The sequence below is a fragment of the Panthera tigris genome, chromosome B1, assembly GCF_018350195.1.
Source record: "Panthera tigris isolate Pti1 chromosome B1, P.tigris_Pti1_mat1.1, whole genome shotgun sequence".
Lineage (NCBI taxonomy): Eukaryota > Metazoa > Chordata > Mammalia > Carnivora > Felidae > Panthera > Panthera tigris.
In genome coordinates this window covers 37766626-37838714 of record NC_056663.1, presented here as the reverse complement: position 1 = coordinate 37838714, position 72089 = coordinate 37766626, and the positions used below count along the sequence as shown (strand labels likewise).

At 36.2% G+C, this 72089-nt stretch overlaps 1 protein-coding gene across 1 annotated transcript; it reads left to right on the top strand.

Annotated features, from left to right (window-relative positions):
- Positions 1-41365: 41365 nt before the first annotated feature.
- On the top strand, positions 41366-68149 carry LPL (lipoprotein lipase). Its single transcript, XM_007093869.3, has 10 exons — positions 41366-41665; positions 49668-49837; positions 54287-54466; positions 55969-56080; positions 56837-57070; positions 58300-58542; positions 60507-60627; positions 61765-61947; positions 63740-63844; positions 66218-68149. Coding segments are annotated over exons 1-10 (1437 nt in total). The 5' UTR covers positions 41366-41577; the 3' UTR covers positions 66219-68149.
- The last annotated feature ends 3940 nt before the right edge of the window (positions 68150-72089 follow it).

The window sequence follows — 72089 nt, the reverse complement described above, 5'->3', positions numbered from 1 at the left end:
CTCCAGGCCCTCTCTGAGCCAAGCTTACTGACTTTTAAGACTCCAGGCTTTAACCTCTGCTATCTGCCAGAACTCACAAACTTTGGCCCCTTTCGCTTTCCAAGCCAATTTCTATGGATAATCATCTATTCTGTGCACTTCTTTGTATGCCACTCTGTCTTTCATACTTCTCCACGACTGCAGCTTCCTCCCCACCACAGTGGCCATGATCCATTTATTTCCCAAACTGTGTCTCCACACTTCTGACCCTCTTCAATGTGGCCTCTTCTCTACTTGCAGTTGTAGAGTTTGTCAATCTTCAGGTTGATTTCTGGGGAATTTGGGATGATTAGATAGTCACCATTTGTATTCATAGGGCAAGGTGAGCCTAGGGTCTGCCTCCTGCACTACCATCTTCTACTCCTCTCTCTATGTCTTTTCATTGGAGTTTTTAGGCCATTTACATTTAATTATTGATAAGTATGTACTTATTGCCACTATAGAAAAAATGTTTTCTCGTTGTTTTTATGGTTCTTCCCCCCACCCTCTTTTCTTCTTCTATTGCTTTCTTTTTGTGATTATAGAAATGTTATAATGTTATGTTTGGCTTTCTTTCTCTATATATTTTCTGTATCTATAATAAGTTTTGGGTATGTGGTTACCATAAGCTTTGTATATAACATCCTAAGTAAATAGAAGTCTACATTAATCTGAAGGTCATTTAGGTTTAAACACATTCTACAAAAGTTTTTAAAAGAAAAAGGAATAAAACAGGAAGAGAAAAAAACCCAACTTTTTCTTTTCCTCTTTTCTTTCCTTTTCACTCTTCACATTATATGTATAAATTGTCATACTTTACATCATTGTTATATTTTTTATGTCTAATAGTGGGCATTTCTTTTCCACTTAAATTATCCCTCTTTACATTTCATGTAATGCTGGTTTAGTGGTGGTAAAGTCCTTTATCTTTTGTTTGTCTGGGAAACCTTTTCTCTCACCTTTAAATCTGAATGATAATCTTGAGGGTTAGAATATTCTTGTAATCTTTTCAGTACTTTGAATATATCATTCCACTCCTTTCTGGCTGGCAAAGTTTCTGCTGAAAAATCAGTTGATAGCCTTATAGGCTTTTCCTTGTAGGTAACTTTATTTCTCTCTTGCTGCCTTTTGTTAATTTCTTTGTTTTTCTAATTGACTTTTTTGTTGTTGTTGAACATTTTAAAGTAAGAATAATGCTTTGACCTTATGGTTTACCTTTTAATTATCAAACCATCAACACCTGCCTGCCCTGGAAACAAGTACATTTCTCTAGGGGAAACAATCATAGAGAGTATTATATGATTTAGTCATGGTCAAACATAATTTCAGTGGCTAAGGAGGCATAGCAGGATATGTAACACTATATTTTTACATGAGAAAATAGCCTAATGTTTTTTTTGAAAATTTGACATATATCGTATTGCCAATATTATAGTTCTCAGTGTAAGACTTTAAAATGTATTTGAATAGCAGGCGTCACATTGTTATTATAAATGGATATTTTACACCTTTATATTTTTCCATGTTAATAAAAAGCTTGCCATTATATCTTTCTTTCCTTTTTTTCCAAGAAACTCACATATAATTTTGAACATTTGGCAGATTGATTACTTGATTAGATCATCTTCTACCCTCTGTCATTTTCTTTAATTTTCTTTTTATTATGATAAGTGTACTTTTTAATACCCATCACTTATTACACTCATACCCTCACCACCTCCGCTCTGGTAGCCATCAGTTTGTTCTCTATAATTTTTTATTGGTTTGCCTATCTGTCCATCTCTCTCTCTTTTTTCCTTTGTTACTTTAACTCTGAAATTCCACATATGAGTAAAATCATGTGGTGTTTTTTTTTCTCTAATTTCACTTAGCATTATACTTTCTAGCTCTATCTATGTTGTTGCAAATAGCAAGATTTCATTCTTTTTAATTTTTAAAAAATGTTTATTTACTTTTGAGAGAGACAGAAGCATGAGTGGGGGAGGAACAGAGACAGAGGGAGACACAGAATCCGAAGCAGACTCCAGGCTCTGAGCTGTCAGCACAGAGACCGACATGGAGCTCAAACTCATGGACTGTGAGATCATGACCTGAGCCAAAGTGGGATGCTCAACCAACTGAGCCACCCAGGTACCCCAAGATTTAATTCTTTTTAATGCTGAATAATATTTATTTTATATCCATACCACTTTTTCTTTATCCATTTATCCATTGATGGAGAGTGGAGTTGTTTCAATTGTTTGTCTTTTGTAAATAATGCTGTAATACACATAGCAGTGCATTTATCCCTCTGAAGTCATGTTTCTGTATTTTTTGGATAAATACCCGGGATTTGTGATTACTGGATCTGCTGTTTTTAATTTCTTGAGGAAACTCCACATGGTTTTCCAGTGTTTGCACTTGTTTGCATTCCCACCAACAGTGCAAGAGTGTTCCTTTTTCTCCATTGTTTTGTATTTTTGATTTTGGCCATTCTGACAGGTGTAGGTGATATCTCATTCTAGTTTTGATTTGCATTTTCGTGATAATGAGTTATGTTGAGAATCTTTTCATGTGTCTACTGCCAAGGTCAATGTCTTCTTTGGAAAGATGACTGTTTATATCTTCTTCCCATGTTTAATCATATTATTTCTCTTTGGGGTTTTTAGTTGTATTGGTTAATTATATATTTTGGATACTAACCCTTTATCAGATATGTCATTTGCAAATATCTTCTCACATTCGGTAGGTTGTCTTTTAGTTTTGTTCGTTGCTTCTTTTGTTGTGTAGAAGCTTTTAACTTTGATGTAGCCCCAATGGTTTATTTTGCTTTGTTTCCTTTGCCTCAGGAGACATATTTTAAAAAATGTTGCTAGGGTTGATGCAAAAAAATTTACTACCTATCTTTTTCTAGAATTTTCATACTTTTAGGTCTCATATTTTGGTTTTTAACCCACCTTGAATTTATTTTTCTGTATGGTCAAAGAAAGTGGCCCAGTTTCATTCCTTTGCATATAGCTGTCCAGTTTTCCCAGCACCATTTTTTCAAGAAGCAGTTTTTCTCCCATTGTATATTCATTCCCCCATTGTTGGACATTAATTGACCATATCGTTATGGGTTTATTTCTGGGTTTTCTATTCTGTTCCATTCATTTATGTATCTATTTTTGTGCCAGTACCATACTGTTTTCATCACTACAGCATTGTAATATGACTTAAAGTCTGGAATTGTGGTGCTTCCAGCTTTGTTTTCCGTTTTCAAGATTGTTTTGACTTTTATGGGTCTTTTTTATTTCCACACATATTTTAGGATAGTTTGTTCCCGTTCTGAGAAACATGCTGTTGTATTTTGATAGCGATTGCATTGAATATGCGATTTCATTGGGTCATATAGACATTTTAAGAATATTTATTTCACCCATGAGTATGGAATGCTTTTTTTATTTCTTTGTGTCATCTTGGATTTCTTTTTACAGTGTTTTATGGTTTTCAGACTGCTGGTCTTTCACCTCCTTGGTAAGTTTATTCCTAGATATTTTATTGGTTTTGGTGCAGTTGCAAATACGATTGTTTTCTTAATTTCACTTTTTGCTACTTATGCACTTACTACAATAAACTTGCACATTGATTTTGTCTTCTGTGACTTCACTAAATTCATTTATCAGGATGCTATATAATAATAAATTGGACAACCAGACAAGAAAATATAAAAATTGTAAATATTTATGCACTAAACATTACAACATAAAAACAGTTTACAACAAATATAAAGATAATTATGAATAGTAATATAATAATAGTAGGAGACTTTAACACCCCACTTACATCCGTGGTCAGATCATCCAAAGAGAAAATCAACAAAGAAACAGTGGCTTTGAATGACACACTGGACCAGATGGATTTTACAGACATATTCTAAACATTCCATCCTAAAACACCAGAATACACATTCTTGTCAAGTCCACATGGAACATTCTGCAAAATAGATCACATATTAAGCAAGAAAACAAGTCTCAACCAATAACAAAAAAATCAAAGTCATAGCATGCATCTTTTCCAAACACAAAAGTATGGACCTAGAAATTAACCACAAGAAAAAAATCTATAAACACCACAAATACATGGAGGTTAAATAACATGCTACTAAACAATAAATGGGTCAACCCAGAAACCATGGAAGAAATAAAAATTACATGGAAACTAATGAAAATGAAAACACAACAGTCCAAAATCTTTGGACTGTAGTTACAAAATGGAAGTTTATAGAAATACAGGCCTACCTCATGAAGCAAGAAAAAGCTCAAATAAATAACCAAATGTTCCAGCTAACGAAGCTAGAGAAAGAAAAACAAACAAAATAAAAACTCAGTGAAATGAAGATATAAAGTTTAGAGCAGAAATAAATGATATTGAAACTAATAGTAGAACAGATTCATAATACCAGGAGCTGTTTCTTTGAGAAGATCAACAAAATTGATAACTTCTAGGCAGACATAAAAAGTTAAAAAAAGGAGAGACTCAAGTAAACGAAATCACTAATGAAAGAGGAAAAATAACAACCAACACCACAGAAATACAAACAGATGTAACAGAATATTATGAAAACCTACATGACAACAAATTAGACAACTTAGAAAAATGGATAAATTCCTTAGAAACATTTAACTTAACAAAATGGAAGCAGGAAGAAGTAGAAAATTGAAACAGACCAATTGCCAGCAAAGAAATTGAATTAGTAAAGAAAAACCTTTTAACAAACAAAAAGTTCAGGACCAGATGGCTTCACAGGTGAATTCTACAAAACATTTAAAGAGGAATTAATACCTATTATTCTAAGACTATTCCTTTTCAAAAATTAACAAGGAAGGAAAATGTCCAAATTCATTCTATGAGGCCAGTATTACCCTGATATCAAAACCAGATAAAGACACCCTGAAAAAGAGAACTACAGGCCAAGACCTATGATTAACATAGATGCAAAATATTCAACAAAATACTAGCAGACTGAGTTCAACAGTACATTTAAAAAATCATTCACCATGATCAAGTGGGTTTTATTCCTAAAATGCAAGGTTGTTCACTATTAGCAAAACAATGTGATATGTCCCATCAATATAAGAAAGGATAAAAACCATATGATTCTTTTAATAGATTCAGAAAAAAAATTTGAAAAAGTACATTGATTCATGATAAAAACCCTCTGCAAAATAGGTTTAAAGGGAACATACCTCAACATAATAAAGATCGTGTATAAAAAAACCCATAGCCTACATCATACTCAATTGTGAAAAACTGAGATCTTTTCTCTTAAGGTCTGGAACAAGACAAGATATCCACACCTGTCACTTTATTTCTCTCCTGTTGCTTTTAAGACTCTGTATTTATCCTTAATCTTTGACGTTTTAATTATTATGTGCCATGGTGTGGACCTCCTTGGGTTCACCTTGTTTGGAACTCAGTGCTTCTTTTACTTGGATGCCAAAATTCCTCCCTATTTTATAAAAGGTTTCAGTTATTTCTTCAAATAAGTTTTCTACAACTTTCTCGTTTCTTCTGGGGCCCCTATAATTCAAATGTTTGTTCACATGATGTTGTCCAAGAGGTCCCTTAACCATCCTCATTTTTAATATTTTATTTTTATTTATTTGAAAGAGAGAGAGAGAGAGAACATGCCAAAGTTGGGGAGGGGTAGATGGAGAGATAGAAAGAATCTTAAGCAGGCTCCGTATCAGTGCACAGCCTGTCACAGGGCTTGATCCCACAACTCTGAGATCATAACCTAAGCTGATCAAGAGTCAAGCACTCAACTGACTGAGCCACCAAGACACCCCAATTATTCTCATTTTTAAAGTTCTTTTTTATTTTTGCTGTTCACCATGTGTACTTTCCATTACCCTGTTTTTTAGAATGCTGATAAGTTTTTCTGCATCCTTTAATCTATTATTGATTCCTGCTAGTGTGTTTTTTATTCTAGTAGTTATACTCTTTAATTTTGATTGGTTCTTTTTACTATTTTCTATCTCTTTATTGACAGTCTCAAAAAGATAGATTTATCTAACAGCTTATCTCTGTTTCATTTAGTTCTTTTCCTGAGATTTTTTTCATGTTCTTTATTTGGAGCATATTTCTATGTCTCCCCTTTTGTTTGACTTCCTGTGTTTGTTTCTAAGGATTAAGGAATTGGTATGTTCTCTTAAACTTGAAAGAATGGTCTTGTGTTTGGTGTCCACTACGTAGAGTGCATGTGCTTGGTGACTTTTGCTGTCTGGCTGGAGCTGTGACTGTATATGATACTCTTAAACTTTGGCTTTATACAGAAAGAAGAAAATAATAGTAGTAATAATAATGATAATAAATGAAAAAAGAATAAAAGAAAAATAAGAGAATGAAAAGGTTTCAAAAAATAAGAAAACAGCCAACTAATCTTTGACAAAGTAGGAAAGAATATTCAGTGGAATAAAGACAGTCTCTTCAGCAAATGGTGCTGGGAAAACTGGACAGCGACATGCAGAAAAATGAACCTGGACCACTTTCTTACACCATACACAAAAATAAACTCAAAATGGATGAAAGACCTAAATGTAAGACAGGAAGCCATCAAAATCCTTGAGGAGAAAGCAGGCAAAAATCTCTTTGACCTTGGCCACAGCAACTTCCTACTCAACACGTCTCCAGAGGCAAGGGAAACAAAAGCAAAAATGAACTATTGGGACCCCATCAAAATAAAAATCTTCTGCACAGTGAAGGAAACAATCAGCAAAACTAAAAGGCAACCAACGGAATGGGAGAAGATATTTGTAAATGACATATCAGATAAAGGGTTAGTATCCAAAATCCAAGAAAAACCTGTAAAACTCAAAACCCAAAAACCAAAGAATCCAGTGAAGAAATGGGCAAAAGACATGAATACACACTTCTCCAAAAAAGACATCCAGATGGCTAAATGAAACATGAAGAATTGCTCACCATCACTCATCATCAGGGAAATACAAATCAAAACCACAATGGAATACCACCTCACACCTATCAGAATGGCTAACATTAACAACTCAGGCAACAGCAGATGTTGGCAAGGATGCAGAGAAAGAGTACCTCTTTTGCACTGCTGGTGTGAATGCCAGCTGGTGCAGCCACTCTGGAAAACAGTATGGAGTTTCCTTAAAAAACTAAAAATAGAACTACTCTATGACCCAGCAATTGCACTACTGGGTATTTATCCAAGGGATACAGGTATGCTGTTTCAAAGGGGCACATGCACCCCAATGTGTATAGCAGCGCTATCAACAATAGCCGAAGTATGGAGAGAGCCCAAATATCCATCTATGGATGAATGGGTAAAGAAGATGTGGTATATATAAACAATGGAGTATTACTCGGGAATCAAAAAGAAAGAAATCTTGCCATTTGCAACTACATGGATGGAACTAGAGGGTATTAAGCTAAGCGAAATTAGTGAGTCAGAGAAAGACAAATATCATATGACCATTCATATGAGGACATTAAGACACATAACAGATGAACACAAGGGAAGGGAAGTGAAAATAATATAAAAACAGGGAGAGGGACAAAACATAAGAGACTTCTTAAATATGGAGAACAAACAGAGGGTTACTGAAGAGGTTGTGAGAGGGAGGATGAGCTAAATGGGTAAGGGGCATTAAGGAATCTACCCCTGAAATAATTGTTGCACTGCATGCTAACTTGGATGTAAATGAAAACAAAATTTCACGGTCTGTAAATTGTATCTCAATAAAAACATAAAGGACTTGAAAAAAATAAGAAAACAGGAAAGAAAGAAAAGAACAAAACCAAAAAGAACACACATTAAATAAAACAAGACAAAGTTTAAAAATAATAAATAAAATAATGTAAAGAATTTTTTAATTTAATTAAAAAACAAACAAAAATATGAAAATACCATGGCTTATATTCTGTGTCCCAGCACCACTGATTTTATACAGATAGATTAGATAGAAAGATAGATAGATAGATGTATAGACAGATAGATGATAGTGGCAACTGTGTAATGGTACTGTAAATGGTGTTAAATGTATAAAGGAAACGTATCTAGGATTCAATTCATATGAAATTAAAGATGTGTGATGCCATATCTGTTTTGTGCAGTGATTCATCATATAGTAAGATTCTTTTTTAAAAATGTTATTTATTTTTGAGACAGAGAGAGTACTAGTGGGGGAGGGGCAGAGAGAGAGGGAGACACTGAATCTGAGGCAGGCTCCTGGCTCTGAGCTGTCAGCACAGAGTAAGGTGGGGCTCAAACTCGTGAGCCGTGAGTTCATGACCTGAGTGGGAATCTGATGCTTAACCGAGTCAACCAGGCACCTCTAGCAAGATTGTTATATTAGGTTCATACACAACACTACATGTATAGGCTAAAAACTAGAAAGAAATTACTAAGCTATTGGTAGATTTGTAAATATCCAGATATTTAATGTTATGTAGACAACTTATCTGAATAACTTCTATAAACTCTTGTAATGTAAACAAATTAGAAACATGAGGTGCTATGTTACTGAAGAGTTATTTGTCTCCCAACTACAAAATAAACCAATAGCACAAAAATAATAGATTTTCTTATAGATACCCAGGCAGTGAAATATATTACACAAAAACAGGTTCTTTTTACATCTTTCTATAATATGTCTTCCCAAAACATGGGCTGATCCCCACTGAGATGTAGCAAATTATAGAGACTTCACAAGATCATTTATCCAGTTCCCTATCTTAAGCCAAAGCACTGTTAGTGGAATTTTTAGATTAAAATTTTGACCATTAAAAAAATCAACCCACATTTGTAACATTTAGGAAAATGAATACTATTTGATTACATCTCCAAGGGCAAACATTTTTATAATAAAAAATTTTAGGCATAGAATAATTTCATAGGCATAGCAAAACAGCAATAAAATATGTGTGCTCTTTGTAAAGCTCAAAGAATGTAAAACCAAAACCTAAACCTAAAACAACAACTAAACAATCTTACTGCCTGTTTAAACAAAATCCATAAAGGTACATGCAGTGTAAACTCTGCTTACTGCAAACTAAAAAAGCAAAGACACAAAAAATTGAGACTATATTATTCGCATATAACATAGTCTTCCCTTCTTAAAAATGATGCTATATTCTAAAATCAACAACACAAGAAACAACAAGTGTTGGTAAGGATGTGGGGAAAGGAGAGTCCTTGTACACTATTAGTGGGAATGCAAACTGGTGCAGCCACTCTGGAAAACAGTATGGTGGTTCCTCAAAATGTTAAAAATAGAACTATCTTTCAATCCAGCAATTGCACTAGTAGGTATTTACCCAAGAATTAAAAAATAGTAACTCAAAGGGCTACATGCACCCCAATGTTTATAGCAGCATTATCTACAATAGCCAAACTATGGAGACAGCCCATATGATGAATGGATAAACAATGGAAGATAGAATGGAATATTACTTAGCTATAAATGGGATGAAATCTTGCCATTTGCAATGTTGCAGATGGAGCTAGAGAGTATAATGCTAACTGAAAGAAGTCAAAGAAACACAGATACCATATGAGTTCATTCTTATGTGGAATTTAATAAACAAAACAAATGAGCATATGAAAAATATAGAGAGAAAGGCAAACCAAGAAACAGGCTCTTAACAATAGAGAACAAACTGATGGCTCCAGGAAGGAAGTTGGCTGCAGGGATGGGTGAAATAGGTGATGGGAATTAAGGAGTGCACTTGTGATGAGTACCAGGTATTGTATGGAAGTATTGAATCACTATATTGTATAACTGAAACTAATATTACACTGTATGTTAACTAACTGGAATTTAAATAAAAACTTAAAAAAATGATGCCATATTTCTAATGGAGAAAAACATTAAAATTCCAAACAATTTTCTTTCTCTGTCTTATTTAAAATAATTGAGATGTTTAATCTTAGAAGCTAAATAAGCACCCAGCAAGTATAGATGAGGTTGAGAAGAAAAAAAAATAGATTTGGGAATAGAGTACATTCCCACTTTCTAGGAAATCCTCTTAGCTGTGCTATCCTACTTGAGTTTATTCTAGAAATTTGAGGTTTTGATTATTTGTATTCACTAGTTACTTTAAAAAAAAAACAAAGGAGGGAGAAATAGCAATGCTGAAACATGTTCAGCCACGTCATATATGCCTACAATGTCCTGGTATAGGATTCAATCCAGGGAATGCCACCTGTCACTTAAATCCAGACCACTGGACATTAGAATTTGAGCTGCCAGGAGCACCTGGGTGGCTCAATCAGTTAAGCATTCAACTCTTGATATAATTTCAGGTCATGATCTCACAGTCATGAAATTAAGCCCTGCATGGAGCCTGCTTGGGATTCTCTCCCTTTCCCTATGTCCCTCTCCTGCTTATGCTCTCTCTCTCTCTCTCTCACAATAAACAAACAAACAAACAAACAAAAACAAAACAAACAAAAAAAGAGAAGTTGATATTCCAAAGCATTAAAGAGACAGAGGTTACAAACTGGTTGTCAAATAATTCTATAGTCTTCACATTTTCAAATAACATCTAAACATATGCCCTTCAGAGCATCTTAAAGAAAATATAAGTAGGAAGTCAAACATTAATAAAGATTGTTTCCTGATTGACTCTTCTAAAATAACACAAAAGTATTAGATCAAAAGGAATAGCTCTCCTATAAAACTTCAGGCTTCAGGAAATTCACAAGCACAGAAATGTAAGATAAAAAACATGAACATAAGGGAAAGGAAGCAAAAATCATATAAAAATAGGGAGGGGGACAAAACATCAAAGACTCTTAAATATGGAGAACAAGCAGAGTTACTGGAGGGGTTGTGGGAGGGGGGATGGACTAAATGGGTAAGGGGCATTAAGGCATCTACTCCTGAAATTATTGTTGCAGTATATGCTAACTTGGATGTAAATTAAAAAATAAAATAAATCACACAAAAAAGTAATAAAATAGCATGTGCATGTCCAAAAAGAAGAGGAAGAAGAAGAAGAAAGAAGAAGAAGAAGAAGAAGGAAGAAGAAGAAGAAGGAGAAGGAGAAGAAATGTAAGAACTCTGAGGTGACTAACAAGCAACATAATGCATTGTTCCTTCATTTTCATTGGTAAATTCCTGTGCAGAGAAGTGGCCTTTGGATCTAGATTCTGAATTCATGTTCTGGTGCACTTCTTAGAGCTATGACTTTTGAAAGGTAAAGTTCTGAACATTAAGGAAAGTTCTTACATGTTGCCATAGTATACACTAGGCCAGAACAATTCTGAGTTTGCTTTTCACTAAGATGTCAGTACAGTTTCAGAAACACCATCAATTTGAATAAACATAATGTGAAACTTATTTCTTGTTATTACTTTTAATTATTAGCTTTGAAAATTTACTTTTGAGGTGCAACGTAACATTTCAAAATACTACTATGTTATACTTTAGAAGGAAGGAACATCAAGAAGCTGCAAATAATCCCTAAACTCAACACATATATAGCACTCTTCATTTTACAAAGTACTTTAAAAATGACCCCATTTGACTTCAAAACACCCCTATGAAGGGGGTAGGATAGGTACTGTTATCTCGTTTTTACGGATTGAGAAACTGAGAGTCTCATAATGTTTACGTAAGTTGTCAGCCTCTAGTTCATAATGTAAGTAGAAAAATAAGAACTTGAAATTTACCCCCTTAGCAGCATGGACTATCAATGATCATTGTATCTCACTTTCCTTAAATAATAATAGGAAGAGCAATAGTAGTAGTATAACAATAATAATAACAATTTTAAAAATAATAAAGCCTTTATACTTGACCTCTGTTAGCTTTTCTTTTGGTTCTCCTAAGCCACAACTAATTTTAGACTTTATTTAGTACATGAAAATTATAACTTTCCCTTCAATTCTCATTAAAATATTGCACAGAAAAGCTATTATCAACAGAATTTTTATTGAAGATTTGTGATGTGGTCAGTAATGGGATAATAAATGTTTAAGATAACAAGCTGAAATTTTCCATTTTACTTATGTAACATTAAATATTCATATATATAAAAGTATGTATAATGTTTGATACATTTATATGCATCAAGATATGTAGGTGAAACACACAGGCAACTGGATCTTTCCCTTTTTCTATATATTTTGGCATTTTACAGAAAGATTAAAGATTTAGAAGAAAGAACTAGAGAGACCCAAGATCAAAGGAAAAAAATAAAACTACTATTTTGAATCCTCTGTTCTTCACTGTGAATATTGTTCTAATGAGAAGAACTCTGGGCTTCCAGGCAAGAGAGACAGATGGTAATACCAGGTCCACCCCAATAAAAGTCTTTAGGAAATTCATTTAGTTTCTCAACCTCTGAAGTTGGTAAATGTAAGTATGGACTCTTATCTGGAGGACAAGTATGCTCAACAATCTTTAAAAAAAGGCACTAAAATGAAGAAAGTTGTTAAGGGTGAGAAATCAGTTGGGATATGGAGGGATTTTGAAAGTACAAAAGAGTGAAAACAATTGCACTTAAAACAATGCAACAGAAAAGGTACTCACTTTCCTTCCATGGGAGATCCCAGGGTCTTGCCTCTTTGTGACCAGCTCCAAGCTTATCTTCTCTGGATGATAGGGATTTTTATTGTTGTTATGTCCACATATGTCCTCAAGGTCTGGCGACTAGTGACTAAAAATAAATTTGATTTTCTTCACTCATCCTGCTTCCTCCTCAACAGACACACACACACACACACACATACACACGCACACACACACACACACACACTAATATACCTAATCTATGCAAGAAAAAAAAACCTTCGGTGACAATTTACATTTGGAAAAGAATAATAGGAAATATGGTGGAGTTATCCAGTGTTTGACTTCATATGACCTGCTTGATGGGAATAGCAAGGACTCCCTGCTATGCTGATAGAGACAGCTTCTTGGTCAGCTAATCTGACCACTTTCTGTTCTGCTTTCTTGTCTTTATTGAGATATAACACAAACCATACCATTCACACACTTAAAATGCAAATTTTAATGGTATTTTGTATATTCATAGATCTTGCAACCATCACTACAGTCAATTTTAGAATATATTTATTGACTCAAAAAGAAACTCTGTACTCTTTAGCTGTCACCTCTCTTTGCCCTGCCATCTCTAATCCAAATGTCTTCTGGTGTCTTTCTTTTATTTGGTGTTCTTAGACACATCTAAGTTAGTACTTGTAAATGATTCTTTCTGGGGGTTAGCAATAGTTTAACACTTCACTTGTTATTAATGTCAGTGGCAGGGACTTAAAGATTCTTAGGTTCTGAACCTAGAACCAAGTTCCTAGACACCCACTTACTACCAAAACTCAAACAGGAAGAAACAGAAAATTTGAACAGACCCATAACTAGTGAAGAAATTGAATCAGTTATCAAAAATTTCCCAACAAATAAGAGTCCTGGACCAGATGGCTTCCCAGGAGAATTCTACTAGACATTTAAAGCAGAATTAATACTATCCTTCTCAAGCTGTTCCAAAAAATAGAAACGGAAGGAAAGCCTCCATTCTCATTGTATGAAGCCAACATTACCTTGATTCCCACACCAGACAGAAACCCCACAAAAAGGGAATTACAAGCCAATATCCCTGATGAACATGGATGAAACAATTCTCAACAAGATACTGCAATTTGAATTCAACAGCATATAAGAATTATTCACCATAATCAAGTGGGATTCACTCCTGAGCTGCAGGGCTGGCTCAGTATTTGCATATCAATCAATGTGATACATCACATTTATAAAAGAAAAGATCAGAACCATATGATCCTGTCAATAGGTGCAGAAAAACATTTGACAAAATACAGCATACTTTCTTAATAAAAACGCTCAAGAAAGTCAGGATAGAAGAAACATACCTAAACATCATAAAAGCCATATATGAAAAGCTGACAGCTAATATTATCCTCAATGGGGAAAAACTGAGAACTGTCCCCTGAAATCAGGAACATGACAAGGATGTCTACTCTCACCACTGTTGTTTACCATAGTGTTAGAAGTCCTAGCATCAGCAGACAACAAAATGAAATAAAAGAATCAAAATTGGCAAAGAAGATGTCAAACTTTCACATTTAGCAGATGACATGATACTCTATATGGAAAACCTGAAAGACTCCACCAAAAGACTGCTATAACTGATACATGAATTCAGCAAGTTCAGGGTACAAAATCAATGTAGAAAAATTGGCTGCATTTTTATACACCCATAATGAAGTAACAGAAAGAGAAATAAAGAAACTGGTCCCATTTACAATTACACCAAAAACCATAAAATACCTAGGAATAAACCTAACCAAAGATATAAAAGATATGTATGCTGAAAACTGTAGAAAGCTTATGAGGGAAATTGAAGAAGACACAAAAAAATAGAAAAACATTCCATGCTCATGGATTGGAAGAATAAATGTTGTTAAAATGTCAATACTACCCAAAGCAACCTACACATTCAATGAAATCCCTATCAAAATTGCACCAGCATTCTTCTCAAAGCTAGAACAAACAATCCTAAAATTTATATGGAACCACAAAAGACCCCGAATAACCAAAGTAATATTGAAGAAGACAACCAAAGTGGGAGGCATCACAATCCCAGATTTTAGCCTCTACTACAAAGTTGTAATCATCAAGACAGTATGGTACGGACACAAAAACAGACACAAAGACAATGGAATAAAGAACCCAGAATTGGACCCACAAATGTATGGCTAATTAATCTTTGATAAAGGAGGAAAGAGCATCCAATGGAAAAAAGACAGTCTTTTAGCAAATGGTGCTGGGAGAACTGGTCAGCAACATGCAGAAGAATGAAACTAGACCACTTTCTTACACCATACACAAAAATAAACTCAAAATGGATGAAGGACCTAAATGTGAGGCAGGAAACCATCAAAATCCTAGAGGAAGAAATAGCAACAACCTCTTTGACCTCAGCCGCAGCAATTTCTTGCTCGACACATCTCCAAAACCAAGGGAATTAAAAACAAAAATGAACTATTGGGACCTCATAAAGATAAAAAACTTCTGCAAAGGAAACAATTAACAAAACTAAGAGGCAACAAGCAGAATGGGAAGATATATTTGCAAATGACATGTCAGATAAAGGGTTAGTATCCAAAATTTATAAAGAACTTACCAAACTCAACACCTGAAAAAATGAATAATCCAGTGAGGAAATAGGCAGACGACATGAATAGACACTTTTCCAAGAAGACATCCAGATGGCCAACAGACACATGAAATGCTCAACATCACTCATCATCAGGGAATTACCAATCAAAACCACACTGAGATACCACCTCACACGGGTCAGAATGGTTAAATTAACAAATCAGGAAACAAATGCTGGTGAGGATGTGGAGAAATGAGAACCCTCTTGCACCTTTGGTGGGAATGCAAACTGGTGCAGCTGCTCTGGAAAATAGTGTGGAGGTACCTCAAAAAATTAAAAATAGAGCTACCCTACAGCCCAACAATAACACTATTAGGAATTTATCCAAAGGATACAGGAGTGCTGATGCATAGGGGCACATGTACTCCAATGTTTATAGCAGCACTTTCAATAATACCCAAGTTATGGAAAGAGCTTAAATGTCCATCAGCTGATGAATGGATAAGGAAAATGTGGTTTATATACACAACGGAATACTACTTGGCAGTGAAAAAGAATGAAATCATGCCATTGCAGCAACGTGGATGGGACTGGAAGGTATTATGCTAAGTGAAATAAGTCAGTCAGAGAAAGACAGATATCATATGTTTTCATTCATTTGTGGAACTTGAGAAACTTAACAGACCATGGGGGAGAGGAAGGGGAAAAAATAGTTACAAAAAGAGGGAGGGAGGCAAACCATAAGAGACTCTTAAATACAAAGGGTATTTTATGTATTTCTTTCTAGTCTTTGTTGCTTTTGGTCTTCCACATTTAAAGGGTCCTCTTTAATACTTCTTGCAGGGATGGTTTAGTGGTCACTAACTCCTTTAGTTTTGTCTGTCTGGGAAAATCTTTATCTCTCTTCTATTCTGAATGACGACCTTGCAGATAGAGTATTCTTGGCTACATATTTTTCCCCTTCAGCATGTTGAATACATCATACCACTCCCTTCTGGTCTGCCAGGTTTCTGTGGAGAGATATACTGCTAACCTGATTTGTCTTCCCTTGTAGGTTAGGAATTTCTTTTCCCTAAAAGAAATGGCTTCAGGATTTTTTCCTTATCTCTATATTTTGTAAATTGTACTATGATATACCTTAGTTTGGTCAGCTTTTGTTGAATTTGATGGGAGTTCTCTGTGCTTCCTGGATTTGGATGTCTGCTTCTTTCCCCAGATAAGAGAAGTTTTCAGCTATAATTTGGTCAAATAAACCTCTTTCTCCTTTTCCCCTCACTTCTTCCTGGATTCCTACAATATGAATGTTATTGGGCTATATGGAGTGGCTGAGTTTCCTTAGTTTACATTTTAATTCAATATTTTTCTTCCCTCTTTTCAGCTTCATTATTTTCCATAATTTTATCTTATATATCATTGATTCCTTCTCTGTTTTTTCCATCTTCATTGTCATTGCATCCAGTCAGTTTTGCTTCTTGGTTATAGCATTTAAAATTTCAGCTTGACTTGTTTTTAGTCCTTTTATCTCTGCAGAAAGTGATTCTCTAGTGTCTTGTCCTTCTCAATCTAGCTCGTGTCCTTATTGTTGTTTTAAATTCTGATTCAGACATACTACTTCTGTTCTGATTAGATCCCTGGTCATGGCATCTTCCAGTTCTTTTTTTTTTTTTTTTGGATAAATTACTCTGTCTTGATATTTTGCCTAGACCTGTGGTAGGTAAACCTGTTGTGTTTCCTGCTTTAGAGAATAATGGCTATGACCCAATACTGTCTTGAACATGGTGCTGTAAGAAGTGTTTCAAAGTGTGCACTCTGCTGTTGTGTTTTGGCTACTCCTTCCCTCAGGTCAGTCCTCTGCAGTTTCTCCTTGCCTGCAGTGGGAAGTGTTTGGACTTTGTTCACCATGTGGCAAGTTTTAACTATGTGAGTTTTGGTCTGCTTGTTAAAAGAGGCTAGATGCCATTTCCCCTTGCAGCACTCTATGATCAGTAGACTTGGTGCATGTGAGGGGTTTGTGCTGGTGTTCTAGGGGAGGGGCCTACTGTGCTTGTTTCAGGCAGACTTGTCTAAGAAAGATGTGCCCCCTCTTTGGGGATGCTGTGCTGCTCACTAAGGTCAGTTAGTGCTGGTGCGTGGGGAGAAAATGGCATGGACCCACTTGCTCCCCCCTGGAGTAGAGAGTTCACACCTGTCATTTTTCAGGAAGCCATCACAGAAGAGCAAACAATCTCCACTTTTTTGTTCCCGGCTTCCATCGGATCCCTGGCTTCACCCTATCAGTGTCCAAGTTGTCTGCCTTCCAGGCAGCACAGTTCTCCTGTGTTTTATCTCAGGCGTGTGGCTGGGTTTCAAAACTCTAAATTTTAGAGACCCAACAATGTAGACCTGCAATGATCCTCTGGTCTTGCCACGCTGTGTTTTACTCCAGTTTGTCCCAGAAAAGCAGTTGAATGACCATGTAGTGGTCTTGTAGTGATTTGGAGTTTATGGTAAAGCACAGCAAAAAGCTGGCACCAAGGTTTGCTGCCATATGCTAATGAACAGGGTAGCATGTTGGCACCTGCCAACTTTTTGTCCCTGGAGAGGCCAGTGACACTTCTTCCAAATGCACTCTAAGAAGGGGAACTGTAAGAAACAGACTTTTAACTATGGGAAACAAACTGAGGGTTACTGGAGGGGGAGGTGGGTGGGTTAAATAGGTGGTGGGTATTAAGATGGACATTTGTTGTGATGAGCACTTGGGGTTGTATGTAAATGATGAATCACAAAATTCAACACCTGAAACTAGAAAAAAAAAATTAAAAAAGGCAACAAAAGCAAATAAAAAAGTGAGACTACATCAAAATAAAAGCATCTGCACAGCCAAAAAGACATTTCAAAATGAAAAAGCAGTCTATAGAATGGAAAAGAGTATTTATAAATCACACGCTTATTATGGCATTAATAAACAAAATATATAGAGAACTCATACAATTATAAAAAAGCAAGCAATCCAATTAAAAATGAGCAGGGGACTTGAATAAACAGTTTTTCAAAGAAGGTATAAAGATGACCAACAGATGCATGAAATTATGTTCACCATCACTAATCATCAGGTAAATGTAAATCAAAACCACAATGAGCAATCATCTCACATCTGTTAATATAGTTATTATCAAAAAGACAAGAGATAACAAATGTTGGTGAGCATGTGGAGAAAAGGGAACCTTTGTGCCTTGATACAGCCATTATGGTAAACAGGGTGAAAGTTCCTAGAAAAATTAAAAATATTTACCATATATGATCCAGCAATTTTACTTATGTGTATTTATTTAAAGGAAACAAAAGCATTAACTCAAAAAGGTGTATGCACTCGTTCATTGCAGCATGATTTACAATAGTCAAGACATAAAAGCAACTTAAGTGTCCACTGATGAATAATTAACAAATATATATATATAAATTCATATACACACAAAATATTCAGCTATACAGTGAAAGAAATCTTGTCATTTGCAACAAAATGAATGAAACTTGAGGGCATCATGCTAAGTGAAATAAATCAAACAGAAATGCAAATATTGCATGATTTTATATAAACCAAAAAATTAAATTCATAAATACAAAGAACAGAAGGCGGCCAAAATCACAAACTTCCAATTATGAAAAATAAATAAGTCCTGGGGATATAATGTACAACGTGGTGACTATACTTAATAATACTGTATTGTCTATTTGGAAGTTGTTAAGAGAATAAATTTTAAAATTCTTACTATGAGAAAAAAAATAGTAACTATGTGTGGTTATGGATGTTAAATAGACTTATTGTGGTGATTATCTCATAATACATACAAATATCGAATCCTTATGTTGTATACTTCACACTAATATAATACTATAAGTCAATTATATCTCAATTAAAAATATAAAGAAAGGGCTAAAAATGATCTTATACAAACAGAATTAAAGGAGGAAAGTCAGCTGGGGTGCCTGGGTGACTCAGTTGGTTAAACACCTAACTCTTGATTTCAGGTCAGGTCATGATCTCATGGTTTGTGAGATCTCATGGTTGTGAGATCTCTCTCTCCCTCTCTCTCTGCTTCTCTCTCTCTCTCTTTCTCAAAATAAACTTTTTTTTTAGAAAAAAGAAGGAAAAATAAGGATTGTGACAAGATGAATAGGAATGCTAAGGAAGAGGTCGAGGTTGTGAAGATAGTTTTAAAAGAATAAAGAGAGACAGAGAGGGAAGATGGCGGCCTAGGAGGACGCTGGGCTCACCGCGCATCCTGCTGATCATTTAGATTCCACCTACACCTGCCTAAATAACCCAGAAGACCGCCAGAGGATTAGCAGAACGGAGTCTCCGGAGCCAAGCGCAGACGAGAGGCCCACTGAAGAGGGTAGGAAGGGCGGCGAGGCGGTGCGCGCTCCACGGACTGGCGGGAGGGAGCCAGGGCGGAGGGGCGGCTCGCCGGCCAAGCAGAGCCCCCGAGTCTGGCTGGCCAAAGCGGAGGGGCCTGACGAACTGTGCTCCGACAGCAAGCACAACTTAGCGTCTGGGAGGTCATAAGTTAACAGCTCTGCTCAGAAAGCAGGAAGGCTGGAGGACAAAGGGAGGGAGAGCTGCTGAGCCCCCGGACGACAGAGCTCAGTTTGGTGGGGAACAAAGGTGCTCGCGAACGCCATCTCCCCCGCCCATCCCCCCAGCCAAAATCCCAAAGGGAACCAGTTCCTGCCAGGGAACTTGCTCGCTCCGCGCAAACACCCAACTCTGTGCTTCTGCGGAGCCAAACCTCTGGTGGCAGCGGATCTGACTCCCTCCTGCTGCCACAGGGCCCCTCCTGAGGTGGATCCCCTAAGGAGAAGCGAGCTAAGCCTGCCCCTCCTGCCCCCATGCACCTTGCCTACCCACCCCAGCTAATATGCCAGATCCCCAGCACCACAAGCCTGGCAGTGTGCAAGTAGCCCAGATGGGCCACGACACCCCACAGTGAATCCCGCTCCTAGGAGAGGGGAAGAGAAGGCACACACCAGTCTGTGGCCCCAGCGGTGGGCTGGGGGCAGACATCAGGTCTGACTGCGGCCCCGCCCACCAACTCCAGTTATACACCACAGCACAGGGGAAGTGCCCTGCAGGTCCTCACCACTCCAGGGACTATCCAAAATGACCAAACGGAAGAATTCCCCTCAGAAGAATCTCCAGGAAATAACAACAGCTAATGAACTGATCAAAAAGGATTTAAATAATATAACAGAAAGTGAATTTAGAATAATAGTCATAAAATTAATCGCTGGGCTTGAAAACAGTATAGAGGACAGCAGAGAATCTCTTGCTACAGAGATCAAGGGACTAAGGAACAGTCACGAGGAGCTGAAAAAAGCTTTAAACAAAATGCAAAACAAAATGGAAACGACGACGGCTCGGATTGAAGAGGCAGAGGAGAGAATAGGTGAACTAGAAGATAAAGTTATGGAAAAAGAGGAAGCTGAGAGAAAGAGAGATAAAAAAATCCAGGAGTATGAGGGGAAAATTAGAGAACTGATACACTAAAAAGAAATAATATACGCATAATTGGTATCCCAGAGGAGGAAGAGAGAGGGAAAGGTGCTGAGGTGTACTTGAAGAAAGTATAGCTGAGAACTTCCCTGAACTGGGGAAGGAAAAAGGCATTGAAATCCAAGAGGCACAGAGAACTCCCTTCAGACGGAACTTGAATGGATCTTCTGCACAACATGTCATAGTGAAACTGGCAAAATACAAGGATAAAGAGAAAATTCTGAAAGCAGCAAGGGATAAACGTGCCCTCACATATAAAGGGAGACCTACAAGACTCGTGACTGATCTCTCTTTTGAAACTTGGCAGGCCAGAAAGGACTGGCACGAGATCTTCAGTGTGCTAAACAGAAAAAATATGCAGCCGAGAATCCTTTATCCAGCAAGTCTGTCATTTAGAATAGAAGGAGAGATAAAGGTCTTCCCAAACAAACAAAAACTGAAGGAATTTGTCACCACTAAACCAGCCCTACAAAATATCCTAAGGGAGATCCTGTGAGACAAAGTACCAGAGACATCACTACAAGCATAAAACATACGGACATCACAATGACTCTAAACCCGTATCTTTCTATAATAACACTGAATGTAAATGAATTAAATGCGCCAACCAAAAGACATAGGGTATCAGAATGGATAAAAAAACAAGACCCATCTATTTGCTGTCTACAAGAGACTCATTTTAGACCTGAGGACACCTTTAGATTGAGAGTGAGGGGATGGAGAACTATTTATCATGCCACTGGAAGCCAAAAGAAAGCTGGAGTAGCCATACTTCTATCAGACAAACTAGACTTTAAATTAAAGGCTGTAACAGGAGATGAAGAAGGGCATTATATAATAATTACAGGGGCTATCCATCAGGAAGAGCTAACAATTATAAATGTCTGTGCGCCGAATACCGGAGCCCCCAAATATATAAAACAATTACTCATAAACATAAGCAACCTTATTGATAAGAATGTGGTAATTGCAGGGGACTTTAACACCCCACTTACAGAAATGGATAGATCATCTAGATACACGGTCAGTAAAGAAACAAGGGCCCTGAATGATACATTGGATCAGATGGACTTGACAGATATATTTAGAACTCTGCATCCCAAAGCAACAGAATATACTTTCTTCTTGAGTGCACATGGAACATTCTCCAAGATAGATCATATACTGGGTCACAAAACAGCCCTTCATAAGTTTACAAGAATTGAAATTATACCATGCATACTTTCAGACCACAATGCTATGAAGCTTGAAATCAACCACAGGAAAAAGTCTGGAAAACCTCCAAAAGCATGGAGTTAAGGAACACCCTACTAACGAATGAGTGGGTCAACCAGGGAATTAGAGAAGAAATTTAAAAATATATGGAGGGTCGCCTGGGTGGCGCAGTCGGTTAAGCGTCCGACTTCAGCCAGGTCACGATCTCGCGGTCCGTGAGTTCGAGCCCCGCGTCAGGCTCGGGGCTGATGGCTCGGAGCCTGGAGCCTGCTTCCGATTCTGTGTCTCCCTCTCTCTCTGCCCCTCCCCCGTTCATGCTCTGTCTCTCTTTGTCCCAAAAATAAAAAAAATAAAAAAAAAAACCGTTGAAAAAAAATAAAAATATATGGAAACAAACGAAAATGAAAATACAACATTCCAAACGCTTTGGGATGCAGCGAAGGCAGTCCTGAGAGGAAAATACATTGCAATCCAGGCCTATCTCAAGAAACAAGAAAAATCCCAAATACAAAATCTAACAGCACACCTAAAGGAAATAGAAGCAGAACAGCAAAGGCAGCCTAAACCCAGCAGAAGAAGAGAAATAATAAAGATCAGAGCAGAAATAAACAATATAGAATCTAAAAAAACTGTAGAGCAGATCAACGAAACCAAGAGTTGGTTTTTTGAAAAAATAAACAAAATTGACAAACCTCTAGCCAGGCTTCTCAAAAAGAAAAGGGAGATGACCCAAATAGATAAAATCATGAATGAAAATGGAATGATTACAACCAATCCCTCAGAGATACAAACAATTATCAGAGAATACTATGAAAAATTATATGCCAGCAAATTGGACAACCTGGAAGAAATGGACAAATTCCTAAACACCCACACTTTCCCAAAACTCAATCAGGAGGAAATAGAAAGCTTGAACAGACCCATAACCAGCGAAGAAATTGAATCGGTTATCAAAAATCTCCCAACAAATAAGAGTCCTGGACCAGATGGCTTCCCAGGGGAGTTCTACCAGACGTTTAAAACAGAGATAATACCTATCCTACTCAAGCTATTCCAAGAAATAGAAAGGGAAGGAAAACTTCCAGACTCATTCTATGAAGCCAGTATTACTTTGATTCCTAAACCAGAGACCCAGTAAAAAAAGAGAACTACAGGCCAATATCCCTGATGAATATGGATGCAAAAATTCTCAATAAGATACTAGCAAATCGAATTCAATGGCATATAAAAAGCATTATTCACCATGATCAAGTGGGATTCATTCCTGGGATGCAGGGCTGGTTCAACATTCGCAAATCAATCGACGTGATACATCACATTAACAAAAAAAAAGAGAAGAACCATATGATCCTGTCAATCGATGCAGAAAAGGCCTTTGACAAAATCCAGCACCCTTTCTTAATAAAAACCCTTGAGAAAGTCGGGATAGAAGGAACGTACTTAAACATCATAAAAGACATTTATGAAAAACCCACAGCTAACATCATCCTCAATGGGGAAAAACTGAGAGCTTTTTCCCTGAGATCAGGAACACGACAGGGATGCCCACTCTCACCGCTGTTGTTTAACATAGTGCTGGAAGTTCTAGCATCAGCAATCAGACAACAAAAGGAAATCAAAGGCATCCAAATTGGCAAAGATGAAGTCAAGCTTTCGCTTTTTGCAGATGACATGATACTATACATGGAAAATCCGATAGACTCCACCAAAAGTCTGCTAGAACTGATACATGAATTCAGCAAAGTTGCAGGATACAAAATCAATGTACAGAAATCAGTTGCATTCTTATACAGTAACAATGAAGCAACAGAAAGACAAATAAAGAAACTGATCCCATTCACAATTGCACCAAGAAGCTAAAATACCTAGGAATAAATCTAACCAAAGATGTAAAAGATCTGTATGCTGAAAACTATAGAAAGCTTATGAAGGTAATTGAAGAAGATATAAAGAAATGGAAAGACATTCCCTGCTCATGGATTGGAAGAATAAATATTGTCAAAATGTCAATACTACCCAGAGCTATCTACACATTCAATGCAATCCCAATCAAAATTGCACCAGCATTCTTCTCGAAACTAGAACAAGCCATCCTAAAATTCATATGGAACCACAAAAGGCCCCGAATAGCCAAAGTAATTTTGAAGAAGAAGACCAAAGCAGGAGGCATCACAATCCCAGACTTTAGCCTCTACTACAAAGCTGTCATCATCAAGACAGCATGGTATTGACACAAAAACAGACACATAGACCAATGGAATAGAATAGAAACCCCAGAACTAGACCCACAAACGTATGGCCAACTCATCTTTGACAAAGCAGGAAAGAACATCCAATGGAAAAAAGACAGTCTCTTTAACAAATGGTGCTGGGAGAACTGGACAGCAACATGCAGAAGGTTGAAACTAGACCACTTTCTCACAACATTCACAAAATTAAACTCAAAATGGATAAAGGACCTGAATGTGAGACAGGAAACCATCAAAACCTTAGAGGAGAAAGCAGGAAAAGACCTCTCTGACCTCAGCCGTAGCAATCTCTTACTCGACACATCCCCAAAGGCAAGGGAATTAAAAGCAAAAATGAATTACTGGGACCTTATGAAGATAAAAAGCTTCTGCACAGCAAAGGAAACAACCAACAAAACTAAAAGGCAACCAACAGAATGGGAAAAGATATTTGCAAATGACATATCGGACAAAGGGCTAGTATCCAAAATCTATAAAGAGCTCACCAAACTCCACACCTGAGAAACAAATAACCCAGTGAAGAAATGGGCAGAAAACATGAATAGACACTTCTCTAATGAAGACATTCGGATGGCCAACAGGCCCATGAAAAGATGTTCAACGTCGCTCCTTATCAGGGAAATACAAATCAAAACCACACTCAGATATCACCTCATGCCAGTCAGAGTGGCCAAAATGAACAAATCAAGAGACTATAGATGCTGGAGAGGATGTGGAGAAATGGGAACCCTCTTGCGCTGTTGGTGGGAATGCAAACTTGTGCAGCCACTATGGAAAAGAGTGTGGAGGTTCCTCAGAAAATTAAAAATAGACCTACCCTATGACCCAGCAATAGCACTGCTAGGAATTTATCCAAGGGATACAGGAGTACTGATGCATAGGGGCCCTCGTACCCCAATGTTTATAGTAGCACTCTCAACAATAGCCAAACTATGGAAGAGCCTAAATGTGCATCAACTGATGAATGGATAAAGAAATTGTGGTTTATATACACAATGGAGTACTACAGGGCAATGAGAAAGAATGAAATATGGCCCTTTGTAACAACGTGGATGGAACTGGAGAGTGTGATGCTAAGTGAAATAAGCCATACAGAGAAAGACAGATACCATATGGTTTCACTCTTATGTGGATCCTGAGAAACTTAACAGAAACCCATGGGGGAGGGGAAGGAAAAAAAAGAGGTTAGAGTGGGAGGGAGCCAAAGCATAAGATACTCTTAAAAACTGAGAACAAACTGAGGGTTGATGGGGGGTGGGAGGGAGGGGAGGGTGGGTGATGGGTATTGAGGAAGGCACCTTTTGGGATGAGCACTGGGTGTTGTATGGAAACCAATTTGACAATAAATCTCATATATTAAAAAAAAAGAATAAAGAGAAAATAGGAATGAGACAAGAAAATGCTGAGGAAGGAAAAACGACATAAATGAATTCTTGAAATTGAATTGATGAGAGAGAGAGAGATGGAACCAGAGGGAATAAAAATCAAGTGTGAGGTGGGATGGGAGTAGGGGGCTCTGGGGAATTACAAGGCTGAAAATACCAAGTGTATTAGCAAACAGAGAAAAATGTTGAAGAAAAAAGATCTGGAAAAATTGGGTCTTAGATATACAAAACTAAGAAATATAAGCTTATTTAAAAAATTAAAAATACCATGTCTTATAAGAAGAATAAAGGAGACTTTCTGCTGAAAATAAAAATAAAAAATAAAAATTAGCAAAGCATTGGGCTTTTGAGTTGTAGCTCTGATATGAATAAGTTTGGTGGCAACAGGCAGGACACTGCTTGATGGCTTGGTGTTCTCATTCAAAAAATAAGACAGGATATCAATCTCTTATAATCCTTTCAACACCAAAAATTCAAAGAAGTAAAAGAGAATAAAGTAAAAATTTAAGAATATACATATGACTTTAGTGTTTGGAGTTCACTGAGCTTATTTTTTTAGTTGAAATTTAGATGATGTTTGAAAAGCATCTCAAGAAAATGCTCACAGATGCCATTTGCCGACTATATAGTGTGGTGATATATGCAGACACACTGGTAGAGTTGAGCATATGATTTAATATTTCTGGCACTTTTCTGTCATTATAGTGTTTATATTCCTATATCTAGAGGGTCATTTTCTATAACTGGCTGTCACTTTCTATAAATGGTCAAGATAAACTTTGGGTCATTTCTAAGTTCAGAATTAGGGATGAGGAGTGTAATATATAGAAGTGCATTGTTTCTATGTGGAGATAAAGCAATTGCAAGTTGGGAGTAAGTAAAGGATTGATAAAGAGCCAAGAAGAACAAGGAGGACAGCCAAGTTGAAGGAGTAATGGTGCTCCTGGATGCATTTTTGTAAGTCTTCCAAGAATTTGACTAGATCTCAAAATAATATACTTTTTTTAAAATTAAAAAATATCCCTTGGGTAAAATCCTAGGAATTTTTAATATATTTTTTATATTCCTAGGAATATTTTTTAATTTAAAAAAAGTATATTAACTTTTTTAAAAATTAAAAAAAATCCCTTGTGTAAATTCCTAGGAATTTTTAAATATTTTTTATATTCTTAGGAATATTTTTTTAATTTAAAAAAGTATATTAAAGTATATTATTTTGAGATCTAGTCAAATTCTTGGAAGACTTACAAAAATGCATCCAGGAGCACCATTACTCCTTCAACTTGGCTGTCCTCCTTGTTCTTCTTGGCTCTTTATCAATCCTTTACTTACTCCCAACTTGCAATTGCTTTATCTCCACTAAAGGGATACAGGAGTGCTGATGCATAGGGGCACTTGTACCCCAATGTTTATAGCAGCACTTTCAACAATAGCCAAGTTATGGAAAGAGCCTAAATGTCCATCAGCTGATGAATGGATAAAGAAATTGTGGTTTATATACACAATGGAATACTATTTGGTAGTGAGAAAGAATGAAATCATGCTATTGCAGCAACGTGGATGGAACTGGAAGGTATTATGCTAAGTGAAATAAGTCATACAGAGAAAGATACCATATGTTTTCACTCATTTGTGGAACTTGAGAAACTTAACAGAAGACCATGGGGGAGGGGAAGGGAAAAAAAAAGTTAGAGAGGGAGGGAGGCAAACCATAAGAGACTCTTAAAAACTGAGAATACACTGAGGGTTGATCGGGGGTAGGAGGGCAGGGAAAGTGGGTAATGGGCATTGAGGAGGGCATCTGTTGGGATGAGCACTGGGTGTTGTATGGAAACCAATTTGACAACAAATTTCATATAAAAAAAGAAAAAACATAAAAATTGTATTTTCAAAAAAATAAAAATAAAAAATAAAAAATAAAAATAAAAATAAAATAATTAAATTAAAGTAAAAATAATTTTTCTTTTTCTTTATCATTATTAATGTCTTTGTAATCAGTTGCATTTGAAATATAGTTTTTGAGATAAACTTGACAAGAAAAGTCAGCAGTATTACCAGAAAAAAAAAGAGAGTTCTTAAGTGTCATGAGTTCAAAGCTTCCTGTAATTTTACAATAAAGGCAGTGTAGTCTTGGAATAAGTGTAGACAAATAAATTAAACAACAATTTGTAGAAACCAGACATACCAGATCAGTTGATTTTCAGAAAAGGTGCCAAAGGGGATAGAATAGTCTTTTAACAAATGATGCAACAATTTAAGAAATGATACAATAATTTAATATGCACATGGAAAATAATAAAACTATATATTTATCTTATAAAATTATAGATTATATACATTAATAAAAAAGTGAAAACTATGAACCTCCTATGAAACTACATAGTAAAATATCTTTGTAAACTTCCAGTTGGCAAAGAGTTCCTCAAGAAAAAAAAAAAAACTAAATAAGGAAAAAGAAAGATAAATTGGAATTCATTAAAGTTAAAACCTTCTGCTCTTCAAAAAAAAAAAAAAAAAAGACTGTAAGGAATATAAAAAGGCACACCACAAACTGAGAGAAAATATTTGTAGTAAGTATATCTGATAAAAACCTAGTCAGAATATATCAATTTAATTCAATAATAAAAAAGATCAACACAATTTTAAATTAGGCGAAATGCATGAACAAAGGATAACCAATTGTCAATAAGCATGCTCAAAATCATTAATTATCAGAGAATGTAGAATACAACTATGTCACATCACTCTGTACACTTGAATGTCTAAAGCTTAAAAGACCAAATACATAAAGCATGAGAATATGGAGGAATTGGAATTCTCATAACTAGCTGCTGGCAGTCCAAAATGGTACAACTATATTGGAAAACGGTTTGACAGTTTCTTAAACAAACTTCCCTATGATCTAGTTATTTACTAGTTATATACCCAAGAGAATATATATGTTATGTATATATATATGAACAAATATAAATATTCATAAAAGTTTTATGTGTAATAGCAAAACCGTGGAAATAATCCAAATATCTACCAACAGGTGATTAGATAAACATGAATTTATATTTCTACAGTGAAATATTACTCAGCAATAACAAGGAACAAACTACTCATATACAAAATAATATGCATGAATCTCAAAAATATTAGTTTGACTGAAAGAAACAAACATGATAGAGTGTATACTCTGATTTCCTTTATATAAAATTGTACAACGTTTGAGACAACTCTCTGCTGTGATAAAAATATTCTATATCTTGATTAGGGTGATCAAAACCTATTGGAGAGGAGTGACATCAGCAAAATGGCACAGGAGGAAACTCTGAGTCCTTGTACTTCCATGAAGACATCAAGATACAATCAAAACCTTGCTAAAAGAAACTAATAGGAGCTCTGAAAAATAGTTACAAGTCTATAGCAACCAAGTGAATACTCAAGAAAAAAGACACATTTAAATTAGGGAATTTTGTGATGTTTTGCTTGCCTTTTCCCTATCTCCTCTTCCACACGTTCCATGTGGACAGGCTTGGTGTAGAGGAGGAAGCAGTCCAATTCCCAGTTTCCTCCCTTGAAGTGAAAGGAGTAAAGCAGACCATATTTGGAAGATTCTAACCTATATGGGGACAGTCTGAATAACTGCTCTCTTTTTCTTCACTCATATCTCAGGCAGAAAGCTCAGGAAAATTAATGGGAGACTTAAACCCAGATGCCTGGGGCAAGAGATTACAGATGAAGACATATGGTAGACCACTGAATGCAGCAGCCCAGTTCCCAATCCCTCCTTTGACCCAAAGGAAGCAGAGAAGATCTTGTTATATTCTAACCAGAGGGTTTCATGAAGGACTAGTTTCAGTTTCTCCTAACTCAAATCTCAGGTAGGGACAAGCGTCAGTAATGTTTTAGGAAGACTAAGACTCACAGACACCTGGGGAAAGGGATTATGGATAAATGCACAACAATAGAACATCCAAGAAGAAAATATGAGGTAAGACTTGATACCTATTACGATGGCTATTATAAACTAAAATTAAACGAAACTAATCCCCAAACAGAAAATAACACGACTTGGTGAGGGTATGAGAAATCAGTACCCTGTGCATTGTTGGTGGGAATGTAAAATGATGCAGTTTCTGTGAAAACAGCATGACAGTTCTTAAAAAAAAAATTATAGGACTACTGTGTTATTTAGCAATTCTACTTAAAGGTATGTATATATTCAGAAGAATTGAAGGTAAGGACTCAAATAGATATTTATACACCAACAAGTTGAAACAACCCAAATGTTCATTGATGGAAATATGCATGAACAAAATGTTGTATATGCATACAATGGAATATTATCCAGCCTTAAAAAGGGCAGAAATTCTGACACATGCTACAGCATGGATGAACCTTGAAAACATTGTGTTAAAAGAAATAAGCCATAAAAAGATAAATATTATATGATTCCACTAATATGAAGGACCTACAATAATCAAAATCACAGAGAAATAAATTATAGTAGTGGTTACCAGGGGCGGGGGAGAAGAATAAATTGAGAGTTATAATTTAATGAGTACAAAGTTTTGATTTGGGATGATGAAAAAGCTCTGGAGATTCTTAGTGGTGAGGATTGCACAACAATGTGAATGTACTTAATACCGTTGGATTGTACACTTTACAATGCTTATAACTGTGAATTTCATGTTATATGTATTTCACCACAATTTAAAAAATTCATTGAGTAATTTTGGTGGGCTTTGAGCTTTAAGCATGATCTCTAGTTGCCTAGTGTATGGCCTGGGAATGATGAAGACAGAGGAATATTGCCTCCTGGGTACCAGGCTAGATGGAGGAAATATGGCTCTAGATTGGTTAGTTTGCATTATCAAAGGCATGTCCCCAGCTGGGTCTTTTGCTATTTCTAAGAATTGGCTATCCCAGTGAGGGGCAGTCTCTCCTCAGCCAGAAATATTAAGATGCCCAAACATCATAATACACAGAAAATTAAAAATATATATTTCAACTAGCAGTGGCAGAATATTCATTCTCCTTAAGTGAACATGGAATAGGATATAACATATGCTACACCATAAAACAAGCCTCAGTAAATTTAAAAGAATTTAAATTATACAAAGTATGTTCTCTGACCACAGTAGGATGAAATTAGAAATAAATAACATATGGAAATTCAAAGAACCTAGAATAACCAAACCAAGGTTAAAATACAGAATAAAGTTAGATGATTCACATTTCCTGCTTTCAAACTTACTGCAAAACCATAACAATCAAGACAATATAGTACAGACTAGAAGACAGAGATATAATCAGTGAAATAGAATCAAGAGTCCAGAAATAAATCTTCACATTTGTGGTCAAATGATATTTTTAAATAGGTTTGGGGAAAGAATAGTCTTTCCAACAAATGTTGTGGAGCATGGGATATCCATGGTCAAAACAATAAGCTGGGGCCTCTATATGACAGCATACATAAAAATTAATTCAAAATCGATTACAAATCAAAATGTAAGAGCTAAAACAATAAAACTCTTAGAAAAAAACAGGGATAAATTCTTGCAAACTTGGAGTAGACAATGGTTTCTTAGATATGACAACAAAAGCACACATTATAGAAGATAAAAAATACATAAATTGGACTTCATCAATATTAAAAACAACAACAACAAAAATATGTGCTTCAAAGGACACCATCAGGAATGTGAGGAGACAATCCACAGAACTGGGAAAAAAATCACAAATTATATATGTGATAAAGAATTTATATGTAGAATACATGAAAAAACTCTTATACCTCAATAATAAAAGACAAATGATCCAACTGAAAAATGGGCAATAGATCTGAATGCACATTTCTCCAAAGAAGATATACAGATGGCTAGTACGCACGCAAAATGATCCTCAACATCATTAGCTATTAGGTACATGTAAATCAAAACTACAATAACACTTCACACTAACTTAGATGTCTATAATAAAAAAAAAACAACAGATAATAATGAGTGTTTGTGAGGATATAGAGAAATTAGAACCCTTATACACAGCTGGTAGGAATGTACAATGGTACAGTTACTTTAGGAAGTTATCTGGCAATTCCTCAACTAATTAAACACAGGGTTACCATTTGACTCAACAATTCTACTCCTAGGTAAAAACACATGCATGTCCATACAAAAACTTGTATCCATGGATGTTTATAGCAGCATTATTCAAAATAGCCAAAAAAAGTTGGAATAATCCAAGTGCCCATTAACTGAAAAATGGATAAAATGTGGTATATCCACACAATGGAATATTATCTGCCATAAAAAAAGAATGAAGTACTGACACATGATTCAACATGATGACAAAACCATATGTTATATCATTCCATTCATATTAAATACTGAGAATAGGAAAATCTATAGAAATCAAAAGTATATTTGTGACTGCCTAGGGATGAGGAGCTTGGGGGAAATTGCGATTGACTGCTTATAGGTTTGAGGTTTGGTTTTTAGATGATGGAAATGTTCTAAAACTGGTTGTGGTAATAGTCATGGAACTCTGTGAATATACTAAAAGACATTCAATTATTACTTTAAATAGGTAAATTGCGTGGTATGTAAATTATATCTCAAAAAAGCTGTATCTTTTTTTTAATATATGAAATTTATTGTCAAATTGGTTTCCATACAACACCCAGTGCTCATCCCAAAAGGTGCCCTCCTCAATACCCATCACCCACCCTCTCCTCCCTCCCACCCCCCATCAACCCTCAGTTTCTGGCTTCTACCCACTAGATGGCAGTAACACCGCCCCAGCCAGCTTTCTTGACAAACAAAAATGTCCCCATACATTACCAAATGTTGCCTGTGGGCCAAAATCACTCTTGGTTGAGAACCTATTTTTTTTTTATGTTTATTTATTTTTGAGAGAGTGAGAGAGACAGCGAGTGGGGGAGGGGCAGAGAGGAAAGGAGACACAGAATCTGAAGCAGGTTCCAGGCTCTAAACTGTCGGCACAGAGCCCTACTGGGAGATTGAATTCAGAGACCATGACCTGAGCCGAAGTCTGAGGTTTAACTGACTGAGCCACTCAGGCACCCGGAGAACCTGTGCATTACATGGCTTTAAAGTGTAGGAATAAATGCTGTACTGGTAAATATTTAGCCTACTCTCTTGGTGAAAAAAACAAACAAAAAAAAACCACAAGAAAACTTTGTACTATTTGCCAATTTCTGTGGTGTAAATACTCCCTTAGTGGCTTATTTAAAGCTACAAATGCCATCAACCTACTTACATAATTCCTAAAGATTTAACAATCAGCTTTAGCAAGCTGATATAAGTCTGTTTCAGCACATTACAGATAAGGATTCACAGTTCTTGAGAGAATAGAGCATTCCAGCTGAGACTGCTGATGACAGTGATCCCTGTGCCAGGATCCTAGCAACCAGGAATAGGCCCAGAGTTCCCACTTTTGTGCTCTCCTCTCCTTTCACTGTGGACTTCGCCACCTAGTCCCAGTCTTCGCTATCAAGATCCAATGAGATTTGCTTTCCTTGGAATTTTTCACTAAATCTACTACAGCTAAGTCCAAGATGGAAAAGTCTGCATTCAGGCAGGATTGAGATGATGAGATTGCCTATTTTCTCCTGGCCAGTCAAGCAGACAAACTGGGTTCATGGCCTCTAGAGAAAGCCCTTAATAATGTGGACTCAAGGTCCTGGCAGATTTATACCCCTCTTTCAATGCTATTAGGTAATAAGTCAACTGGGTTGACGTGTAGCTTGAAATAGTCCAAAAAGTGCATCTAGAGTAGGATATGTGCACTGGTTAGGGATGATTGTGCAGAATTTTGGGCAAGGGTCAATTAAATCTCTATGTAGTGAGAAGACATATGGCAATTGGTGTGTGAAGTCAGAGAATAAAGCTTTTAGAAATAATTCCAAAGATCAATTTGCGTGCTGACTTTCCTGGTGGTTCTTTGAGAATTGCCCAGATCTAAGCAAGTTCTCAATTCTGACTATGATGCCTTAGCCTTTATAATAGTGAAGACTGTTCACATTTCTCACAATGTATTATTATTAAATTGTTTACATATCTTGAACAAAAAGTATTAGAATTGATAGTGAACAACAAATACATATTTTTTACCCTAATTTTATGTAATTTTAGCTTCACAAACAAGGGAACTCTAAGCTAAAGACTAATAGAATAATAGCTGATAAATTATATTATAGTCCTTTTTTTAAAGTTATTTTTAAAGTAATCTCTATACCCAACATGGGGCCCAAACTCACAACCCCAAAATCAAGAATCACATGCTCTTCTGACTGAGTCAGTCAGATGCCCCTATATTATAGTCTTTTTATTGTTTTTTTATTTTTCAAATTAATTTTTTAAAATTTAAATCTAGGTTAATTAACATATAGTGTGATAATGTTTTCCAGCAGTAGAATTTAGTGATTCATCAATTACATATAACACCCAATGCTCATCCCAAGTGTCTTCCTCCTATGTTTATCTGTTTCTTAAATTCCACATGAGTGAAATCATATGATACCTGTCTTTCTCTGACTGACTTATTTCACTTAGCATAATACATTCTAGTGCCATCTACATTGTTGCAAATGACAAGATTTCATTCTTTTTGATTGCTGAGTAATATTCCATTATATATAGGTGTGTGCATGTGTGTGTGTGAGTGTGTACACACACACACACACACAATACACCTTCTTTATCCATTGGTTAGTTGATGGACATTTGGGCTGTTTACATAATTTGGCTATTGTTGATAGTGTCGCTATAAAAACTGGGTGCATGTGCCCTTTTTGAATCAGCATTTTTGTATCCTTTGGATAAATGCCTAGTATGTACTGGAAAACATATACATAATCTTTGATAAAATAGTACTCAAACTCTACTAGTGATGACAAAAATAAAATCATAAAAATGGCAAGGTTAGTTTTTTTTAAGGTTAGTTTTATACTAAAATATCAATAGAAGTAGGAGAAAAAAATCACTTATAAAATTATATTGGTTGCTATAACGTATCTAAGTCATGTAATAAAAGTAGAAAGCACTACCATATAATTGCAAATATTTATGACAGTGCAAGCTCAGATACAGATCCTCTTGATTTGGTTCTGATTTGCATTTCCCTTTACTTCATTTGTGAATGGCATTACACTGTCATGTTCAGTAATCCATAAGTTTATTTAATTTATCCTTTTAATTATGGATTTTTTACTTAACTATTTTGCTAAAGAAACTAGAAAATAAATTTTAAGATAAATATGAATGCCTTGCAGTATGTACTGATTTTTGTCTTTTAAACTTTTCTTTCCTTTCTTTCTCTATTCAATCATTTGTTCGTATAAATGCTTGATTACCTACGATGGTACCCAACTCTATGTTTAGTGCTAAGGAAACATAAGCTATGATTGAGATTTCATCCTCAACTTTGTGAGGGCATAATCTAATGCAATTAATAGACACTAAATAACATCATATTATATGTATAATACTCAATAAACGAATACTATTTTGCAGCAAAGGAGGTCATGACAAACTCTCAGAGGGAAATCTGGGAGACTCTGTAAATAAAGAGCTACTTAATAATCTGGCATCCTTCAAAGGCTTAGAAATAGAGTTAGTTACCATTATGACTCAGCAATTCTGCTCCTCCATGTATACCCAAGAGAATTAAAGACATACTGCTCACACAAAAACTTGTACATGAATGTGTATTAGCAGCATTACTCATGATGGCCAAAAAGTGTGAATAACCCAAATATTCATTAATTGATACATGGATAAATAACATATGTTATATGCATACAATGAAATATTATTTGCCAATGAAAAGAAATGAAGTACTCACTCATGTTTCAACATGAATGAACCTTGAAAATATTATACTAAATGAAAAAAGCCAGCCACAAAAACCACATATTGTGTGATTTCATTTTTATAAAATATTTAGAATAGGTAAAACTATAGACACAGAAAGTAGCTTAGGGTTGGGACTGGGGGAGGGAAAAGAGGGGAATGGCAGTTAATTGGTACAGACCTTATTTGGACATGAATAAAATGTTCTAAAATAGGTCATGTTCACACAACTCTGTGAACATACTAAAAACAATTTAATTGTATGTTCTAAATGGATACATTGGATGACACATGACATATCTTAATAAAGGTATTTTATATTACATTAGTCATATATGAAAAGCTCTTATAATGGCACATATAGCAAGTGCTGCATGAGAACTAGCTGTTATTATTTAAAATTAAAATTAAAATGAGAAACAATTTTTCACATTCAGGTTGTTAGAGATTAAGTAATTCAGTAATACATAGTGACAGCCGGAATTTCCACAATCACTCAACTCTCCTACACTGTAGGTAGGAATATAAATTTGTGCAGTTTCATTAAAGAACAAGTTTCTTTACTTATTAAGATGATAAATATTCATACTTTTTTACTCAATAATTTTGAAGAATTTGTCTTTTTTCATTATAGCCTAGCTTATATTATCAAAAGATCTAAATAACTGTTAACAATGCCTGGTTTAATAAATGATGGTACATCTATGTAAGAAACACTTATATGGCCATAAAAATTTTCAAACAGGGAACTCTTCTTCATAAGCTCATCTATAAGTCACATATTAAATAAAAAAAATTGCAAAACAGTGGTTATGGTGTGCTCACATTACGGTAAAAAGATGTGACTTTGTAGATGAATAAAACATACATATGTACACATTTATGCTTGTAAATGCATAGACTTTTCTAGAAAGGTAAACAAGAAAGGGAACTGCTATGGGTAGTTGCTTCTAGACAAAGACTAGAAGACTGAAAGTATGAGGTCAGAGAAAGACTTTTGTTTGATTGCACACACTTTTGGACTGCTTTCAATTTTTTGTCTTTTGTGGTTTTATTTTGGTCAAGAATATATTACATTTTTAAATAAAAGGCTAATTAAAAGGAGGAACCAAAATATATGAGGCCAGCAGAAAGCTCCGGTCAGAAAAAGTTGTCCTTCATTTCTCTAACGCAAATAATTTGGCCTAACTAGACTAGATTCTGACAAGTTTCATAACTACAAAATTCAGTAAAAATTAAAAATAAAAAAATCTTGTTGTCTCCCCCATTTAGCACTGTATTACCTTTTACTCAGTGTTATTAATTCACCCAACAACTATTGACCAAGAACCTCTTAACTTCCCAGCACAGTTTGGTGCTGTGGGAAGTACCACAGAGGTAACAAGAACAATACTTTCCTTCATGTTACATATAATTTAACAAAATAAACAAGAAAACCTCAAGTAATAAAAGAGCTTAATGATTACTCAGGTCAGTTCTGTCTGAAGGCCCTTGAAAAAGCTTTTTGGAGATGTTAGTGTCACTAGGAAGTCAGCAGGGGGCACTTCAAACATATCTTGTGCTGAGTCCGACTTAGCTCACTTTCAGTTTAGGGCTTTAATGTTTTGTCTGAAGTTACCTCAGAATGTGAAGCCCTAAGCAAAAAACACTGGTGGTCTTACATATTCAAGTCATGAACTAAGTCTCAAAAAAAGTGTTCTTTTATTTCCTACATGGATTTAAATTTTAAGTTTTCTTTTTTTGAAAAAAATTTAAAATAAAACTACTTATAAATGAACATGGATTATAAGTCCAGTAGGTTATTTGTGGGGACATTCCTTTTTTGTTTTTATGACCTGTCTTCTAGAAAAGACCTACATCCTTCTCTCCTTCAGCCAGTCACAGTTCTGCTGTGACAGCATCTATCTGGTATGTTCTGATGTGTCTCCCTCAACATAAGGCCTTGTTCCAAGACATGCCATTGAAATGCATTGGCTTTTGTTATTGTTATTCTCTCTTTCTTTTAAAAATTATCTTTTATTTCTCTTCTGAACTTTATTTAGAAAAATCTTTTAATGCTAATGTTAAAGCATTATTTTAATGATTTATTTATTTATTTTGTTTGTTTGTTTGTTTGCTTTCTTTTGTTTTTAGAAGAAGGGAAGGGTAGAATATCCCCAACTCAAGAAAACTAAAATCCTTAAACTGTGTCTGAATTATTTAACACCATACTTTTATTGTTTGAAGCAATTCTTTCCACACTCCACAATTCCTTCACCCCAAAGCAAAGAAAGTAACACTGGTTCCTTTATTCAAACCTGGTAAAGGAAGGAGACAGTAGCAAATTGGCTAAATATAATATTTATTTGTAGTTTATATTTTTGAAAATACAACATCTACTTTACCAATGGAGAGCTATACTCTCTGAATTTAGCCATCTTTTGAACTGCTACTTGGAATTTCTTCAAAATAGCTTTGCTAGGTAATAAATAAAAGAAGTCTACAAGACCAGCATCCCCACTTAACAACTGCCCAGTAGGACAACTCCAGTCTCAGGCACCACATCCCAGACCTATAATCTCAACTTCATCCTCACTCTCACTGTCACATCACCATCCTTGACAGATGCAACTTGTACTCCTCCCTGTCTACAATTTAATGGTTAAGTGGCACTGGAAAGTCTTTTATGACCATTTTTGGTTAACATTTTGGTTTTATTTTTTCTTATTAAAAGTCAGTAGACTTCAAGTACTTTTTGTATTTATAAGTTTATATTTATATATATTTATTTATTTAAATATATTTATATATATTTATTTTCATTAACCAAGTTCTTTTCTACATTAAATGTAATTTTTGTGATAGAGACCAGATCTACTTCAGTATAGATGTTCTTTTAGGCCCTAGACATTCCATCATATTTTAATGTAACAAAAAAAATATGCAAAAAATATATGCCTTAAATTATGCATGTACAACAAACATCTGCTTCTCAGCCTTTCCTAGTTTATAATTGCAGCATGATTAACATATAACCATCAAATACATTTTTTTCTTTCTTGGGATTGCCAAAGAAAAAAACGTATTTTATGACTTGTGGTTACTGTTATTTATTCTTCCTTGATTTTCATCTTCCCTCAACTGTGCAATGGGAATATTATTAACTCTAGGGTATTTTTTGTAGTGAGTAAACACAGAAAGGGTTGTAAAATGCTCAGTGTGTGCAAATAGCAGTCCCTTAATCTAAATAGAGGATATGCAGACAGAACTTCACTACTGGAGTTTCTGGTCCTTTTTTTAGGTATGCCCATTGAACTTTTTATTTACATTATTTTAAACTTATACTAGGAGCAAGCGTCCTGCTGTTGAGTGCTGGTTTGTCAAACGTTTATAAAAAGTTTAGCTTTTTTAATCTGAAGCTTTTAAAATCTGTTATAAAGGAAATGCCAATTATGGAAACAGTCATGCGTCATGCTATGGATAATCAAATAACTTTGCTGACGTTTGGACTAGGCATTTCACTGAGGCACTTTGCTAACATGTGGAGACCAACTTGGGCCTCCTTAGAACAACTCAGGCCTTGAGAACAGCCAATCAGGAGAGCGCGTTGCCACCACACCCACCTGTCCACTGCTTGTCCAGTGATTGGAGCCAACTGTCTCCTTTTTTACCAGGCTGAATTGCTATGAGTTCATTCTTCCTGGAAATCTCTGCAACTCTTGTAGACATGCAGCATAACAGCACAGGCCGCTCCAAATCTGGTGTCATGTTTATTTTATTTTATTTTATTTTATTTTATTTTATTTTATTATTTTATTTACTTATTTTTTTTAAAGTATAGATTGAGAGGTGAAAGCACTTCATTTATTTATTCTTTCCTTTTTATTTTTTTTCTTCCCCTCCCCCATGGTCTTCTGGTAAGTTTCTCAGGATCCACATAAGAGTGAAAACATATGGTATCTGTCTTTCTCTGTATGACTTATTTCGCTTTAAAGGTAAATTTATGGAGGGTATGTTATTGTTCCTAGGAAAGGAGAAATATTGAGCATCCCAGGAAAGATATTCTAAAGGCAGTTCACAGTTACCAGATGGATAGGATAAGCATGCATTTGAAGATGAGGTACAAGAGTTCAATTACAATGCAATTCCCTTTAAGTTTCTAACCAACCCCCCCCACCCTCAACACACACACACACACACACACATGCCTAAAGGACTTCATCAGTAATTCACCTTCTCTCTGAAACTGATAGTCGTACTTACTGACTCAGGCAGCTTCTGCAGAGTGCCAAAAACCAAATTGAATGGGAAAAAAAAAAAAAGTTTGGTGAGGGGAAAAAAATCAACATCCTATTTGATGGAATTGATTAGTCTTTTCCAATGTAGACACCTAACAGATTTGCTTTTCATTTGTATGGAAAAGATGTTTGTGAAAACAGAATCAGTAAACTAGATAGCCCAATTTCTCCTCCCAAAATAAAGCAAAGAAGGAAGGCTAAGCTAAAAGTACACTGCCTGAAAGAAAGTGAAAATTTCCCATTGTTAACTCTTCCCCTGTGTCTCACTCCCACCTTTCAATACATCCATCCCTCCAGTGCTGAGCTCTACTCTATTTATGTGGAATCTGCTATTTTGCTGTCATCACCCATCACATTTAATTCACATGTTAGCCTGGAAATTCACTATGGCAGGTCAAATAGAAGTGCAGCTACTGAGCACTGACCCATATGCTAATGCAAATTCTTTACATGTAGAAAGATATTTGAGAGTATTATGAACATTTTGGTGAAAAAAATATGCAATGTGATTTCATTATTCTTATTTTACTTGCATACCTCAATACAACATTTTTTAAATGTCTATTTATTTTTCAGCGGGGGCGGGGGGGGGGAATGGGCAGACAGAGAGGGAGAACACAGAATCCAAATCAGGCTCCAGGCTCTGAGCTGTCAGCCCCAAAAGTGGTGTTGGAACTCTGGAACCATGGGGATCATGACTTGAGCACAAGTGGGATGCTTAACTGACTAAGCCACCCAGGTGCCCCAATAGAACATTTTAAATAGTTTTATTAAGATGTAATTTAGGTACCATAAATTTAGGTACATAAACAAGTCAATGTTTTTAGTATATTTAACTAAAACCATAATGTAATTTTAGAATATTATTTATCACCGTCCCCCCAAAACTCCTCCATTCTTCCCCATCTCCAGGCAAACACTAATCTACTTTGTTTCTAAGATTTGCCTATTTGTGGATATTTTATATAAATGTGTTTTCTATAAACACATACAATATGTGTTTTTCTTTTTTTTAAAACGGGCTTCTTTCAGTTCACACGACAATCTAGTTTTAAGTTGTTTGACCTCAATATTCTGTCTGTGAGGATAAAATGTCATCCTTGAATTCTTTTATGAGTTTGAGGATTGGGTATAATTTTCATGACAGAAAACTTAAAAACTGGTTAAAGCAAGAGGACTTTTCTGCGCCAGGTAGGTTAATCCATTTTGCCAATGTTAATATACAAGATTGTGCAAGCATGAGCCACGGAACAATGTGTGTCCATGGATCCCTAAATTGACATTGTCCAGGAGAATTTTGGGGGAAAACAAACAACAACAAAAACACTGCAAGTCACAAACAGGATCCATTAAAAGACAAGTGTAGTTTAAATACTTATGAAATGTAGTTTAACAGTTTAATTTCCCATCCTTGGAAAACTGGTGATTGCAGAGTATTTAACATAAATCCATATAAATTTGTGTTTCGTGGATAAGGGGCCTTTCTGAGCTAGAATCCTTAGGAAAAGCAAAGAGAACTTTACAGAGAAAGTAAATTCTCCCTTCTGCCCTTTCCCCCTCTTTTCTCTGGCAGGGTTGATACTCATTACAGTTTGCTCAAATACTTGGAAGAGAATTTAGAGCCCTCCCCCCAACTTCTGATTTTAAAGCCAATAGATGATGAGGTTTATTTGCATATTTCCAGTCACATAAGCAGCCGTGCAGTGGAAACAGTGTCAGACTCCATCCTCCCTTCTCCTCCTCAGAGGGAACCTGCCACTTCTAACTGCCCTGCCCTCCGTTTTAAAGGGCAACTTGCCTCACGCTGAACCGCGCCTCCAGCCTGCTCCCGTCTCAGGCTCAGCTGGTCCAACACTGTTCGCGCTCCTGCCAGAGCCCTGTAGCTCCTACAGAGAGCCTTGCCCGGAGATGGAGAGCAAAACCCTGTTCCTGATGGCTCTGGGCATATGGCTCCAGATTCTGACCACCACCCGTGGATGGGTGGCTGCCGACGACAGTAAGTTTTGCGTGTACACTCCCCTCCACCTGCAGACTTCACTCTGTGGCCACTTCCACAAGTTACAAGGATGGGAAGGAGGAAACTGAAAGGGGTTGCAGAGGCACCCTGGAAACTTTCCTAGCCAGAGCGCCAGGCTGGGAGAAGAGTCACTGGGCTGGGATCCGGGAGGGGCAGGGAGGGAATTCTCCCTCCGATCTTGCTAGAGTCTTGCTGGAGTCTTTCCCTCGTTGATCCTTCCGATCTGGCTGAGGCCATATTTCCGGGTACGTAGGCTCAGAGACGAAGAGTAGCTGGTAGCATGAGGGGCGGACAAAGAGAGGTCGGAGGAAGGACTTAAATGGTGGAGATCCATAATAACTCTCTCGCATGCGGGCTCTGGAATGAAAGGCGCGCGGGTCAAGGTGACCCTGGCGCAGCCGCGACTCGGGCTCCGGCCTTCGTGAGCACCGACAGAGTGGCGGCTTCTGTAGGAGAAGGCCACGAAGAGGAGGGGAAGAAGCGTTGTGGGTATCTTAGAAGCACCGGGCACCAGCTCTCTGCCTTGACAGCGTAGTGGGGGACTGAGTCGCGTAGGTGGCAGCGAGTCCTGCTGTGCCAGCAGCCTGCACCCCTTCCGGAGCTGGGAAGCTCGCCAGTTTCCTTTCTTTTTCTTTCTTTCTTTCTTTCTTTCTTTCTTTCTTTCTTTCATTTCATTTTCTTTCTTTCTCTTTCTTTCTTTCTTTTTCTTTCTTCTTTCTTTCTCTTTCTTCTTTCTTTCTTTCTTCCTCTTCCTCTTTCTTTCTTTCTTCTTTCTTTCTTTTATTGAAGAGGGAGAGAGCGTGCATGAGTCGGGGAGGGGCAGAGAGAGGAGACATAGAATCCCAAGCAAGTCCCTTTCAGCTTAGAGCCCCACGCTGGGCTGAACTCAGGAACTTTGAGATCATGACCTGAGGGGACTGAGACACCCAAGCACCCCTCCCTAGCTTCCATTCTTGCAGATGCAACTTTTCTTAGCACCCAGAAAACCTAGGGAAGAGTTGACCCTCCTGATAACGTGTCGCAGGGACTAGCTGTCTGTCGCCACTGACTTGGGGGTTGCTGGTTTTGCAATTGGCTACCCTTAATGTCCTGGGAACTCACTCCTGCTCTGACCTGAGAAGCAGCTGCTAGCAGTGGGGCTTCAGGGAGTTTACCCTTGAACCTCAGTCACCACCCTGGAGCCCCTGGCTTGCTAGGGTTAAGGTGCTACAGGAGAGATGTGAATTTATTGTAGGGAAGACACAGGCCCAGCTCCAGACCCTTCCACTATGGAGGCAGCAGGCCTGCCCTTGAACTTTGCTTCATCTAATATACAACAACAACCAAAAACCAACTGAAGCGAGTTATAAAAGGAGGCAACATTTTTTTCTCTCTTCCCTGGTAAAATTGCATTTAGGTCAGTGTCACTTGGATGTGCTCTCAGGTAGCATGTCCACAGACGTTCAAGTTATAGTTAGGTTTGTCCATGACTTTTCAGTTGAAGGTTTATTTCAGCAGTGTGTTGTGATAGAACATTTTTGTTAGGGTTATTTAAAAAAAAAGTAGATTTCATTAATATGATTGAATAAAAAAAGTATCTTTTCTGTCAAATCAGTTTAAGAATATTGGAGGTTCAATTAGAAAGTCTTAAATATCTTATATAGTGTCATGTTCCCTTCATAGTTCCAAGAAAATGGTAGGAACAAACTCCAAATTCTTATTTAAGAAAATACACCATGGTGTTCCTTTTACCATAAACACACGAATATGTGTTGTCCACAGTTTGTTTTTGCTGGCTCCTTAGCAATTCATGACCCTAAATTCCTGGTCTAGTCAGTGTCATCTCTCTGGTTTTTAGATTCCTCAACTCTAAAATCAGGAGTTCAGACTGCACTCAAAATTCTCTTAGGCTGGGGTGCCTGGCTGCCTCAGCCGATGGAACATGCGACTCTTGATCTCTGGGTTGTGAGTTTGAGCCCCACATTATGTGTAGAGGTCACTTAAGAAAATAAATAAAATCTTGAAAAAAAATTCTTGTAAGTGCCTCTAATTCATACTCTTTGATTTAAGTAGACACTTTGTGATTGATGAATTAAATTGGATTTTAACCAACACGTGCTTTTCCTGGCTGTAAATGTATTAAGGGAAGAATCATTTTTCAGTAGACTTGAAATTAATCCCTCCTATCCTTCCCTCCCACTCTCACTCCACCACCCCCCACCCTTTATATTATGCCTCTCCCATCACAGCAAATTTCCACCCCTTTTCTCCTCCAAATGAATTCATCTAGGAATGTAAGAATTTCATAGCCAAAGGATACAAGTGTGAGAGAATGGTAAGCAGCACCTTCTCTGGGCTCTGACTTTACTTATTCTTGATTTTTTTCTAAGATGAAAGTAAGGATATGAGGCACTGCCCTCAGGCTCTTTGTTCTTGGAGCCACCTCAGTCTCTGCAGAGCCTCATTAGGAAACTTGAAGAGCTAAGCAAGGAGCATATGGGTCAGTGCTCAGTAGCTGCACTTCTATTTGAACTGCCATAGTGAATTTCCAGGCTAACATGTGAATTAAATGTGATGGGTGATGACAGCAAAATAGCAGATTCCACATAAATAGAGCTCAGCACTGGAGGGATGGATGAATAGTAGTATTGAAAGGTGGGAGTGAGACACAGGGGAAGAGTTAACAATGGGAAATTTTCACTTTCTTTCAGGCAGTGTACTTTTAGCTTAGCCTTCCTTCTTTGCTTTATTTTGGGAGGAGAAATTGGGCTATCTAGTTTACTGATTCTGTTTTCACAAACATCTTTTCCATACAAATGAAAAGCAAATCTGTTAGGTGTCTACATTGGAAAAGACTAATCAATTCCATCAAATAGGATGTTGATTTTTTTCCCCTCACCAAACTTTTTTTTTTTTTTCCCATTCAATTTGGTTTTTGGCACTCTGCAGAAGCTGCCTGAATCAGTAAGTATGACTATCAGTTTCAGAGAGAAGGTGAATTACTGATGAAGTCCTTTAGGTGTGTGTGCATGTGTGTGTGTGTGTGGGGGGGGGTTGGTTAGAAACTTAAAGGGAATTGCATTATAATTGAACTCTTGTACCTCTTCTTCAAATGCATGCTTATCCTATCCATCTGGTAACTGTGAACTGCCTTTAGAATATCTTTTCTGGAGAAGTGTCTATTCATGTCTTTTGCCCATTTCTTCACTGGATTCTTTGTGTTTTGGGTGTTGAGTTTGGTAAGTTCTTTATATTTTGGATACTAACCCTTTATCTGATATGTCATTTGTAAATATCTTCTCTCATTCCGTCAGTTGCCTTTTAGTTGTGCTGATTGTTTCCTTCGCTGTGCAGAAGCTTTTTATTTTGATGAGGTCCCAGTAGTTTATTTTTGTTTTTGTTTCCCTTGCCTCTGGAGACGCGTTGAGTTAGAAGTTGCTGTGGCCAAGATCAAAGAGGTTTTTGCCTGCTTTATCCTTGAGGAATTTGAGGCTTTCTGTCTTACATTTAGGTCTTTCATCCATTTTGTGTTTATTTTTGTGTATGGTATAATAAAGTGGTCTCCAGGTTCATTCTTCTGCATGTCGCTGTCCAGTTTTCCCAGCACCACTTGCTGAAGAGACTGTCTTTATTCCATTGGATATTCTTTCCTGCTTTGTCAAAGATTAATTGGCCATACATTTGTGGGTCCAATTCTTGAGTCTCTATTCTGTTCCATTGATCTGAGTATCTTTTTTTATGCCTGAACCATACTGTCTTGATAATTACACTTTTGTATTACAGCTTGAAGTCTGGGATTGTGATGCCTCCTGCTTTGGCTTTCTCTTTCAAGACTGCTTTGGCTATTTGGGGTATTTTCTGGTTCCATACAAATTTTAGGATTGTTTGTTCTAGCTCTGTGAAGAATGCTGGTGGATGGAACTAAAGCGGATTATGCTAAGTGAAATTAGTCAGTCAGAGAAAGACAAATATCATATGACTTTACTCATATGAGGGCTTTAAGACACAGAACAGATGAACGCAAGGAAAGGGAAGTAAAAATAATATGAAAACAGGGTAGGGGGACAAAACATAGATACTCTTAAATATGGAGAACAAACAGAGGGTTACTCGAGGGGTTGTTGGAAGGGGGATGGGCTAAATGGGTAAGGGACATTAAGGAATCTACTCCTGAAATCATTGTTACAGTATAAACTAATTTGGATGTAAATTAAAAAAAATAAAATTAAAGAAAAAAGAATATCTTTTCTGGGATGCTCAATATTTCTTCTTTCCTAGGAACAATAACATACCCTCCATAAATTTACCTTTAAAGCGCTTTCACCTCTCAATCTAATTTCATCTCTGTGAGTTATTATCCATGTTAAGTAAATACCTTGTCTTTGTTTATACACTTAGAATTTTAGCTATTTAAGAATTTAGAAATAAAGATTACATAGTCAAGAAATACATTAACTTGTAACTTGCCTGGTATCCAAGTCCTACCTTAGTGCTGAATAAGGCCATCTGATGGGAACAAGTCAGAGTGGTTACGTTGCTATGATAAGTTGAATTCAGGATGGAAGCACTTATAAAGGAATATACCTTAGGCAGCCCCCTTCCCACTACCCTAAGGTAGCTTTAATTTCTAAGGGGATCTGATAAAAAAGATCTTTATCCCCTTAGAAAGATAAGTGCAGTCATTAATATCATTTTCATGTATGGAAATCAGTAATTCCCTTAGTAACAATTGAGTCAAATCACTTCATCTGTCAGACAAGAGCAATTCTAGTGTATACTGGAACAACTAAAAGAAACAGCTGGCCCATATCAATTGTGTGAAAAGATAGGCTTGGAAAGTACATTCATCTTTAGGATGCTGAGACACTCTTACAAACTCCAGCAGTGTGAAAATTTCTGTCAGAATGCCAAAGAGAAAGAAAAACTGACTAAACACTAATACCATTTATGATCATGTATAGAACTGACATAGAATTGAAAACAGCACATAGCATATAGAGTGGTGCAATCTTCCTGTCAAATGCTTCATTATGCTTTCTGTAACTTAAAATAAAAACTAATCTCCTTGAGAAGTGAAATAAAAGTCTCCAAATACAAATTTGTTTGAGAATGTATGAATTTCCTTTTTTTTTAAATGTAGAACTTATGTACCGAACAGGAAATGTTGGTAGTGGAAAATTGGACCTCTCAATGGGCTATGCAGATAATCTGTATAGAATCTATGAATTTAATAGACTTTTTTTCATGGAAATTCACAAAGCTAGCCTTAATAATTTCTGAGAATATCCTTAGTTATTTCAAAACCACCAGCAACTCTAGGGCCATCATGTTGCATAACTCTAGGGGAAAATAGACCAAAGTGAGTGGCATCCTCTGGAGCTATGTAAAGCAGTAGCCTTAAATAACAGTTTAACAAATAGGTGGTGGGTGGGATATGTCTGCCAGGTCACTTGGATGATTTCTACTTCGAAAAGATTGATAATCAAATATGTTAAAATAAGATTATTGCGGAGGGATGAGTTATTTGATGTGGAGAGATGAGACAAGGTGAAACTAATTTAGTTTGAAATTTTCTAAAGCGCTTCCTAACAATTAAAAAAAAAACCTTCTTGGGTATTTAGAGCAGAATACCTTCTTGGGTATTTAAGATTTAAAAATCTACATTTTTTTCTACTATCAGGCAAATAATAAGGCCATCAGAATACTACCTGGTTAGGAAGGAAAAGAAAGACCTGCATCTTCAAATAAGATGGAAGGCCAACTGTATTTTTTTTTTTTTATTTTTTAATATATGAAATTTACTGTCAAATTGGTTTCCATACAACACCCAGTGCTCATCCCAAAAGGTGCCCTCCTCAATACCCATCACCCACCCTGCCCTCCCTCCCACCCCCCATCAACCCTCAGTTTGTTCTCAGTTTTTAACAGTCTCTTATGCTTTGGCTCTCTCCCACTCTAACCTTTTTTTTTTTTTCCCCTCCCCCATGGGTTTCTGTTATGTTTCTCAGGATCCACATAAGAGTGAAACCATATGGTATCTGTCTTTCTCTGTATGGCTTATTTCACTTAGCATCACACTCTCCAGTTCCATCCATGTTGCTACAAAAGGCCATATTTCATTTTTTCTCATTGCCACGTAGTATTCCATTGTGTATATAAACCACAATTTCTTTATCCATTCATCATCAGTTGATGGACATTTAGGCTCTTTCCATAATTTGGCTATTGTTGAGAGTGCCGCTATAAACATTGGGGTACAGGTGCCCCTATGCATCAGTACTCCTGTATCCCTTGGATAAATTCCTAGCAGTGCTATTGCTGGGTCATAGGGTAGGTCTATTTTTAATTTTCTGAGGAACCTCCACACTGCTTTCCAGAGCGGCTGCACCAATTTGCATTCCCACCAACAGTGCAAGAGGGTTCCTGTTTCTCCACATCCTCTCCAGCATCTATAGTCTCCTGATTTCTTCATTTTGGCCACTCTGACTGGCGTGAGGTGGTATCTGAGTGTGGTTTTGATTTGTATTTCCCTGATAAGGAGCGACGTTGAACATCTTTTCATGTGCCTGTTTGGCCAACTGTATTTTTGATGGGTGAATGGCTTTCAAGTGCAATTTTACTATCTGTAAATAAAAAAAGCCTTAAATAGCAATAGTTTACCACACTCTCTTATTTGAATAAATTATCTTAGAATGTTCAGGTGCTAGAGATGAGAGAGAGAGAGAGAGAGAGAGAGAGAGAGAGAGATCAGCTTGTCACCTATAATGAATGACTTAGTAAGTAGCCACAATATCGCTTTAGGAATTTTAGAAAATAATTAAAAAGGAAAAAGTTGACCAGTACTCAGCTAGCTACATGAATACCTGTATATTCATTATACCATATCATTCTTGTTTTTATTTTGGCCTGGCTTTTGCAATGTTATTTGAAATTACAGATTTTCAGCATTTGAATTGTGAAAAGAGTAAATTTAGATTAAGAAATTAGAAGTACCAATTATTTATCATCTGAGTTTTAAGTAGAGGAATCTAAAATCTACAAATTATTACCATTTTATAGTAAATAATTTTTAATTTTTGTCTTGACAAGAAAGTAAATAATTTCCCCTAATATAACTTCCCTTTGATTGTGTTTGCTTTGTATAAGAGTTTGATTTTATTTGCAGCAAAATTTATTTCAAGCATTCACTGTGGTATTAGATGAAGGTTTATCAAAATTTAGAGTTATTGTCAAGAGAGTCAAATGGTAGGCTGAAGTTTATTTCTCTCCTTATTCACTTTGGGATTGACTATGAAGAATCAAAGTGGATTCTTTCCCAAACCTGCTTTGCTGTAGTTTTGTAACGACAAAGCTATAAGCTATGACTTTGTGTAGAAGACAGTAAAGACATAAGAAATAATAGAAAAAATATTTGGGTAAAGTATTAACCAGTTCACACATATGCATTTTTGAACAACCCACTAAATGATTTTTCAAAAATATTTTTAACTGAGGTACCTTGCTATGGGGGTGGGAACAACTTCATATAAAAACTTCCTCAAGCTTCCAAATTTTCTTACTGCTATTATTTTTTAAAGTTATGCTATTGCAAAGGAAACAACCTTTTCTCAAGCCTATTATACAACATTTTGGGAAAAGCATTATGTTGATATAATCCAATATTGAAAGAGGGTGAAAAATAATATATGAAATAAGTGGAATTTTACAATGCAAGAGCCATGAGCCAATGTTCTTTAGGAGAATGAGTTTTGAATTGTAACCAAGAGACCTGGATTCTGGTCTCTGTCAACTTCTATTACTAATGGAGAATTAGTCATTCTCTTGCTTAACCGACTGAGCCACCCAGGCACCCCAAGTCATTCTCTCTCAATCTACATTTATTAAAAAAAATAGAAATAAAAATATCATTGGTGGTAGCTGCTTATAAACCTAAAACATACCATAACAACAAATAAAACAAACAACCCTCCAATTAGCCACCTATCCAATTTTTCCTTTTCAGGAATTACAGGAGGAAGAGATTTTATAGATATTGAAAGTAAATTTGCTCTAAGGACCCCTGAAGACATAGCTGAAGATACTTGCCACCTCATTCCTGGAGTGACAGAATCTGTGGCTAACTGCCACTTCAACCACACCAGCAAAACCTTTGTGGTGATCCATGGCTGGACGGTAAGACAGTCTTTTTGGGAAAGAGATTGGGGTAACCCAAGCATCTTGACCCCGTGATGAGTTGTTGGGAACCCCGTGATGAGTCTTCATATATCCTGTACTTCTGCTTGCTTTCCTATGGCCTTACTTCATTTTTATTTAAAAAAAAATTTTTAATGTTTATTCACTTTTTGAGAGACAGAGCATGAGTGAGGGAGGGGCAGAGGGAGAGGGAGACACAGAATCCAAAGCAGGCTCCAGGCTCTGGGCTGTTAGCACAGAGCCTGGTGCGGGGGTCAAACCCACGGACAGTGAGATTATGACCCGAGCAACCCAAGCGCCCCTCCTATGGCTTTACTTTAAACTTGAGTACAGGCAATTCTGGCTCAGGGTGGGATTGTGGAACCTAAAATCACAGGTTCATGAGTATTTCCCCCCAGATAGTGCCTACCTTCATTTTACCACAGTCCATAGTTGGTGCCCTTGAATCAGCCATTCTTGTGAGTTGGGAAAACAAGGCTTTGCTCACCTACAGAGCAGAATGTACATTTTCAGTTTAGGAAACCAGTACACACCTGGTATGATCCCGATTCATGTAGCACATTGCCAAAACACATGCTTTCCTAAGGGAAACAACCTGTCAGAGGGAGGAGAGGGTTAGAGTGGAGTGAGGAAGTATTGATTCTGGCTCTGGCTTTGCCATTCTCCAGCTCTGTGAAGTGACTGATGCTACTTCTTATCTCTGGGCCTCAGTTGACTGATGTGTAAGACAAAGAGGTTAGACTAGTTGTCCCTCTACTTCCAGCATTCTCCAATTGTAAACTTTAGGGAACTTTTTTATAGATGACAGAGGGCTAGCCAGGGAAGTGTCACGCAAAATCATTAGAAAAGGTGAAAACTGTGGTTACATTTAAAGAATGTGAATAAGTGATGTGGATTAAGGAGTGCACTTGTGATGAGCACCAGATGTTGTATGGAAATGTTGAATCACTAAATTTTACACATGAAACTAATATTACACTGTATGTTAAGTAACTGGAAATTAAAGCTTAAAAAAAGAAAACAACAACAACAAAATAAAGAATGTGAATAAAGTAGTGCTCTCTAAATATGTGGCAGTCACTTTACATGGTTCAGTTCTTACTTAACTACTTCAGTTGGTTTTTAATATTTTAAAACCCTAGTTAGCAGATTTCATCTTTTATATAAAAAGGAGTTATATAAAATGGGAAGTTAAAGAGAAATTATCTTTCCATTATGTTGGAGCTTGTGAATATAGTAAAGATACTAAATATATCCTAATGAGATGAATTAGAGAAGGATTGATAGACTTCTAGTCTTGACTTATTTTCCTGTGTAACTTAAGTACCATTCTTATTAACAATATAGGATAATTGCTATAACTTTATGGAGATGAAGGCAACTACTAACAGAATTTAGATGGATGTTTATTTTTTAAACATCTATTTACTAAGTTAACATAATAAATTACATATCTTATGATAAAATTATATATTCAAATTATTAACATGGATCTTTTTATGTTTAAGAGATTTAATAAGAAAAAGTAATTGTTGGTAGTTTTAGAGATGTTTTGATTGTATATAGAGTTTTAATACCTTTGTAAAAAGTATAATAAGCTTAATAAACATTTTATATGGCACAATAAATTGAATGTCTCAGACCTCACATTCTTATCCCCTGAGAGAACTTGATGCTTTAAAAATTTTTAAAAAGCATAGTTCCTTCTCATGCAAAGATGACATAACTAACCCAGTATCAGTATATAGTGCCAATTTCTATTATGGGTCCTTCTGCCCACTAAACCCACCATATTCTTCATATCATGTGTCCTGACATTTTGAGTGCCTGAGCTCAGAGGCTAGGCCATTGGCTGTGGGACTGACTTTCATCATAAAAAGCTAGCTGGTTGGTCTATTCAGTAACTAATCTAGCCATAGAAAGGCTTCAGTTCACCTGTGAATCTGAGTCAAAGATTTAAAAACTTTGTGCTGACTTAAGGAACCTTAGAAAAAAACCCTAGAAAAACTTTTTAGAGTTAAAGAAGGTTTCTTTTACACCCCTTTGTTCAGGGGTACTTACAGCAGTATTTTATGTTGAATTAAAAAAGAAAGGAGTATCTGTTGGGATGAGCACCGAGTGTTGTATGGAAACCAATTTGACACTAAATCTCTTATTAAAAAATAAATAAAATAAAATAAAATAATACAAAAAATAAAGTTCTTCCTATGATTAAAAAAAGAGAAAGGAGTAGATTCATTTTTAGACAGTTAATAAAAGTATCAGTCACTGTAAAAATAAGTTGGGTTTTTTGCTCTTTGATAGATTGCTTAACTTGGAAACATTGATAGTACAGAAAAACTTATAATAGGAGCTTAGAGCAAGCAAGATTTTTCTGCCTTATCTGAGGTAAGCTGTTCAGCAACTCAAGGTCATAAGACTAAGGGAAATGGGGAAATTCTTTAGTTTTGCCATGGAAAATCCAAAAGAATGCTTAGCATGTAGTATGCTTAGGGCACATCCCAGAAAGCTGTTTAGACACAGCTGTCCTGGAGCTTTGCCACCTGCTTAGGTTTCATAGACCAGTGCACTAAGCACAGAGTTCTCATTGTGGTAGGAGGCCCTCATGCCAGCTGAAAGGAGGAGTGGTTGTTTCATTCTGAAGAACTGATATCATCCTCTCTTGAAAGGCAGTTGAAAAGTGTGGCAAGCCCCCAACCACTAAGAGAGGAGAAGAGAAGACAGGACCAATTCACAGGAATTTGAGGCTAGGTCGGTGTTTTAGCCTGTTTCCTCAAAGACCCAGGCTGTGCTGAGACTTAAAGCAGCCTCACCGAAACATGTTCAAAGAAGGTTTATTAAATGAGTTTCTAATGAGCCAACGTCACCTTTGTACCTTTTTTTCTTTTCTTTTTTTTCTTTTTCTCTTTATGCTTGAAATGGCAATAGCTTTAATTATATCACTGCAGGTAGACTGGAAGTAAGAATGGTTGCAAGAAGACATTTATGAGGTGGTGGGTAACTTCAAGATCATCTGAATCCAACTCCTTTGTTTTGTAGGTGTCCTAAAAGGTTAAAACAGTGCCTACATTCATAGAAGTAATTATTGGAAGAGCTGGGACTGGAACCAAGATCTCCTGAGTTTCAGGCTTGCTTTTTCCTACCACAGCAATGAGGTGAAAAGCTGTGCAGTTGTTAGTGTCAGGAGTGAAACAAGAACTCAGGTTTTGATAGTTTTAGTCTAGAGAATAAAGTAAACAAAATGGAAGCATAAATCTGAAAGAATCCACCATATAAGATCAAAGTTCCAAATGAAGCCCACTGGTTTGGGAATTCAAGACTCCTATATTTGCTTTTGGAATTATTCTAAGAAGAATATAGGTTTTATAGATCTCCCTTCAAAAGCTGCCTTAAATGTATATTTCAGAACCTTCTTTGTTGAGTACGTATTTGAGTAACTTTTACTATGGCTACAATATGATTTCTATCAGGTCATGGTAGAGGTGGGGAGATTTGGGGATTTGAATCAAGTTACTGTTACATGCAGGTTCATGGAAGGGTGGTGGAGAATTTTATAATTCGCTTTTTTTAAAATGTGTTTTGATTATTTTAAAGTGTGCATCTTTGCAGAAGTGTCTGATGTCCTCTCTGAAAGCATAAATTAAAATTTTACATAAAAAAAGTTAATGTGAGAACTCTATAGTTCTTTTGACTTTGAATTTTGGGGCTTTCTTAAACAAGAGGTAAAGAATTACAGTTGGCAGTCTCCTTATCTCCAAACAGAGCCAATCTAATTTGAGAAATGTGACTATTAATCCTCAATAATTTCCACTCTGAAAATTAAGAATTTGAGAGAATTGTAAAAAAAAAATCTGAACTGAAACTGATCATTTTCTTATGTATTAACAAACAGATTGATAAATAAATTTACCTTCTGTTAGAATTAGTATGCTTAAAACTTTTTTTCATCAGCACATCAAATGTTGTATGTAAATAAATGACTCTTAAGAAAAAAAGAGTGCATTCACATCCTCCAAACTAATTTTGTTGGGAATAAGTTATTAGCCTAGTTGAAAGTAATTGAATTAAATTTATTATAAAATAGTCTATAGCTCCAGTGCAAAATTTTAGCTTATTCAGATTGATCTTTCATATAAATTACTGGTTTTACAGAATTCATAAACCAAGCTTTTAAAAATTGGTGGTGTAAACCGTAGTCTGCCATTCCTCACCTCAACACCCTTCTTTGGCATACTCAAATTTGCCTCATAAAGTGGAGTCACAAGTCTCTGAACACTGTTTTGCATGGTTTGAGTTTTCTTCCTGAGTTAATGGACAACCTTTCAGATTTGTTTGTTTTCTTTCCATTCAGCGTAAGTATATTAGGCTGTCATATCTATAACAAGTTGTATGTGGGTATTTTAAGAAAGCTTGCATCATCCTTTTCAGGTGACAGGAATGTATGAGAGTTGGGTGCCAAAACTTGTGGCTGCCCTGTACAAGAGGGAACCAGATTCCAATGTCATTGTGGTGGACTGGCTGTCACGGGCCCAGCAGCATTATCCGGTGTCTGCGGGATACACCAAGCTGGTGGGAAAGGATGTGGCCAAGTTTATCAACTGGATGGCGGTAAGATTGGGGGAAGAAGCCTTACATGCCCAAAACAGATCTCTTGGCCAGAGTGGGACAAATGGCTGGTCTTTGTTCCTTTTCATCTGGGGCAATTCAAATCTTCAGAATAGGCATGGTTATTTTTCAGCCAGAAAGCAGTATTATGATAAGAATGATAAAACTGTAAAGCCAAAGCATAGTCCTGCCCTTCCCTATCGATATTCTCATAGTGAATAGATCTGGTGAGACCAATAAGTGATTGGGCAAAACAGACAAAAGCTTGTTATTTCAGGGCAAAGGGAAGATGTCAGGTTCAGCCAAATCCTTCCTTACCAGTTGACTGGCACATGGAAATGTTATGTTGGCTTTGACCCATTAGAATACCAATCTCTTTCACGAAAGTATTAATAATACCTATTGCTTAGTGTAGATTAAAGATCCAGATTTTTGTTGAGGGTTAGGGGAGTGATGGATTTGAGCCAGGAAGAAACTGGCAAGAAAAGTCTGTAGATATGAGACGGCTAAGGGTCAGGACTTCTGGCTTAGCTGCCACTTTTATTCACTTTTTTCCTGAGGTCATCCTCTGAAAATTATCTTTGAAATGTGTCTTGGCATTGGTTGAAAGGAGGCTAATACTCTGACAGGGCCAAAATATTTAAGCCAGATATGTGGAGGTAAAAAATAAGCTGTGTTTATTGGACTGACTATTAGAAGATAAAAGTTCTTGGGGTACCTATGTGGTTCAGTCGGTTGAGTGTCCAACTCTTGATTGTAGCTCAGGTCATGGGCCCAGGGTTGTGGGATCGAGCCCCGCATTGGGCTCTTGCCCTGAGTGTGGAGCCTGCTAGAGATTCTCTCCCTCTCTCTCTCTCTCCCCCTCTCCCCAACTTGAGCACACTCCCTGTCTCTAAAACTAACGAAAAAAAGAAAGATTAAAGCTCTTTTCTTGACTCTTTTGCTTATCAGGAAAGTGAACCTGGGAAAATCAGATCATCTGCCTCGACCTCAGGCTTATTATCTATTGAATAAAGAGGATGGACTATATGTGTCTGCGATCCATTCCTGCTATAATATTTTCTGGTTTTAAGACACATCCTGGCTAACTTAAAGAATAAAGTGATGTAGGGTATTTAGAGTAGGGAATACTGGCTTAAAGTTAAATATATATTTAATGTATGTGTTTATCTACATATAGATACACACACATATACATATATCTACATATAAATATACAGCTATACATACACATGTACATGCATACATATATTTTCAGATAAATGAAAATTCACATTTCCATACATTTCAATATCAGATGTATGGAAAAAGTTTGTAACTTAAATATGTTGTTAAAGAAAGAGAAAATCTCAACTCTAAAGTGTTTCTTTGATCTATACCACAAAATTTAAATAAGTAGAATTAATTTTCAGTATAGCCTGCATTTCCAAAACAATATTTTTCATTTAGCTTTGATCTTTTGTACAGAACTGTAAGAACCCCTTTTTTCTTTTTCTCTTCCAAAGGAGGAATTTCACTATCCTCTGGACAATGTCCATCTCTTGGGATACAGCCTTGGAGCTCATGCTGCTGGCATTGCAGGAAGTCTGACCAATAAGAAGGTCAATAGAATTACTGGTAAGAAAACAGTGCCAGTAGTCTATCACAGAAGAGTCGAGATGCCTGTCATTTGGAAATAGAATAAAAATGTTTGTAAAATATATCTATATGTGTGTGGTGTTCCTCTCTGCTTGCCAAGCCATTTGATTATATTATGGGAGCACTTTTTTTCTGGAGAAGGAGAGAATATGGGCACTAGCTGTCCTAGACATACCACCTACTGTCAGAAGAAAGAGCAGAGTTAAGCACAAAAAGCCCAGTGGTCTCTGGGAAGCTCATTTCCATCCTCCTGGGCTCTGTGCTTTGGTGGTATGTATGTCACATTTCACATCAGTACTGGGATAAATGAAAAAGGACCAACACCAGAGCCTGTTTGGAAAAAAGAAGGCAGTCAACCAGGGCAAAGGTAGTAGATGATTTGGCATGCATAAAGAAAAAGAACGAACTCACCACTCTTTGAAGTCCTTCTCAACAGGTTCAAAAATAATTTACAAAAGGAGATCTAGCTATTCTGAATGAAATTGCTATTTAATAGCAAGTTTCAGAGACTCAAATTCCTTTCAGAAAGAGCTAAGCCTACTTCTATGACTCTCAGTAACTTAATGATCCAATCACTAGGATAAGGAGCTAATAAAAATCTATGTGGCTGCCAGTTACATTCAAATGATAAACAATTGAATGCCAAGGTGACATTAGCATTGTCTAATGCTAATGGAGACTAAAACTAATGGGAATTAAAAAATATGTGAGGTCTTTTTTTCCCCCCTCATTAAGGACTAGATCCAGCTGGACCTAACTTTGAATATGCAGAAGCTCCAAGTCGCCTTTCTCCTGATGATGCAGATTTTGTAGATGTCTTACACACATTCACCAGAGGGTCACCTGGCCGAAGTATTGGAATCCAGAAACCAGTAGGACATGTTGACATTTATCCTAATGGAGGCACTTTTCAACCGGGATGTAACATTGGGGAAGCTATCCGTGTGATTGCAGAGAGAGGCCTTGGAGGTAAATATGATTTAGAAGTTAATTAAACATAAGTGTTGTTCTTAATTCTTATTGACCCAGTCTTCTACCCATTCCCCACAAGTATGCAATGTGTATGCAAATGTGTATATTAAAGTATACACATTTAGCCAAGATAATTTCTGAAGAAGCTATCATATTCAGCATAATCACCTTTATACCTTAGTACTTCCTTTGATCAGATAGACAAACATTTTTTTCTTTTATGTATTATATTATAGACTACAATACTGAGTGAGTGAGTACTAAGCTTCCAGAGATAAAAGAAAAGAAAGGTGAGATCTATACAAGAAAACTCCATTGCCTTGGATAATAGCAGCATAAAATGACTTCTGGCACATGTTGTTATATTCTGAATATAGTTGTGAAACCATAAGATTTATTTTTAATTGATTGAAAATAAAGGGCATGTTAATTAGTCCAAATTAATTTTGTTAGCCTTTTAGAGAGAAAGTAAAAATAAGAAACAAATCTCCATTCTCTAAAAATAAATATTCCAAAATTTAAAGAAGAAAATATAATTTAATATTGTCTTAATATTTACTTCAATAATCATGTTTGTGTTAAATTTATAATTTGTTTTAAGGGATCTTTGCATCCTTTGTGGGCAATTAAACTTACCTGTAGATATTGACTATAGGTCTTTTGTGCACATGTTATAGGACTTACAGCATAATGCTACTATTTTTAATTGTTATAGAAGCTTATGGTAATAGATACACTTTTATTACATTACTGATTATTTCTGTGATTCATTTAATGCAAAAATCAGTAGTGACACAACCTCCAATTATACATAGTATCTACGTTAAAATACTATTCATTTAATAATTTTGCCTTTTGTGATATTGTTTCTAGGTCCATGTAGAAGTATTTTATGTTTTCAATATAAGAGAAGGATGTGACAAACTGGGGGAAGTCAACTTCTGCCTTGAATGTCTCTTACTTAGATCCTCATAAACATACAAATATAAGACAGCAGAAAAGTCAAAAGTTCTCTGCAAATTTGCAATTTTAACACTCTTAGAGATAGGTAAGAAACTCCCATCAAGAGTACCTCTTTAAATAGGACTTACATCAAGGAGTCATAAGACTAGATTCTTAGGTAATTTTATTCCGACACCACATTTAACTAGTTTAGACATGTGAGATGAAACACTCATTGTGGACTTTCATGGAGTTAACTTTTCTTTTTGTCTCTTGTTCTCCAGATGTGGACCAGCTAGTGAAGTGTTCCCATGAGCGCTCCATTCATCTCTTTATTGATTCTCTGTTGAATGAAGAAAACCCGAGTAAGGCCTACCGGTGCAATTCAAAGGAAGCCTTTGAGAAAGGGCTTTGTCTGAGTTGTAGAAAAAACCGTTGCAACAATTTGGGTTATGAGATCAATAAGGTCAGAGCCAAAAGAAGCAGCAAAATGTACCTGAAGACTCGGTCTCAGATGCCTTACAAAGGTAGGCTGGAGAATGTTGTAAATGAGGAAAATCAGTTTGATCATATTTTTATCACACTCATTGCATCACATGTACCGAGTCTGTCCATTACAACAGAAGTAGTGCAATGATTTTATTAAACCCTGAACCCTCACTGTATTTCTGTTGCTAGAGAGGGAGTTGTACTGGTCCATTTTACTGAAGCTCTCAATTCACATTGCCAGTAAGGCCCAGGGTACAACCTGCATTAACCTCTGTAATAGTCTTGCTTGCCACCCTTCTCTGTAATTGTGACCATTAGCATGGGCTAGCCCATTAGAACCAGGCTCAGAGCTCATTTGAAACCATCTATCTATCTAGGGCCAGCAAACCAAGGCCCAGGAGGCCAAATCTAGCCCCTTACCTGCTTTTGTAAATAAAGTTTTATTAGAACACAACTACACACATTCATTTTTTGTTTTTAATTGACTAAGGGTGCTTTTGTGCTACCACATTAAGTAATTGGGACAGAGACTGTATGGCCCACAAAGCCTAAATTATTTACCATCTGGCCCCTCACAGAAAAGGTTTGCCAACTCCTAAAGTTTGCTTTAGGCAAGAGCTATCTGTATTTTAAAATTCAACTATTCCTGGGAGAGAGAATATACCAAACCTGTAAGATATTTCCATTTTGTCATTAATTTGTTCCCAAGTGAATTTCAAACTTGGCAGCTTATTTAGAGCAAGATTTATACAGATTGAGGGGAGACAAGAAAGGAGATAATTAGGTAAATCTAGCAAGAGGAACTAATCCAGAAAAGCTAACTTATGTGGAGTCCAGGGAGAAGTCCAGGGGAAGGGATGATACTGAAATACAGTTTTCCAAGGTAAAAATGTATCTGATAGAGGCACCCACTTGTAAAGTGTGTTAAAACTTCTGTAGAGGTGTATTTGGTTGCCCAGAGGTTTAGAGCAACAATAGTTCAAGGAAACCTTTTAAGCAACGAGGAAACCCTTAGTTTCCCTGACTTTTCAGAATGAGAAAAGTGTGTGTGAGGTAGAGAGGAGGGTGGAATCTTTTGGAGACCTGGTGGGTATTACTCATCCCCAGGCATCCTGCTCAGTGCCATGCAGTGCTCCGTCACTGTTCTTGGGGTCACTGCAGCAGTATCAGCTTCTCCTGCTCTGGTCTATGGTGAGTCCTGCAAGGGCTCCACTGAAGAGAAACAGTTTCTCTTCTACTCGTTAGTAGCTGTGTGTTAAGCCTGCTGTGTTTCTTATCCCCTTAACCTCCCTCCATTCCATCTACACAGGGGTTTTAGTAGAGAGAACAGGGAAGAGATGATGTAGAAGTTCAAGTACTTGCTTCCAGAAGCTCTCCCAAACACTTTAAGAACTGGCAGTCTTTATAGCCTCAATGATGATTCAATTAATAAGTTTTATTGTGAGCCTGCTATAATACTTACTCTGTGCTAGATGATGGGGGGATAAAGAGGATAAACATGATCCTCTGACCTGAAGGAATTTACACATAGGGTAGAGTGTCAGACATACTCATAAAACATGAAAAAACACAATCACAGTGTTCCATTAACAAATGCCAAATATGCTTTATACAGATATTCAGGGACAAGATGGCCAAGGAAGGGTATAGTTCATGAAGAAAGAATCATGTGTAGTTTGGTTTCTTGATTTGATTTCCCTTGTACCCAGTCAAAGATGACTACAATCTAGGGCTGCTTGACAATTCAGATATACCTAGATTCTTCCTATGCACTGAAATCACACTTTTCTGAAAAGGAGTGGAATTCAAGGTCTGAAAATTTGAGTAACAAACACTGTGCAGACATGAAGAAATCTTTCCAATCCACAGTGTTGGTTGTGTGTGAGCACTTCTTATTTAATCACTAGTGAGGTAGTCTGTGGTTCTGAATTGCCTGCTTATTTGGGGGCTGTGATGTTTCCATAAAAACTGATTAGCACTTGTTCCAATTTTTTCCTTATAGTCTTCCATTACCAAGTAAAGATACATTTTTCTGGGACTGAGAGTGATACACAGACCAACCAGGTCTTTGAGATTTCTCTGTATGGCACTGTGGCTGAGAGTGAGAACATTCCTTTCACCCTGTGAGTAACCACTTGGCGTTACCTCCAGCATGTGGGTTTATCATGGCACTGCTAACTGCCTTTGGTCCCTAGAACAGAAGAAGAGTAGAAAAAGAGATATTCAACAGAATTTTTAAAAAATGTTTTATTTATGCAATTTGAGAGAGAGAAAGTGCATGAGCAGGGGAGAGACAGAGAGAGAAGGAGAGAGAGAATCCCAAGCAGGCTATGCACTGCCAGTACAGAACCTGACACAGGGCTGTGAGATCATGACCTGAGCCAAAATCAAAAGTCAGATGCTTAACCAACTAAACCACCCAGGTGCCCCACAACAGAATTTTTTAAAAAAAAAAAGCTTTATGGAGACGCCTGGGTGGCTCATTCGGTTAAGCGTCTGCCTTCGGCTCAGGTCATGATCTCGTGGTTCGTGAGTTCGAGCCCTGTGTTGGGCTCTGTGCTGACAGCTCAGAGCCTGGAGCCTGCTTCAGATTCTGTGCGTCTGCCCTTCCCCTACTCATGTTCTGTCTCTCTCAAAAATAAAATAAACATTAAAAATTAAAAAAAAAAAGCTTTATGACAAAAGATATTCACATGGTACATACAATAGCATAAATTAGAAATAAATAAGTACCCAACATTGAGGCAATGGTTAAATGAATTGTGGTTTAATAAGTCACTAAAATCTATCTAGTTTCTAAAACCTATAATTATAGAAAAACAGGTAAAACATGGTGAAAAATGGAAGGTAAAATATGAAGTAAACAAAGAAAGAATAAAGAATTATATGTATGCTATGATTGTAACAAAGTAAAAATGTTCACATAGCAGTACAGATTGAAAGAGGATATATGAAAATGAATATAATGTCTCTGAATGATTCATTTATGGATTTTTTCTTAAGAATTGTATTAAATAGTTCACACTTTTAGGGTAAAAGTTAGAATAGATTAAAAGGGTGTAGATGTCTTTTAAAAGTCACTAAATGCCATTGATCTTCATCTGGAATATTTTTTTGGACACTTTTTGTATTTTTAAGTTATCTCCCAAACAACAAAGCTATTTATGCCTTGGGAGGAAGAAAAATGAAAAAACAAAACAAAACAAAAACAAACAAACAAAAAACACAGAACTAACCAAATATGCTGATTTTTTATTCAGGCCTGAAATTTCTGCGAATAAGACATACTCTTTTCTAATTTACACGGAAGTGGATATTGGGGAACTGCTAATGTTGAAACTCAAATGGAAGAGCGATTCATACTTCAGCTGGTCAGACTGGTGGAGCAGCCCTGGGTTTACTATTGAGAAGATCAGAGTAAAAGCAGGAGAGACTCAAAAAAAGTAATTAAATCAATTTCTTTCCATTCACGTTAGGCTTACCCTGTCATTACCTTGGGAGGGTACTCTTGGAGCCTTCAACGTTCAGGTGGAACTTTAGTAAGCTTTGTCTTTAAAACTATATCATCTAGATAGTTACACCTATAATTTGGGGGAGGAGTGTTCTTTTATTATCATTACTAGGGAAGTAATAGTATTTCTGAATTTCATGAAAGAAAACATAAGCCCTGAACTGGTCCCGATTATTGACCGAGAGCTGAGATGAGGATCTCAGCTTCTATTTTAGCACTGTTTCTTTTTTTCAATATATGAAATTTATTGTCAAATTGGTTTCCATACAACACCCAGTGCTCATCCCAAAAGGTGCCCTCCTCAATACCCATCACCCACCCTCCCTCCCTCCCACCCCCCATCAACCCTCAGTTTGTTCTCAGTTTTTAACAGTCTCTTATGCTTTGGCTCTCTCCCACTCTAACCTCTTTTTTTTTCTTCCCCTCCCCCATGGGTTTCTGTTAAGTTTCTCAGGATCCACATAAGAGTGAAAACATATGGTATCTGTCTTTCTCTGTATGGCTTATTTCACTTAGCATCACACTCTCCAGTTCCATCCACGTTGCTACAAAGGGCCATATTTCATTCTTTCTCATTCCCACATAGTACTCCATTGTGTATATAAACCACAATTTCTTTATCCATTCATCAGTTGATGGACATTTAGGCTCTTTCCATAATCTAGCTATTATTGAGAGTGCTGCTATAAACATTGGGGTACAAATGCCCCTATTTTAGCACTGTTTCTTGCAAGTACAAAACAGTTGTGGAAAGAACCTCAGAGATGTCACTTTGACATTCAAAGATTAAAACCAACATCTTCAAGAATGAGATTCCAAGGTATTTTCATCCATCTCCCCAACCCCACCTCACATATATCTATAAAGAAATTGAATAGAGAGCCCCAGAGATTTTAAAACTTGTACACTAAATTTATAGGGATTTTTGCAAACTATAGTGTTCCATTATTGGTAATAAAAATGACTCTTAGTGAGATAAGTCATACAGAGAAAGACAGATACCATATGTTTTCACTCTTATGTGGATCCTGAGAAACTTAACAGAAACCATAGGGAGGGGAAGAAAAAAAAAGTTAGCGAGGGAGGGAGCCAAAGCATAAGAGACTCTTAAAAACTGAGAATAAACTGAGGGTTGATGGGGGGTGGGTGGGGAAGAGGGGAAAGTGGGTGATGGGCATTGAGTAGGGCACCTGTTGGGATGAGCACTGGGTGTTGTATGATAACCAATTTGACAATAAATTTCATATAAAAATGACTCTTTAAATTAGGAATGATAAATTATTTCCCTCTGGTCATTTTCTTTTATAACAAACAAAACAAAACAAACAAAAAGGAGGTTGTGGATGGAGAGGCTCTGCACAGCATTTGTTTCTCTAACAGGGCCAGTTGAAGGATGGTTTGTGAATTCCTTAATGTAGATACAAAGAAGTGGTAAAGTGGATCTTGTATTATCTCATGGTGAAAGCCTTGTGATTTTAAGGTTGCTCCAAGCTGTCCAGATTGACTACCTTTATTGCTAAACTGTGATTAGGCCCTCAAATAACCCTATGATCCAGATGTATTGCTGACCAGAATGACCTAACTTTAAACAGTGAGCTATTAGAAATATCAAAACAATTAATCAGACTGATCATGTAGGATTTAAAGATCCTTGACCAAACCATATATTTTTGAACAGTTGTTTCTATTTTCCCTTATATGTTTACATCCATTTTATTCTACAGGGTAATCTTCTGTTCCAGGGAGAAAGTATCTCATCTGCAGAAAGGAAAGGCATCTGTGGTATTTGTGAAATGCCATGACAAGTCCCTGAATAAAAAGTCTGGCTGGTGAGCATTATGGACTAAAGCTCTCTGGATATCCTGAGCTTGCCCTCTGAGGGACACTGCCTCATACATTGCTCTTCATCTTATGACTAAAGACTTGCACTGATTCTTATTAGAATCTTCAGGTGGTCTTTCTTAGCCCTTCCATATTTACACATCAGACTTACCCATTTACTTTTCTCAATACTTCCTCTTTTTTCTTCCTCTTTCTGTTCTTTTATTTTACTTCTTGGGCTGCCACAAAATCTTCACTGCTGCATTTTCTGTATTGTATCTCTGCTAACTTTATGGATCCCGTATACAGAGCATATGACACAATAGTTATAATCATGGCTGAGGGTGTAGCCCCTCCCCAGATGTACCCAGGGGAGCAAAACATCAGCTGCAATACATAGGCCTTCTTTTTTTTAAGTTTATTTATTTTTATTTTGAGAGAGAGAGAGAGAGAGAGTATGCGCATGCACGCACATGCAAGAAAAAGTGGGGGAGGGTCAGAGACAGAGGGAGAGAATGTCTGCGCTGACAACTCAGAGCTCCATATGCTGTTAGCATGGAACCCCATGTGGGGCTTGAACTCACAAACCCTGAGATCATGACCTGAGCCGAAATCAAGAATCAGATGCTTAGTCAACTAGCCACCCAGGTGCCCTCACATAGTCCTTCTTGATGCTCCAAGTGGCAGCAGACTATAGGACAGAGAGCCAAAAGGGCAGCCATCAAGTACCCATCTCAAAATCACCAAAGATGGGGAGCTAATGGAGTTAGAATTCAGGAGACGGTTCTCTTTTCTATCTCAAAACAATCCCCTGGCCCTTACCTACATGATCTTTAAGACTAATCCACATGACAGTTGTCAGCCAAATCTTTCTAGAGTGTAATATTAAGTGGAGATTCACATGTGGCCTTTCCCAGCCCCTCCTGAATTCTCACATTATCCTACTTTAATTTCTCTGCTCATTCTCCTGCCAGATTCTGAGTACTAATGGGTTAAAGTAAAAGGGGAGGAAAACTTTGATCATGTCATACAAACCAGTGGCACAAGAAAAGAGGGGAAAGGCTAGGCACAACATAATCCTGATGTAGGAAAAACACTCACTTCTGGTTTGTCTTCTCTCAGTTACATTTATAGACAAAAGTACAGAATAAGAATTTCCTAATCAGAAAATCATATTAAAAACCCTATAGGGAATATCTCTATTATTGTAAATTTCTATTTTATGATGTAATTTATCCATGGGTAATTATGGATTATATATAGATTAGGAAAAAATAGGCAAAAAGAAAATACAATCCCTCTGACTCTCTCCTTCAGGGACAACTCCCAATTAACATTAAATGTATATTGTTTTAGACCTTCTCTATGTATATATAATATTTATATATTTTTTTATTTTTTACAAAACTAGAATTATGACATACTTTGAACGATAAGATGAAGCCACTTTATGAAAACCATTAACATAAGAGCACTCAAGATAAATTTGAAATAGAGTAGTTAGTTAATGATATTCAGCCAGGCAGAATAATTGAACATTTACCTAAGTGGAGACTGTTCTACTCAGAGGCTCATTGCTTTGTTTTCCCTCATCAAAAATCTGAGACAATTTCACATTTACTTTAACTTTTAGAAAAGGAATCCTATATGAAGCTTTAAACATGCATTTATGTCACATACAAACATACACAAATGCATATATACTTATATGTTCTCCCCAAATCAAATACAACTTTAAATCTCTGTGTGAATGTAAAAGCAAAACCTGAAAGATTAGGAAATATCTCCAGCTGTTTTAAAAGTATTTCTGGTCATACTATTTATATAAGTCACAATAATATATCTGAGAAAATCTAAGGGTACATTCCTTATCTGATAATAAGATTACTGAGACCACAGATATTTAGGCAGCTGTTTTTATAGATCTGAACTTTATGCGGAAGTAATTATGAACAAGGCTTGTAACATTCTGCAGTTTTTCTCTTCTGTGACTAATCAAAAGTTCTCTGTCTCTTTTCTTCTGATAAAACTCTTCAGAAGTCTCATTCCTCAAGAAAAGAAAATAATCAGCCATTTCATTTGGCAAGTTTTAGAATTAAGAAATCTTAAATCATATCTTGTTTGAAATCATTTGGTTCAGTCCTCTGAAAATGATAGTCCTTATTGGGATATAGCTAAGTAGGTATTAGAGTGTCTTTCATTCCTACAAACCTGCCATTATCCACATGTGATCCATCATCCACATCTTTCCTGGGTATATATTCACAACCTTTGTTCTGATCTTCCAGTTGAATGCTTTTATATCATGAAGGTGGGAGGAGGGATGATTGTAGAACACTAAAGAGGTAATAAATTGCTCCTCCTCTTCTGCTTTTTCTCAGAAACTGGGCAAATGTACAGAAGGAAGAACAGAACACGAATTCCATGAAGAATGGAGTAACTTTTACAACAGATGCCCAGTGCTTTGGATGTTTCAAAGACAAGTTTCCTGAATATTAATCCCAGCTCTGCTTTGTTATTTTAGGATATAATCTCAAATACAAAAAAAAAAAGTGACTAATTCAATTTGAAGTGTATAGTGGCCAAATAGCACATCCTCCAACATCAAAAGATAGCAGATTTGAAAATCACTGTTTTGTCCTTTGAGAAAGAATTGAGAGCCATTTGGGCCCATGGTAAAATAATAAACCTTCTTTATATAGTAAGTTTAGTCAGTAGCCTAAAGTTGAGTAGAATTTCATATTTTATTTGAAATTCTGCATTTTCTGGACTGATACCTTCTCAAAGTTTTCTCCAAGTCTGAATATAGAAAATGATTTTTTTGGTGGCATGAATTGCCCCCATTAGTGCAAAATATGTTTTTTGTTTTTGTTTTTGTTTTTTTTTTTTTTGGTTTCTGTGTTTTCCAGGATTTAACCAGGACTAGTGACTTGGAGAGAGGAATAGAAGATGATAAATCACTGAAACTTTAAAACATCCCTGCAGTTGGTTGCATCATTTCTAAGTTACTAATTAAAAGAAATATAAAATTTAGATCAATTCAGTCTTAATAGGCTTTATAGTTTAATCTCTCCCCCTCCTTTGTCTCAAGATTGTATTTTAACAGCATCTTCTATGAGCCTGCTATTGCCAGCTCACACATAATTTTAAACATGGGGAAAGAAAATGATACCACAATTTCATTATCAGATTTCTGAAATTGTTTTCATCAGTTTGAGGTCATTTAATATCTTATAAGCCCTATTCAATTTTAGGTTTATCTCAGTCATGCTTTAGTCATACTTTGAGGATGTCTCTTTCTTCCCTGGTTTTGATAAGAAAATATGTGTTCAAGATCAAATTTTGAATCAGGCAAGTTTTAGACAAGGACCGTTTTTACTAAGTTAGGAGATGAAAAAGTATATTTCCATAAACAGTGGTTAAAACCATTGTGGGCAATTAAAAGAATCCTCAATTGCCATAGCTACGTGAAATGCCATGAGAGTTATTGTTTTTAACAACTAGTCAATAGTGAGTGAACAGTTATTTATAAATTAGATATCATACTTTCAGAATGATTTTCTCTATATTAATATAAATTGATAAAGAAGTAAAATATCTCAAAGGCTCTTGCTGGGAATCCAAACTGTAAACGTGTGTGGATATCTTAACATATATTCACATATGAAGCCCTGCATATGTGTTTATTATTCAGCATAGCTTGGAAAGTAAAAAATCAAGAGATATAGTATTGGGACATATTGGAGTAGAAATTATTCCAGAAATGCCAAAACTTCAGCCTTTCTTTTGAGAAATATGGTTATGCCTATATAAAGTAATACAAACACTGTGATTAATGTCAGCCAACTTGGAATGAATTTTCTCTAAAAATAAAATGTTGGAGATTTGTTGTTGTCATCCCCCTTTATTGCTAATTCATTAATTTCCTGGATTTGGGTTTTGAACAAGGATACATAAACTTGAGAAAATATGGATCAAATCAGTGTATGGGCCTAGGAACTCTGACTTTTGCAGACTTCACTATATATGTATATTAACAATGCTTTGGCTTTAAATGTTATTTATTAGCTGTAAATATATGTGTGTATAAGTAAAGGGAGATTATATATATTGGAATGGCTGTGACTATCTGCGTTTATAGACAGGTGGTGCTAACTTTTGTACATGTCTTTATCAGTGATAGTCTCAATGAGCCAACTTACTCTGATGAAATAATACCATAAAGTAGGCTTCTTTTTTCTTTAAGGAAACTTAATTAACTATGTTCAGAAATGGAATATGCTTTTAATAAAATTGACAAAATGTTATTTTAACACTAAGTCATTATTTTGTATTGTTTTAGTCCCCTAAATAGATATTTATTCTTAGGACAGATTCATTCAGCATATTTTTTACTGAGTAAAATTTGTTGAGTAAAATTACTATGCTTGGTGAAAAAAATATAGCTTCTAAAAATTACAGTGCACATTGTGTTTTATTTTTATATTTACATTTGTACAAAGCCTTAGACATCCTTTAAACCAACTATAAAAGAAAATAATACAGATTTTTTCCCTAAATAAAATACATGAATTTTACTTGTCTACACTTACTTTTTAAGTAGTAAAAAATTAGATTAATTTAAAAATTTTTGACCATTTTCTACAATGAATTATTTTTATTTCTGAGGTCTAATTATTACCTACAAAGTGAGTTTGTGTGATAAAACCAACTATTTGATATTGGAAAGTGAATTTTTTATAAACTTTTTTTGGGGAAAAGAATAACATACAGCCATATATGCATCTACGTAGGGATTGCTTCTTAGTACAATCAGGAAGAATTTAATCTAGAAAACAATTGTTTCATTGGCCACTGACCCAAAATTTCATGGTTAGTTAGGCATAGGACCTTCTGGATTGGGGTCTCCCTGACAGGAAGAGACTCTCCAGTTTAAGTTTTGCTTACAGCCCATCAATGCATATTGATATAACCCAAAAGACAAATAATAACAGGAGTTGGTGAGGCTGCGGAGAAATGTAAGCCTGCATATATTGTTGAGGGGAATGTAAAGTGGTGTGGCCTTGTGGAAAATAGTTTGGCAGTGTTTTGAAAAATTAATTATAGAGTTTAACCCATATGACCCACTGATCCCACTACTAGGTATACACCCAAGAGGAGTGAACCATATGTACACAAAGCTTTAACACAAAATATTCATAGCAGCATTATTCATAAGAGCTCCAAATGGGAAGGAACCCAAACATCCATCAATGGGTGAAGACATAAAGAAAATGTGGTATGTTTATACAAAGGAATATTGTTGAAAAGTAAAAGAACAAACTGCTGATATCTGCTACAAATTGGGTGCATCTCAAACACTTTTGCTGTATGAAAGGACCAGATACGAAAGACTCCATATTGTATGATTTCATTTGTATGAAATCCAGAAAAGGCAAATTTATAGAGACAAAAAGTAGATTTAGCTGTTGCTTGGGAATGGGAGTTAGAAGAACAATTGACTACAAATGGATATAAAGGATCTTTTTTGGGATGATGAAAATTAGATGGTGGTGATGAGTGCACAACTCTGTACTTCACTAAAAAATATTATATTATACACTTAAAGTAGGTGACTTTTATAGCATGCCTCAATAAAGGTCTTAAAAATGTATATGCATAGAACTGTGGGGATAGACACAACCACTTTACATATATAACCTATGAAAACTATAATTTAGGGGCACTCCCCTCTTGCCCTTACAGAAGGAATCTGCAGTGTTTATCTAGTATCCTCTAACACCAGCCTTGTTTATCCAAAGGCCCAACACATGGCAGTTTGTTATAAGTAAACACTGCCATATCCTTGTTCTATTAAAGATGTTTTATTTTAGCCCTGATTCAGTTAGACATAAATGGGCCCATTTATGATGCATTGATCATACTGTAGAAATGCTATCATAAAGATAACCATCTTCTAAATGAATCTTATTGGGAATTTCCTATATTTAGAATGTCATCAAATACACATTTTTACAAGTAGCATCTTTTTAGAAATCACTTAATACAATATTCTCATTTTTTGGTTGATATAATCAGCTCAGAGAGGTTAAGTGATTTGCCTGATGTTATACTGCAAGTATACACACATGAAACTAGAATGGATTTTTACTGGTTAATAACTTATGTTTACATTATCTGGCCTCCCAAATACATTAAAAATATGTGCTTAGGTTTAAATTTGCCTCATATACAGAGCACAGTTAATTCACCATTAGAAGATACATTCTAGGACTTCTACTAGGATAAGATGGATTTACATTAATCCCATCACACCTTTTGTGACTATTGACACAGCATGCATGTAATGGTGAAGCTTCCCACTAAGTACACTCTCTACCATGGATACCAGTAGTTAATTACACCTCAATTCTTTATTTTGTTATCACAGTATTGTACACATAGAACTATGTGTCTGCAGATCAAACACATATATAGAACAACTGGAATAGTGTAGCAATTGGCCATTAAATTGGCCCCCCAAATTCCCACACTTTGATAGTCCCATCCTTGGGTAGTCACCTCCCACATTGACCTATGTGAACAGTAACAGTTGGAAAAGTTACGTCATTTCTAAAAGTGATGGCTATAAAAGCACAAGCTCTGTTTTGGTTCTCTCGTGCTCTCTCTGCTCTTGGGTCACTCACTCTGGAGGAAACCATGTTGTGAGTGTCCCTATGGAGAAGCCTATTGTAGTGAAAGACTAACACCTCTTCTCAGCAGCCACAAGAATAAACTTGGAAGACATACATATGGCCAACAGACACATGAAAAGATGAACACCACTAATCATCAGGAAAGTGCAAATCAAAACCACAGTGAGATATCACCTGTCAGAATGGCTAGAATTAAACAGACAGGAAAAACAAGTGCTGGTGAGGATTTAGAGAGAAATGAAGCTTCATGCATTCTTAGTGGGAATATAAGTTGGTACAGCCACTGTGGAAAGCAGTATGGAGAGTCCTCAAAATAATAAATATAGAAATACCATATGATCCAATGGTACCCCAAATGGGTATTTATCCAAAAAAGCCAAAAACTAATTTGAAAAGATATATTCACCTCTATGCCATTGCAACATTATTTACAATAGCCAAGATATGGAAGCAGCCCATGTGCCTACCAATAAATAAATGGATAAATAAAATGTGTGTGTATATATATATATATATACATATATGTGTGTGTGTGTATGCATAAAGAAGATATATATATATATATTCACACACACACACACCATATATGTATACTATATATACACAACCATATATATCTACCATATATATATCTATATGTATATATACTATATGTACTATATATATAGTATATAGTATATATATACTATATATACTATATATATACTATATGTATACTATACTATATATATATACTATACTATACTATATATATACATATATACTATATGTATATATATATACACATATATACTATATATGTATACATATAGTATATATGTGTATATATATGTATACATATAGTATACATATACTATATATGTATACATATAGTATATATGTGTGTATATATATATATATATAGAGAGAGAGAGAGAGAGTATACACAGACACACACACACACACACACAATGGAAACCATAAAAAGGATGAGATCTTGCTGTTTGCAACCATATGGATGGACTAAGCATATTGTGCTAAGTGAAGTAAGTCAGATAGAGAAAGACAAATACCATATGATTCACATATATCCAGAATCTAAAACCAAAACAAATGAATAAACAAACAAAAAGTAGAAACTTATTCATAAATACAGAGAACAGATTGATTGTTGCCAGAGGGGAGGAGGATGGAGAGATAAACAAAGTAGGTGAAGGGAAACTGGAAGTATAGACTTCCACTTATGAAATAAAGTCAGGGGAATAAAAGGTACAGCACAGAGAATATAGTCATTGGTATCGTACTAGTGTTGCATGGTAACTGATGGTCACTACATTGATGGTGAACATAGTATAATACATATGCTTGTCCAATCACTATGCTGTACACCTGAAACTAATGTAACATTGCATGTCAACTGTAATTCAATAAAAATATTGTGTTTCATGTTACTTATAGTATTTATTATTCTTTTGATATCTTTTATGTCCTTAGTGATATTCTCTGTTTCATTTCTGATATTTCTAGTTGTGTCTTCTTTTCTTTGTCAGTTTTTGTAGAGGTTTGTCAGTTGTATTGA

What these genes read in the sequence shown, in the direction of transcription:
- LPL (XM_007093869.3), top strand. Translation starts at nt 41,578, where the DNA reads ATGGAGAGCAAAACCCTGTTCCTGATGGCTCTGGGCATATGGCTCCAG. An exon ending in ATGGGTGGCTGCCGACGACA is followed by an intron (nt 41,666 to 49,667) that starts GTAAGTTTTGCG and finishes TTTCCTTTTCAG; the next exon opens with GAATTACAGGAGGAAGAGAT. An exon ending in GTCTCAGATGCCTTACAAAG is followed by an intron (nt 58,543 to 60,506) that starts GTAGGCTGGAGA and finishes TTTTCCTTATAG; the next exon opens with TCTTCCATTACCAAGTAAAG.